The 72,089-nt window shown below is 39.4% G+C and overlaps 1 long non-coding RNA gene across 1 annotated transcript; it reads right to left on the bottom strand.

The window, feature by feature from the left end:
• Positions 1-15,554: 15,554 nt before the first annotated feature.
• On the bottom strand, positions 15,555-68,219 carry LOC128315544 (uncharacterized). Its single transcript, XR_008298393.1, has 2 exons — positions 67,718-68,219; positions 15,555-16,655 (listed from the first exon to the last, which is right to left on the bottom strand). It is a non-coding gene; the product is annotated as an uncharacterized LOC128315544 (long non-coding RNA).
• Positions 68,220-72,089: the final 3,870 nt, after the last annotated feature.

Below are 72,089 nucleotides of genomic sequence, written 5' to 3'. Positions count from 1 at the left end.
GGGAAAATAATTTAAAATTATTATTCTTTTGGGGCACCTGTGTGTCTCAGTTGGTTAAGTGGCAGACTTTGGCTCAGGTCATGATCTCCTGGTTCGTGGGTTCACGCCCTACATCAGGCTCTGGGCTGACAGCTTAGAGCCTGGAGCCTGCTTCGGATTCTGTGTCTCCCTCTGTCTCTGTTCCTCCCCCACTCACATTCTGTCTGTCTGTCTGTCTCTCTCTCTCAAAACTAAATAAATATTTAAAAAATTTTTAATTATTATTCTTGTTATTACATAATTTATTATGTAATTACATAATAATAGGGGCGTGTTTGTTGTAAATATACATAAAATGTAGATGAAGATAAAATTTCAAATCACCCATAATCACAGCATCCAGAGATAACATTTAGGTTACTTTACCCTACATTACAAAAACTGCGTTGTGTAAAACACATCAAGGAGGAGAAAGAACGTATTGGTTTAGAACAGTGATCAAGAACCACCTCCCAAAGCTGTGTCTGGATATTCGCTAGCCAGGTGACCTTGAACACACTGCCTAAACTTTCTCTGCTTACATTCTTTCATCACTAAACTCATCATATATTAGCTATAAATGGAGTCCTCACAGACCCTCTCACAAGGCCAAGTCTTGTATAGCTGATAAACGAGGTAAAGTGCTTTTTTCTCCATTGTCCCTGTTTTCATCTTATTTGTCCTGCCTTCATTATTTCTTACCGCCCTTCATTCCTCCTTCTCTCTTGATTTTTAAAATTTAAGTTAGTTAGGGGTACATGGATGGCTCAGTCGGTTAAGAGTCTGACTCTTGGTTTCGGCTCAGGTCATGATCTCACTGTCTGTGAGATTGAGCCCCACCTCTGGCTCTGTGTTGACGGTGCAGAGCCTTCTTGGGATTCTCTCTCTCCCTCTCTTTCTCTCTCTGACCCGCCCCTGCTCTCTCTCAAAGTAAATAAATAAACTTAAAACACTTTTAAGTTACTTAACTAAGCCTACTTTGTTCACAATAATCACTCTTAAAAATTTTTTTATGCCCAAACCCTTTGAGCATATAAACGTAAGTTTTAGACTCTCTTTTCAGAAATAATGGTTATAATCATAATTGCATATGGAGTCATATACACAGGTATCTACATAACCTTCCAGGCTGTTCGCCAGTCCACCCAGTTCCCCAAAGAATTTAGAACCTCTGTTCGGGCATTCCTTTCTTCCTCTGCTCCAGTAATTTGATTTTCTGGTCTGACATTACTCCCAATAACACTTTGGAAACTTTCCTCCAGCCACTGGCAGGACAGACTTTCCATTTGTTCTTGCAACTCACAGTTACCAGCTGTGGGACTTGTCCATAGGGGTGGGGGTGGAGGGGTGGATGTACTGGGGGGAATGGAGAGAGTACTTAGCAGCAGCAGCTTCCTATGACCTGCTGGTCCCAAGGACGATCAATTTAGTCCTCTAAGTACAGTCAGTTTGAAACGTGACAAAAATATTTGTGGATCCCAGCCAGGCATGTGAGGAAAGAAAGAGAAGGAGTACTATAAAACAGTGAGAGAACAGCCCCCAAACCAGCAGAAGTTCTGCTCAATATGGGAAAAACTTTGTGTGGTTCTGGCTACCAGATGCTCACTGTTCAAAGATCTAGTTACTGGGCAGCACTCAGAAGCCTGAAATCCTGGGAACTATACTAATAGCCTTTGCAGTCCATCTCAAACCAGGAAGCTTGCAAGAGAGCTCCTGGCCGTGCCACGTGAGCTCAGCCTTTTGCTTTGTTCATGCAGCAACCTGATCACTTGCTTAAAGGAGGAAATAGGGTGTTTTTCAACCTTGCCTTGAAATCGTGAAATTCCTGTCATAAAAATAAGAAATCGTATATGAAGCCTTGGGGTCAGATCACCCAGTGGTTTCAGGAGTTTTCAATAGAGTTATTATGTTTTGGAGCAACAAGGTAAGAGGAGATTATAGTTTCATACCAGTATTTGAATTTCCTGATATTTGTTTGCTTGTGAAAGACCCTTATCATCACTGAAATGCTTAAAGAATTGAAAGACCTGGTTTTTTTCCCCCAAATCCAATTTATGAAATAGAAAACTCCAGGATGGAATGAAATAGCCACAGAATTGAAAAGTGTGTTTTATATGTTATTTTTTATCTGGTAAAAAACACTAATCCAAGGGTTCAGTTTTGATCATTCTTCTTTTCATACTCCAGTAACATACTTAAATACTGGAAAATACTCACTTTAGCAGGGAGAGAAAAAAAAAAAAGATAAAAGATCCTCCGACACATGATAGCCCATGATATTTTCCTCCGTTGTTGGTCACATTGTATTTTTGGCTGGGCCCCAGAAACCGCAACCCTCAATTACAGTTGCTTCCAGACATGTGGAAGAAACACATGCTAAAACAATTAACAAAATTATGACATTTATATTTTTTGCCAGACTGTCAGACCCTGTGATTCTTCACCATGTGATTCTATATGCATCAAAACAATGATCATAAATCAAGCTGACCACATGTACTCTTACTTAGTGCTTTGAAAATGTCAGAAAGTAAGACAGAAGAAAACAGTGTTTCCATGGACTAAGCATGCTCCACTCCCTGTTGGTGGCCAGAGACCCATGTGACAATGGCAAGGAGGCAGAGCATCCAATCGTCTCATCCCAAGGCATCAACCTCAGTGAAAGGCCAACTGCAGTTTGATTACTGGTAGCTCTGAGTTGTCTTGTACATCCTGTGTTTATTGCTCTTTCTGTGTTGACGTACTTTAGTGCTTATTGAATAGAATGTGTAGGATAACCTGAAATTGATGACCCTTAGGTAGGAAATGAAAAAGGAACAGCAGGTTCTCATAGCATAAGACTTATAGCAATGGTAAATGAAACTTCTATCAACCCATATGCAATAAAACATCTTAGAGGCGACCAGAATCGGTGCATTTGTTTACACCCCTGTCCCCAAATTGATCTCTGGGACTTCGATAGTAGTTTCCCATTGACTTCATATATTTATAATTCCACGGGCATTTGTTAATCACCTACTATGGGTCAAGCACATAGATTCTATAGGTATAAAAATGAGTAAGACACAGCCCTTGCTGTCAGGAAGCTCACCATAGCAGAAAAGATAGACATACGTATTAATGATTGTGTTTAACGGGATATAAGTTATAGGCAAGCTAGCAAAACATTCTATGAAGCACAGATGAGAAACTCTTCATCTGCAAGTCAGAACAGGGCCCATGACCCTGACCACAGTCAAGAAATATGTCTTTGGTAACTGTGCTACATATCTCTTGCTTTTCCCTCTAGATCTGCTCTCTACCTTTTTTCCACACTGTTCTTGCCCCAGAAAGTTGACCTCCGAGGACTGGACCAACAGACTTTTTTACCTTCTTGGCCAGCGATAGGCGCATGGGAGGAGAATGAGGTCAAGCTATTCATTCTCCACTACTTCCCTACTCAGTTTCCGTGGATTGGTTGCGTTTTTCTTCCAGAGGCCACAGTTCCTGTCGGGTGCTCCTCTCCACACCCCTCCCCATTCCCAGTTCCCAGATCCACCCTCCCCTTCTCCCTTCTGCTATAAGAGAGGCACTACGCTATCCCTTGATAGATCCGTAAACTCTGCCCACACCGTTTTTTTTAAAAAAAAGAAAAAAAAAAAAGAAAAAATATGTCTTATTAAACTCTCCCCAATTACCTAGTTTGAGAACATTTTCTGTTTCTTGCCAGAACGGACTACTGTAGTGGCCCTCTTAGCATTTAAGGGATTATGTTCTTAGAGAAACCAGCTCAGAAGCATAGAACCAGGGTTTTACTAGTCACTGCATGTCCTAAATTAGCTACCTGTCCAAATAATGCCAGTTCTTGCTCTCAGGAGAACCGTCTGACACAGAAACAGGCCCCATGTCATCAATTCTGCCATAGGCAAGACATACCAACAGCCATCACTTCTGGTGGGGCCTCCTAGGCTCCCAGACTGTGGTATTTACACATCTTCCCCTCAAAATTCAATCAGATGTTAATCTAGTGACTGTTGCAAAGGACTTTTGCAGATGTAATTAAGATCCCAAATCAGCTCTCCTTAAAATTGAGATTTTCTGGGTGGGCCTGACCTAATCACATGAGCACTTTAAAGCTTATTTGTTCTCTTTATTTTGAGAGAGAGAGAGAGCATAAGTAGGGGAGGGGAAAAGAGAGAGAGAGAGAATCTCAAGCAGGCTCCACACTATCAGCATGTGTGGGCACAGAGCCAAACATGGGGCTCAATCTCACAAACCACGAGATCGTGACCTAATCCGAAATCAAGAATCAGATGGTTAACCAGCTGAGGAACCCAGGCACCCCCACATGAACTCTTTAAAAGCAGAGTCTTTTCTCCAGCTGGTAGAAGAAAGTCAGAGTTCCATGCTTCAGCGGGCCTGGCAGATGGATATTGATTTCTTAGTTACCCTTCAAGGAATCACCATTATATCAGTGAACATAGACTAGTTTATGTCACGGTACCAGGACACCTATTTTCTCAGTGTCTTAGAACGGGACAGATTTACTGATTGGGCATATGGCATGCCAGTCGTGGATGGGGGCTCCGCTCTGCAGCACCATGGGTCCTCATTCCAGGCAGAGCGGAGCAGTCCCTACCTGGAAGGTTGCTCGTGACCACCACAGAAGGGAAAGAGGGGGCAGTAAAGCACAAAATTACTCTTAAAAGTTTCTGCATGAGGAGAAGCTCCTACTCACGATTTCCTTTTGTAAATCACAAGCCTCATTTCAAAGGAGCAGGGAAGTATAACCTCTCCCAGTGAAGGAAAGCAGGCGCTGGTAACTGATCATGCAATCTATCAGAGCCCAGTAAACAATCGATGCTTATAAAGTTAAGCAATCTGAGTAACGAAGAAACAGTTAAATGCTTCCACATGTCCTTCATTCAACAAATATTTATTCGATTCTTTAAATATTAGGCAGTCTACTAAATACTGTTTAATAAGGCAGATAAATAGATAACATATATTCATCAAGTGCCTGCACTTCGAGGAATACGTTTTATCTGAGAAAAACACGTGGATGCGTTTTCAGAAACCGTAGGTCAGCATCTTGGCATGGAGTGACTGCCTTCTCTGCTCAGTCTTACCAGTCGGAAATAAGGGGTCAGCTCCATCTGTGATTCTCATCTGGAACGTGGGGTCCTTGCTGGCTGTTGGCAAAAGCCATTTCCTTGTGGTTGTAGGACAGAGGTCCTCGTTTTCCTGCTAGTTATTGGCCAGGAGCCACTTTCAGCTCCTAACGGAGCCCCTTTAGCCCTCTTAGCCCCTGGCTGCGGGGTCCCCAGGAAGGTTCCCAGCTTCTCCTCTGGAAAGCTCCACCTCTTGCACTGGCTACATTATCTCCATCTCTTTCTGTGCTGTCACCTCTAAAGGTATCCTTTGAAAGTATGGGCTTCTTGTAACTCCTGCCTTATTTCATACACAGCACCGGGCTTAGGATCCTGAAAGGGGGTCTGTACAAAACAAAAGCATGTGTGGGTTTTGTCGAGAATTCTTTTCCACTTCTAGATTATTTTTATTTGCTTTCAAAGCCATGGTTATAGCTTACGGTTTCACCTTCATATGGGTGAAACGTTAATTATAACAACACATAAACTTGTATTTAAAAAAAAAAAAGCCTATGTACAAAATGTTAAACAAAGCTCTGGTTTAAAAATGGTGGACCCCAGAAAGTCATTACAAAGTAGCTATCTCTTATCAAGAAGTTCTAAAGGCCTGTGAGTATCACAGTGAGACTTGTTTCAAACACCGGACTTTCACCTTCACATCACACCTTATTGCTTGAACTCCCAATGTTGAATAGCAACTGGTGTCTACAATGCTTTCCCTGCCGCAATGATGGGGAGATCATTTTATGCTCAGTTAACCATTCTTATGCTACATGCTGTAAGGATTCAAAGAGTTTAGTCTTTGCCCTTCACAAACTTCTAAAGTTTTCCAAGCTTAAACTTTCCAAATTGAATTTTTAAAATTCTCTTCTACAATAAACAAGTTAAGAGGTTTAGAGTATGAGGAAAGGCAAAAGACATTGCTTAATGAGAATAACAGCCGTTGAAAATCCATTTCCATCATTGTTCTGAGCGCCAATGTCTACTGTTGAAACTAGTTCCCAGGGTTGAGGGAGATGAAAACAGCAATAATCATCCCTGCACAAGCAGTTTTGGACACTCTTCCTTACATAGTAGTCCCCCTCATCTTCGGTTTTGGGTTCTTCTGTTTCCGTTACTGTGGGCAACCTTGGCCCAGAAGCAGATGATTTTCCTTCTAGCTCCAGAAGGTCGGTAGCAGCCTAACGCTGCATCACAATGCCTACATCATTGCCTCCACTCATCATGTAGGCATTTTATCATCTCACATCATCACAGAAGGGTACAGTATAATAAGATATAAGAGAGAGAGAGAGACCATATTCAAGTGACTTTTATTACAGTACCTTATTGTAATTATTTTATTAGGAGTTATTTTTGTTAAGTTCTTACCAATAAAATTAAACGTCATCACAGCTATGTATGCATAGAAAACAAACATAGCATATGTCGGGGTCAGTACTATCCACAGATTCAGGCATGCGCTGGGGGTCTTAGACCACATCTCGCGCAGTTAAGGGGGCACTGCTGTCCTCAAGTAGCTGTTTCCCTGTAAGTCCCACTTTCCTTTTCTCCTCTTAGACCAAAAGGCTCTTATACTTATGAGGAGATATTTCCTATATTGTTTTCCTTGATCACCTTCATCCAGTTTAACTTTACCATATTTGTTCCTTCTCAGAGCCCCCTAAAGACTTCCAGTTTCCTCTCACATCAGATAAAAACTGGCCAGCAGCCATTACAAGGTTCTTTGTCCAATGACCACAGAGCTTCCCTGTCTAAGCAGAAGACAAGGTTCCACTGGGGGCTTCAATGTGGCACCAAGAATAGGGCCCTTGCCCTGTCGCCCCAGGTCGTGGTCCTTCACTTCTCTTATGAAACATGAACTGATTGACATCCCCCAGCCTGCCATTAAGGATTCCATAATCTTGCCTTTCTATATCAGACTTCTACTCTGTTTCAATCCAGATATCCTGGTCTCTTGCTTTCCCCTCAAAATTCCCATCTGAGTTCACGTGCTTGATTTGTTTCTCTCACCTGGAATACCTTTCATCTCTATCCTTTACTTTTTTCAAAGACCAATTTATCCTCCTTCAAGGCCTAGTTCAAATATCATATTCTCTGTAAAGACTTCCGGGTCTATTTTAACCCCCTGTGACTTCCCTTGCTCTGGACACTCTATAGTTTAATTGACAGCTTCAATCATTATGCAGAATGGAGTCATTTTTGTCTCCCACGAGGCAGGTACTGTGCAGGGAGGGTGAAGGGCTTTGAAGACCCGCAAGATAGTCCTTGCGAGGCTTGCCTTGGTGTTAGAGACAATGAGGCCCACATTCAAGAAGATAAATATCAGTATATTCCCCCAGTAGATGCCACCTTCTGGCACACCACACGATATGCTCAGGCGATCTGTGTCACTCATTTGATGGTGTTTGCAAAAATACACACATGATGACTTCCGACAAATACTGAGCTGTTAGTTAAGACAGGAACCTCTCCTCAATAATCTGATTTGTGAGGCCAGGAAACCTAATACACGGCTTTGTGGCTCTACGATTTCCAAGGCCAACACAGCACATACAGCATAGGGGCGAGATGGGCAGTGCAGACTCTGGAAGCAGAAGGTCTGGGCCTGCATTACAGCTGAGCCACACTCACTGTGTGTTCCTTCTTCATCTGTCAAATGGGGGTAATAAATGTACATACCCCACAGAAGTTTTGAGAAAATTAAATGAGATAATGCAGGTAAAGCACTCTGCATAGTGCCCAGGACGCAGTAAAAAGTCAATACATGTTAGATATTTGTATGTAGTACCTATTTTATGTACCTTCAGCACCACCGACACTCTTAGGGCAAACAAACAAACAAAAAACTCTTACACTTAAAACTTAGTCTTCAAGGGGCCCCTGGGTGCCTCAGTCAGTTAAGCGTCCGAACTTGGCTCAGGGCGGGATCTCAAGGGTGGTGAGTTTGAGCCCCACATGGAGCTCTGTGCTGACAGCTCGGAGCCTGCTTTGGATTCTGTGTCTCCTTCTCTCTGTTCCTGCTCACTCTCTGTCTCTCTCTCAAAAATAAAGATTTTCTTAAGTAAAAAAAAAAAAATTTAAGTAAAAAAAATAAACCTAGTCTTCAAAAGATTTTTTTTGAATTTTTTTTAACGTTTATTTATTTTTGAGAGCGAGAGAGAGAGAGAGAGAGAGTGGGGGAGAGGCAAAGAGAGAGAGGAAGACACAGAATCTGAGGTAGGTAGGTTCCAGGATCTGAGCTGTCAGCACAGAGCCTGAAGCAGGGCTCGAGCTCACAAACTGCGAGATCATGACCTGAGCCCAAGTCGGACACTTAACCGACTGAGCCACCCAGGCATCCCCAAAAGAATTTTTTTTAAACTCTATTTCTTACCGTGAGGGATCTAGGGCAGGATTCTGGTGTAAGCCATCCCCATGCTGAGCCATGGGCAGGGAGTTTTCTTCGGGGAACTCAACTCCACTCTTGATTCTGCTGGTGTGAACAAGGAAGAGTTCACACAAGCTGGCTACGTAAACCCTGGGTTGCCGGAGACCTGCCAAGCCACCCTTGTTGTCCTGGTGTTTTTATCATTGCATATCTGTGGCTCTCTCAGACTTGTTCTGGTTTAGAGAATCAATTATTCCACCACCCCAGTGACAGAGATGGCTTTCCAGTCTCTCCTCCACAGAACAGAGTGTAAGGGCCAAAGCATGCAATGGGGTCAAACCTGGCTTTGCGGCTCATTAGCCACGTTTCCTTGGGCAGTCGCAGACTTGGCTGATGGTAAGTTTTGCTCACGGGGAAAGTAGAAATAAGGATACCCATCCACCTCACCAGGCTGTTGTGACAATTGCATGAATCCACAGGACCTGGCACACAGTAGCTGTCCAAAGATGTGAGTTCTCTTTCCCTTCTTTTCTACCCTGGGTGTGTGCTGTGAACAGAAAACAATCCCAGCAGCGATTTTTTGAGATTACGTTGCATCTGTGGGGGGCCTCAGCCCCTGCTCCACGCACAGGGTTCAGAGGCCCTGGGGAGAGAAAAAGCCCTTGTGGGGTATGTCCCAGGGCTCTCTGGAAAGAGAGACCCTAGGTCTCCTGCTTATAGTCTTCAGCTGTAATCATTCAATTACACCCTTTTATGTTCTATTTTACTGCACCTGAAAAGAGCAGGGATATCTGGATATCTAATAGCTGCATTTACAGGGAGGTGAGCTGCTAAAAATAGCCCCACACTCTGTGGGCAGGTTTCCAGGAAATGCTTGACTTGTTGGAGAACTGTAAAGAGAGTGTGTTAATCAAGCCCTTCATCGGAGTCGCTTTCCCATGCTGCTTTTAGAAGGTTGAGGGCTTAGGTCTTGTTTTTACCAAGTGAAATAGAATCTTAAAACAATATAAGCAATTACAAAGGGAGTCGAAGATTGGTACTGGGCCACTTGTGGGGATCCTACAGGAGTGACTTTAGCCAATTATATTTTATTTCCCTCCGCATGAGATTGTCTCTAGAATTCCAAGTCCTTGGTAGTGATACATGTTTTCCATGGTTGATCTTCTCATACTTAAGTTGCAGAGGCAGGGATCTATACTTTTTCTATTTTTTATGAGAAGCAAATATGGTGAAACTACGACTTCACAGATGGGTGCTACTTGCTATAGTTCAGGTTATTTAATACAGAAGATGTCCCAGTTTCTTGCGATTCTTACAAAGGGCAGAGACAAAGGCTGATTAGGATAAATTTCTTTTGTCAGAATATTAAAGTCTGGCATTTCCCTTGAGTTTAAATGCTATATTAATAAATGTTGAATATAGTTGAATGCCACTACTTTTTCTTATTTGAATGGAAGTCAGTTATTAAAAGGTCAAACATTACGAACGATTCTTAGGGAACAATATGATGGAAATGAAATGCAATGCACATATAGTAAACACTTTAAAAAAAAGTTTATACGTGCCTTTAGTTAACATTAAAGAATAAATGATAAAACTGCAAATTGAATTCGTCCTTGCTTTTGAACTTTAATACAATAAATAAAAATACAATACTGCTTCCCTAGCACCGTGTGATACACACACACGCACACACACACACACACACACACACACACTATAACACTGTCTGAAATTAAGAGTGTAATTATTCATCTGCTGGAAACACAAAATTAAGGGTTTCCTTTTTGTATTTTTAACTAATTGAACTATTAATTTAGGATATGCTAAGACATTTTGTAAAAAAGTTCCTATTCTACTTTTGACAAAACAAACAGTAGATTTAAGGGGATGTTATGGAAGAGCTAACAAATGTTTTGTCACGAGGAAATAAACACCTTTACGTGTAGTAGACGCGACTGTCTTGAAGTGGCAACTGATTCCATCTTACTAGTTCAATTCTGTTTCAGATTGTTTATTTCTGTAAAAGGCGGGAGGGGGTATTCTTGACAAAAATCTTTCAATCAGCTATTAATGAATAGCTGGTGGTCAGGTTCACAGACAAAAGCCTTTTTCTTGACTCAGATGGGTCAGGTTTCCAGATTTTATGCCCGCTCTCATCCCCTGAAGACAAAACAAGAGGAGAACTGTTGGGGGGGCCATACATCACTGCAAGTTTGCAAAGTAGGGGCAGCAATCCAGAGATTTGCTTCAAAGAGGGGATCCAGTTCCAAGTTTGCCGTGAACAATCTTTTTTCAATCTTTGTATATTTAAGGCACAGCATTCTCTTTCTGCCAGAGACGTCACTTTGGGGGCACAGCTGTAAGGGAGCAGTGCTGGGGTGCAGGGCTATTCTGGTCCCAATTTGACCCTAAGTGGCCAAGTGACATCTTCCAAAATTCTGAGCCATTCTTTCTGCCAAATGATGGGTAGACAGGCTTCTTCTGAGGTCCCTTTCTGCTAGTCCCACCTATATTTTATTTTCTGCCATGTATACATATTTATTTTTTTTTAATTTTTAATGTTTATTTATTTTTGAGAGAGAGAGACAGAGACAGAGACAGAGACATAGCGTGAGCAGGGGAGGGGCAGAGAGAGAGGGAGACACGGAGTCTGAAGCAGGCTCCAGGCTCTGAGTGGTCAGCACAAATCCCGATTCAGGCCTTGAACCCACAAACTGAGAGATCATGACCTGAGCTGAGGTTGGACGCTGAACCGACTGAACCATACAGGCGCCCCTATACATATTTATTGAAAATATTTAGATTTATTTGAAAAAATATATATATATATATACATATATATATATATATGTATGTTCAGGTCAGATAATTATATATTAGTAAGAATTAAGAACCATATTATTTGTGATAATGAAGTTTCAGATTTCAAAACAAACTTCTTAGCTCCTTCTTGGTCTTCTTACAGTTTAATTAAGTCACCTTCTGACACCCTTTTCCTGAGGTTCCAACCTTAATTTTAATTACAAAGGAAGTGGCAATTTGCAGGACCAAACATCAGAAAGTAATATAAATGCTAAAAACAAAAAAAGAGGCGGGCGAGGAAGGAAACCCAGGGTCAAAAACGTGTGCAATTTCTTTTCTTAAGCAACACCATGATGTTTAGTAAATTAAGAAGCAGTTGATACACCCACTGTGCTGTGTGTAGAGTCTTGAGAGAGGATTAAAGGTCAGATGTCAACCATTTGGCTGTGGTTTTTATGTGCCTTTCACATTCATGGCTCTCCCATAAAAGTAAAATGTTACAAGTTAAATAAGTGTTGCTAACACAGGATATTGACGTTGTAATGATATAGCAGCACAGCGAAGAAGGGGGGGGGGCGGAATTCAGAACTTATTTCACACATTCCTTTCCTAAATAAGATGGAGCAATTTATTTTATCCTTTTAAGAAAGGAGTTGCTTAGAAATGATTTGGGACATATTCTTTTTATTTAGGGAGACAGGTAGGTAGATACGATGAAACTAAGTTTTCATGAAATTGCTGAAACTACATGTATGTTTGAAATAGAAAATTGTCCTCAATTTTGTTTGTTTGTTTGTTTGTTTGTTTGCAGAAGCGTTGCGTTGGGACGGCACTGTGTAGCTGAGCAGGCTGGGGTCTTAATTTCATGTTGTAAGTTATTGTAATAAGAGATGAGCTACTGATATTCACACAGGTAATGAAAAAACCTGCCTAAGACCTTTGCTCAGATAATTCCTCCACTGGGGAAAGGCAATGTGGCAGCGCAGTTTCAGCACCCAGAGAACTGGCTCCTGATGTATTGCTGCAAATGTGACTTCTTCATAGTCTCCCTGGTTTCTAAGCACCATGTCTACAAAGCAGGGATAAACAATTACTAAAAACAGAAGACCTGTTCAAAAGCTCCTTGATTTCCCGTGAACGTGTCAACTCATGGCTACAAGGCACTGAAAAATAACTCTGAAGGTCCTGAAAGGCAACAAAACAAAACAAAGCCGCAAAGGAAAAACAAGCCAGCCCTTGGCACCCTCAGGAGGAGTCATCATTGATTTCTCTCTCTCCCACTTCCAACCATGCTCTGGTCCCGGTATCTTTCCCATTCTCCCCCTCTCGCTGGCCAGTCCAGAGCCTTGTCAGCTCACACCAGGGGACTAATAGCTGTCCCTCCTGCCTCCAGGCTCTCCTCCCTCTCCACCTAGCACTCATTCTTCCTAAAGACAAACTGACGTCATCATTTCCCTAGCTCTCAAGTCTGATGTGATAAAGCTCCGATTTGGTCTGGCACTTAAGACTCTCCCTAATCCAGCCTCATTTGTCCTTTTCAGAAATACGGCCCTCTATTTCCTGACCTACAGAAAGTCTTGGCTCCAAACAAATGATCTTCTTCGCCAGCCCCGAATTAGGGCACGATGTTGCAATCTTTTTCAGGCAGGTCTCATTCTCCCTCACGGGGTATGGTGCATGGGGTCAGATAGGTCCTCTCCAACCCTTGCAATCTTCTGGAGCCTCATGTCAGATTCAAATCCCACAACTTCTGTGAAGTCCTCTGTCTCGCCTCTGAGCTCCGTCAGTAAGCCAGGTCTTTATTAGTCATCTTGCCTTCTACATTTACTCTTTTTGTTAATAGTTTTACTTTCCACGGACTCCTGTTTCTTCCCTCAGCTAGACCATAAGGTCTTTGAAGAATGGACCCTACACCTCGCCTTTCTCTGTCTCTTGCTCACTTACTTATCCAAAGCCTGAGTTCAGGACTTCTTGAGTGATATAAAAGCAATTGTGAACTGTGTCCCTACTCCCTTATGTTATGCTTACATTTAAAATCAAATGGTCCATCAATTTGAGTATTCTGTATTCCTTGACCAGAGATGTCATCACCTGAAACATTCTCACTTGGTGAAGCGTGAAATGTGTGGAAACTCAAATATACTTGTATTATTCACTCTTAGATGTCAACAGCCTTTCAAGTCTTTACATTTAGAAAGATCAATGAAAACTGATAAGCAAGGGTATTAAAGTATTCTCTTAATTTCCATTAAAAATATTAGACAGAGATCTGATCTTCAGTCACAACATTTATCACAACTGTTTTCAGTACCAAAAACATCTCCAAAGATATTTGAGTATCTGTTTCTTCCTTTGTTCCAGTTTTAGCCAGCACTAATTGTTTTTAAGTAATGATTCTACAATCATCAAACATTCTTCCTTGTGATTCAAAATTAAAACTTTATGTGACCTGCAATTTTTTATAGCACAAAACTCTGGCAAAATGTAAGACAAAGCCTAAGTGGCTCTAAGAGTGACATTGTGAGTATGGAAAATGGCCATAATTGTAGTTAATTACGAACTGTCTGTAAAACCTAGTTTTTGTCTTCCTTTTTATTCCCCTGTAATAAAGTGAAAGACCTAAAGGTCTGAAGTTTTAGGAATTAGTTACATACCTGGATCATCCTTTGCTATACTCTATCTGGTTTTTATATTACATTTCAACCTGGGAGGGGGAAAAAAATAGAAAACCATAATGAGGGAAAGGTTGATGATGTAAGTGGCTTTCCTGGCTTTTCCTCTAGTGAATTTCTGATAGTGCACTCAGGGCCTTTAAAATGATGGGGAACGTTGTCTTTGGAGCTTCCTGGTGAAGTGCCCAGGAAGAAGGATCCATGGCCCCTGCTGGTGCTCCTACCTGGGATTGTCACACTTTCTCCAAGCTAAGCACTATTTATGCCTCTCAAGGTCCCAGCCTGCGAGCTGGGAGAAGAAGATGCCTGTAGAAGTCTCCCTCCTGTATTGTTTTTAGAGAGCACATTTGCCTGATTTTCTGAACGTTTCTTAATTATCACTGCTTGAGTTAGAATATTTATTTATTTTTTTGAAAAAGGGTCATAAAGTCTGATCCTTTAAAAAAAATTTTTTTTAAGTTTATTTATTTTTGAGACAGAGAGAGACAGAGCATGAACGGGGAGGGGCAGAGAGAAAGGGAGACACAGAATCGGAAGCAGGCTCCAGGCTCTGAGCCATCAGCCCAGAGCCCGACGCAGGGCTCGAACTCACAGACCGCGAGATCATGACCTGAGCCGAAGTTGGACGCTTAACCAACTGAGCCACCCAGGCGCCCCTTTTTAAAATTTTTTTAATGTTGATTTATTTTGGAGAGAGAGAGAGAGTGTGTGTGTGTGTGTGTGTGTGTGCAAGCAGGGGAGGGGCAGAGAGAGAGGGAGACGCAGAATCCAAAGCAGGCTTCAGGCTCCCAGCTGTTGGCACAGAGCCCAACATGGAGCTCGAACCCACAAACCATGAGATCATGACCTGAGCTGAAGTTGGACGCTTAACTGACGGAACCACCCAGACGCCCCTGAGTTAGAATGTTTTAAATAATGGATTTTTAAAATAAATTTCCACTTCACTTGCCTTTTGACACCATCAAGTTTTTTCCTTAAAGCTTTGTTTGCAAATTCCCTGGTAGGTGAGTCTTGAGTCCCGCATGGCACACAGCACCTGGGACAAAGTCTTTTTGGCCAGGCCCCAAGAGGAACTTGGAAATCCATGTCAGCCCCAAGGGGTATGCCCCGAGAATGGGCAGCTGAAAATGTTAGCTTTCAAACAGAGAGACTGACTCCAATATAAAGAGAGCATGCCTAATTTATGTTATTTATCATCATGCTGTTTTGTCAATCTCAGCCTATTGATAACAGTGCTGTTAGCTAGAAGTGCCTAGGGGGTTCACCTGGACCAGACTATTCGGGGTGATCCTCCACCGGGCCTCCCCCAACTGAAGCCAACGTGGCTGGACCAGTCCCTGAGGTTACGGTGATTGCAGGATGCACCAAAGTGGATACCTATCAGGGAATTTTGAAGGACAAGATTTATTACCCACGGTTCCTAGAGAGCATACAGCACACCTACAGTATACAGTATATGGGCCACACAGTTAGGTCACAGCAGAGAAAGATAGAGAGAGTGCCAGTCAGGGTCTCCACCTCTACTGGGGTTGAGGGCTTCGCAGATTCACTCTGGGAAAATTTTTAATGTTTATTTATTTTTGAGACAGAGAGAGACAGAGCATGAATGGGGGAGGGGCAGAGAGAGAGGGAGACACAGAATCGGAAGCAGGCTCCAGGCTCTGAGCCATCAGCCCAGAGCCTGACGCGGGGCTCGAACTCACGGACCGTGAGATCGGGACCTGAGCTGAAGTCGGATGCTCAACCGACTGAGCCACCCAGGCGCCCCACTCTGGGAAAATTTTTAAACGTAGAAACTGGAATTAGGGCATGGAAAGGAATAAGCGGGGTGACTCAGGCGGTCAGTTATCTAGGTTCATGAGAGCTTTCTAGAAGGGGAACCTAGGGGTCTGGTTCCTCATCTGGTTGTGTTGCCAGTGGCCCTGCCACACAGCTGGTAATCACTGATTCAAGATGGAAGTCTGTGAAACGGATGCCTCCGCAACCAAAAGCTTAATGTCAGGCACTTACATCACACATGCTAATTCTTCTCTTCTGCTATCATGGTGTGAAAAAAATCCTTACCCATCATCTGTGTTCCTGAAATCTCCTAAGGAGGGCACAGTAAGTTCTTCAAGCCGGTTGTACAGTTGTAGTTTCAAGCTTGACTCTCTAGAGCGCAGTTATGAGCACCGAAGCAGTACCTCATGTTTCAGGAACATTCGTTCTAGATAACTTGTTGGAAATGATTTTCTTCAGATGTAAATAACTTCGAGACTTCGCCGTGAAGAATACTGTCCGTGTTGAATGTACCAACGGTTTCAGTGGGAACACATCGTTCTTCTGTTAGGTTTCTTGATCCTATAATTTCCTGGGATAAGTCTCATCTAATAAGTGGCTCTCCAGTGAGCCAACTCAAAGTGGTTTCACTAGCCCTAAAACTGACCTCACAGAAAAAGTCGAGTGCATGTGAGCTATATTCTCCACTGGGGGAGTCACAGAGTCTATTTGTTTATTAAACTCTTGAGAATTCCAGGGGTGCAGAAATGTGACTGTCCTTATGTAACAGTGTTTCCCAAACTTATTTGGCCAACAAACTTGTTTCTAGTCAGCATCTGGCAGAATTGATATTTCCCAGAACACACTTTGAGAAACAGTGGGTTAGGTGTCTTTCTTTCTTTCCTTAAAAGAGAGAGAGAGACTTGAATTTTTTTCCATCATGAAGTACAATGGAAATTAATAGCCATTTCACTTGTATCCTACAATAATTTACCATTGTCTAGCTAGCTATGGATTTCTCCCTCATATTTCTAAAGGCCTGGTCTCGGATACTCCAAGTATCCATATCTCCTTTTAGTCCTGTTTTCAGGGATGTGTGTTCAAATGTGACTAACGGTTCCAAGCTTTGCCTGGAACCGAGAAGGGAGACATACCGCATGGGTTTCCACACACACACATACTCTGTTGCATTTCAACTTTTTCTCTTCCTCCTTACTTGAGGTTTTCTATTGAATCTATAATTGCTGAATTCTTCACAGAGGTATTGTCTTTTTTTCTTAATGTTTATTTATTTTGAGAAAGAGAGAGAGAGAGAGAGAGAGAGAGAGAGAATGTGCACAAATGGGTGGGTGGGGGGCAGAGAGAGAGGGAGAGAGAGAATCCTAAGCAGGCTCTGCACTGTCAGCACAGAGCTCGACTCGGGGCTCCATCTCATGAACCATGAGATCATGACCTGAGCTGGAATCCAGAGTCAGATGCTTAACCAACTGAGCCACCCAGGCTTCCCGAGGTAGTAGGGGTCCTGATGCTGACTCAACAGGACACAGGCCAGATAAACTTCTCAAACATTCAACAGAATTTCCAATAAGATGATTGAAGCTGCACTCTATTAAATATTTAAGGTCCAAAACAACAGATTAGGAAATAACTTTCCTACACAGAAACCACAGGGGAAGAATTTGGAATCAATGAGGATAAAAAGAAAAAAAAAAAAAAAGCTTGAAAGCAAGAGCTGCAGATTCGAAGGTGTTTTCTTCATTAGCACGCTCTGCCACTGTCATAATTTCTGGTTACATAAGCCATAAGGCAGAAAGCAGACAAAACTGTTGGTCTGGGTGTCTTAAAAATACTAACTTAACAGTGGAAACTCCTTCTCCTCTGAAAGGAATGTGGAAGACACAGGGGAAGCAGCAGCTGAGTAATGCTTTTAGAACAGAGTGCTAGAAATCCCATGAGCTGTGATTTCTTTATATCACCAATGCCAACTTGTAGCCAGAAAACGGTGGGTCCTCTTCTGCAACGCAGAAATCCATAATCCTCTGGCTTTACTTGAATTTTTTTCCTTCTTAATTTTTACTTTTTTATTTGAGAGAGTGAGAGAGACAGCACCAGTGGGGGAGAAAGGCAAAAGGAGACAGAGAGAGAGAGAGAGAAATTAAGACAGCGAATCTTAAGCAGTCTTCATGTTCAGCACTTTTTCATTTGAGAGAGACAGAGAGAGCACCAGTGGGGCAGAAAAGGCAAAAGGAGACACAGAGAGAGAGAGAGACAGAGAAATAAAGAGAGCAAATCTTAAGCAGTCTCCACGTTCAGCACGGAGCCCAATGTGGGGCTCTATCCCGTGAGCCTAGGATGATGACCTGAGCCAAAATCAAGAGTTGGACTCTCAACCAACCGAGCCACCCAGGCATCTCTGGTTTACTTGAATTCTTAACAAACTTCCAGTCACTAATTTCTGCGACACCGAAGTTTTGCTTTGAGAGGTGTAACAGTCTTCATAACTCATGATCCAAATACTCTGGTAGTTCAATGTATCATAGTTGCAGGTGTGGTCAGGTTAAGAGTTAAAAGAAATAACCCAAATCTCTCACTCGCATACACACTCCAGTGGAGTCTCTTCGAAGTCTGTTCTGGATGTTTCTGGGAATCGGCGAAGCTGCCTTAAGTATGCCCATGTAATGGTCTGTAGGCTCTAGCGCATTCTTTCCTTATGCTCTTATACCCCTCACCAAAATGCTACTTTACCGCCATTGCTGATGTTGCCCTTGGTGCTCCTGGAAACAGGTCCAGTGCACCCAATGCTGCCGGCTGTAGTGTCACCAGGGCGTGCTGTCCTCCCAGAGTGGAGAGATCATCCCATCACCGAACCACGTCACCCTTAGTCACTACAAATCCCTTTATCCACTCCTCTCATGATCTCACGGAGACCTTCCCACTTCTTCAGTTTTACTCAAATACCCTGGACGAGGATGTTAAGGGACCTTTCTACCACACAAAGACTCTCGGAATACCTCCACCCTCCCCTTAGGCCAAATAAACCCACAGGGAAATCAACTTGTGGCCACCAACTCCTCACCTCCTCAGACAAATGCAAGTAAGTCTCAGTTTCCCTTAGACCCACCCTGGCCCCTTCTGGCTCCACGTATAGTTACAAACACAATAGCTCAAGCTAACACACCCACACTCCTTGGGCCACAGATGTGCCCAGTGGGCCATCTGTTATCCTCCCTGCTCCACTTTAAGCCTGACCTGGATATTCATCTCAACCACATTTTGCTGAAAACGTAGGAAGTTGCTCCAGAAATGGACTTGCCCCTTAGTGGAGGGGTCCTCCCAGAGCTAGGCCCCACGCTCAACCAGGACTTGGAAACTTCAGAGCACATTCAGAGAGATGTCAAAGAATGATTAAATTTTTAAAGGACTGAGAATAATGGAAGAAAGCAAAAGGCTCTGGAGTCACTGGCAGCATCCCACAGGAGACACAGCATGGGTTTTATAATCAGAGAGACCTACATTTAAATCCCAGCTTTGTTTCATAACCGTGACTGTGCGCATTTGTTTTGCTTTTCCAAGTCCCAGTTTCCTCGCCTCTGAAATAGAAATGATATGTAGCTTACAGACTGGCTATATTGTCTCATATCTAATAAAAATATGAAAGGCTTAACGGGAAGAAAAGCTTTGTGAAATAGAAGTTCTATTTCTTCTTGTTCACAGTTAAAGGAATGTTGGCCCCCCCAAATTTGGAAGACTTGGGAACTAAAACTGTTGAATTATAGAAACAATTGAAATGACACCACTCTCCTCAAACATAAGCTTGACACTACATAGGAACTCTTGAACCAAAATATCTCTTAGGGTCTTGAAATACAGAAATATTAAGACTGGTCACATCAGCTGTCTTCTATCAAAGAGTTCCTTCCCTCCACCTTCCAGTTCTTTGATGATGTAAATCCATGATTTTCATGAATTAAGAATACCTAATGATCTTGCATTTTAAGGTTAATACATGTCAATTTAAGATAAGCAAGCAAATTTAATTTAAGATTAGCAAGTAAGGTTTTACATAAACAAGTGTTCCTTTTTATACCTGGATTGAATTTTAACTTATATTCACCACTATAGGACAGAAGAAGAGAGAAAAAATATGTATATATATATATGTATATGTATATATATGTATATGTATATAAAATATGTATATATATGTATATGTATATATGTATATGTATATATGTATATATATGTGTATATATATATATACATACATATATAATATTTATATTGTATTCTACATAATATGTAATATATCACAGTAATCCCATTGTAGTTAATTGCTATTTTTCTTGAGCTTCTGTTTCAACTAAATGGGTTTGTTGTACCAAAGGTATTTTTGATTTGCAACGTATACCTTGTATTTGGAGGACCACACAAAGGAAAAGAAACTCTCATAAAAATGAAGCAGTGTTCTTGTTATATAAATAAAGCTTTTGTCTGAAACATCTCCAGGAGGTAGTAATAAATAGGACTGTCATTATATTATATGTAAATAAAGAAATTCCATGGAATGAATAATATTGGAAACTAGCAAATTGTGCTGAGCTATGGTAAGAATTAATAGCACGTATCTTAGTGGTTGTCTTAAGAGGTGGCGGCTGTCAGAATAGATCAGTTATACATGCAGCAGGGGCCCCAGGTACTTCTCATTTTACCCTGTGAGAATCAAATAATGCAATGTACCGTAAGTAACATAAGCTCTGGATGCAATCCTATGCACTTTCTGTACGCTTAGTCCTTACAGATTAGAGATCATAAAAGACATGTCTAAGCCAGAAAATATATGCCAGGTATAAATAAATATGATTTAGGATATAAATGGTCTCAATTCAACTGTAAGTCCTAGATTTTATAAAATTGTCTCCCCATAAAGGGGAGTTTCATGAAGCCAACTCATTTCAGACACAAGTTTTGAGAAACAAGTGAGTTTTTTTCCCAAGGTCATCAAAAATTTCATGGTTATGATATAAATGTTAAATTTGCAAATTGAAAGAGTCCCCAATCCATAAAGTGCCCATGGCATTTCCAGAAACGCTTTCAAAATTTCTACAGTATAAGTTGAATATGTATTTATGCACTTCCCAATGGATTATTCTCCCTTGTTAACTAGACTGAGAAAGGGCAATAAAATATTCAGCTGCCTACTGCACTCTTTCTGATAGAGAATTCAGCTGTAACGGCTATTCAACCAGCAAATGTCTTGTTCAGGGATGACCCTAGAAACTCTCATCCCACTAATCTGCGATAAAAATTTCCCTACTGAGGAACTGCAAATGAATGAAAACTGAAATGTATCAAATTTGTCTAGAGAATCAAAGAGCAGATTTGCATTGTCTTTTTCAGAGGAGAGCTTCTATCAACCAAATCACTTTGTTCTGCCTGTGCTTTGCATTTTTTCAAGGCACAAGGATCTCCCTTTTGGAAGTTATATTAATTCAGAGCTATAGAGTCCTAAAGAGCGCTGTGTGAAGATGCTAGACGAATCTAGCAGTATTCTCTAATGATTTGAAAAAGCCCATGCAGCTGTGAAAGGGAACTCTTAGAAGAGGGCCAGCATCTTACAGAAAAGCTGTGGAGAGCCGCCCAAAGCACATTCCCAAAACTTGCCCGAGACACTGCGGCAAGTCAGGACCTCGTTCCCAATTATGCACCCATAATTGTGTGCACTTATGCACACTATGATCTTGGGTGACACCGAGAGCACAGAGAATAAAAATCACCAGATAACCCTGCCATCTCGTTTAAAAAATTGGTTTCAAGTTTTTCTTTCCAAGATTTTCATTACAACTGGTAAACTTAAAAGAAAAGAAATGTGACTGGGGTAAGCTTCTTTTTCCTACTGGTTGCTAAAGGGAAAAAGAAATGCAACATACGTGAAAAGAAGAAAGAAGGACCTATTTAATCTGTGTCTGAAAATCAGGCTCGGAAACATCAACAGACAGATATAAATCTGCAAATGGGCAAATAGAGCTGGGAGTCATTCTTTTTTCTTATAAAAACCGTAGTAAAGAATATAAAAACATTTTATCCTTTAGCCTATTATTTTAAAATTTAAATGATATGTTGGTTAATTGCTGCTAATTGAATGCGATTCAACTTTGGATCTCACAGTACCTTGCAAAAAAAGAAAAATTTGATGAATATTGAGTTCCAGTCTATTGGAAAAGCTATTTTCTCCCAGCCTCACTGCATCCCCTATGCTTGGTAAACTGTGGATGAAAACCTCTCTCATCATTTATACTCACAGTCATCTCTCCTTGCTTCTGAAGTCATTAGTGTCTTTAACCCTCACTTGTCATGTTTGCATATATTTTTACATTGCTTAATATTTCTTAAGTCTTTTCTTTAAATAATCTCAGGGGTGCCTGAGTGGCTCAGTTGGCTAAGCATCCGACTTCAGCTCAGGTCATGATCTCACAATTTGTGGGTTCGAACCCCACGTCAGGCTGTGTGCTGACAGCTGGGAGCGTGGAGCCTGCTTTGGATTCTGTGTCTCCCTCTCTCTGTGTCCTTCCCCTGCTCATGCTCTCTCTCTCTCTCTCTCTCAAAAATAAATAAAACATTACAATAAATAAATAAATAAATAAATAAATAAATAAATAAATAATCTCATTCTCCTTGTAGATACGTTGTCCCTTCCCAAATATATTTCAAGCTTTTCGATATCTGAGAGTCTTGGTATATCCCAAAGCATATGCCAGGGTGGTGTGTATGTGTGTGTGTGTGTGTGTGTGTGTGTGTGTGTGTGTGTGTGTGTGAGCACGTATCAGAGAAACCTTTAAATGCACCCAGGCCATTTCCCAATTCCCCAGAGCTCCAGGAAAAAGGTCAGCCTACTAAGGCACCCTCAGTTTGATCTAAACCAATGCTAATGGTAAGCCCAGTTAAACAACTCCTGACCAGCTCTGGACAGGGACCTTTTTCATCTTCAACTTCTAATGTCATTTATCAGGCCATGATACCAAGAAAAGTGGAATGAGGAAGGGGTGCTCCAACCTCCCAGCATTCCCATATAGGCCACTTCCCACATGCTCTGTGTCTGGTGGTGGGTGGGCAAGACAAGTAAGGGAACTGAGACCAACCATCTTTTCTACTTTTCATGTCTTCCCTCACCACCTTCATCCATTTCCATAACAACAGGGGTATTATATGCCTCTCACTAAAGGTGGAGTTCAGGAATGCACCTGGAAATGTAGATATGGGTTCGTTTATTCCATCATCAATTATTCGTGGAGAGCTGCTGTGCCCTGGCCCTTGTTCTGGACTAGGACTGCGATGAAGAGCAAAATGGGCAAGATTTTTGCTTACGTGGACCTTCCATTCTAGCAAGGAGGGAATGACATGACAGAAAGCAAACGACAAACAAGTGTGGAAGGAAAATGAACAAGCCATAATATTTACAAGGGAAAAAATGCTCCAAATCACATCAAAACATGATGATACAGTAGAGATCAGGGGTGTTAGGGTGGGTGCATATTTAGGTAGGAGGTCACGTAAGACCTCACTGAAAAACAGACATTTAGACTGATACCAGACTGACCCGAAGGAGCCAGGCCCCCTGGGGCAGAGCACTGGCTGTTCCAGAAAGAGCAAGTGAATGACTGAATCTCGTGTTCAAAAATAGACAGCAACCCTGTGTGACTGAAGCATGGCGAGTGACGGGCAGAGTGGTACAAGAAGAAGTTTAAGATGTACGACATGCCAGGGCACGCAAGGCTTTGTAACCCCAGATAATTTGGGATGTTATTCTAAGTGCCGTAGGAATCCGGTGGAGGATTTAGCCCAGTTGTGATGTACCTGGAGACTGATTTGGGCTAGAACAGAAGCGTGGAAGCTGGGGACATGCAACCACCATGGCCAAGCCGGCTTGAATTAAAGCAACCATTAGAAATGGAGAAGAGGAGATGGCTTCAGGGTATGTTTTGCAGTAATGCTGAAGAATCGGAAGACGAGGAGTAAATGGCAAGGAGAATCAAGGACAGCTATTGGGGGCTGGGCTGAGCAACCAGGTGGACAGTTATGCCAACTACCGTAATGGAGAAGCAGCAGACCTGGGAGAGAGGTGGAGACTTCTGTGTTGCTGTGTGAAGTTTGAGACAATTACTGTACTGAGTGAAAACTTCAAGTAGGCGGGCGAGATGGTTCAGAGGCATAAAGACACAAGTGGCTTCAATGATCAGCATGTCGATGTTTGCAACAGTAGGTATGGAGGGTACGGAAACATATGACCCTGTTCCCTTGTTTGAGGAGGCATCAGGGCATTGGGGAGATGCTCGTGTCCGTAGCTGAATGTATTATAGATAATTGGTAACTGCTGTAACAGGCCCCCAAGAAGAACTTGAGGAACATGGAAAGGGAACGGCTAATTCTGACTTGTGTCACCAATGATCCCCCACTGCTGTTATTCTGCTCTTCTGTCAAACTTCTCTCCCTCACACTTCACTTCCTTCGGGAGAGACTCCATTACTCTTCCTGGCCCTGGATCATTTTCTAAAGCTAGTGGGGAAACTTGCAATTATTTTTCCATGGTTAATTCCTTAATGCTGTCAACATTTTCCAGAGTTACAGACTGTCTGTGATGGTGTTGGTACATTGGGCTGCTTCCGTGGACCTCCACCTTTCATATTCTAGAGGCTTCAAAAAGCTTTTACAGGTTAACTATGAGAGAACGGGCTCAAATCAATTCTAGCACTTTTTAGCACAACATCTATGCTATTCCGTTTGAACTGGGTCAAGAACCATATGATCTGTGGTGGTTGAATTCTCAAAGCACCCTGCAGTTCCTGATGGAACATCTTCATACACAATTTCTTTATTGAATGGGTGGCTTATTAGTATTCAGAAAAGTAAGTGGGTGGTGAAACCAAGTAAGTTTATTTAACTTTAATAAAAGTTTATTTTGGTGCAAAACAATTTTCCATTCATCGTGCTTTTCTTAATGGGAGGTTTTAATGTGTCTTAATACGTATTTAACTATAGTCATTATAGCCCATAAAGTCAAGAATCTGTGAACTAACTAGTAAAAATTTACATTGTAAGTGGGATAGGCTTTAGAAGAGCCACAACAAGACAGTGACCAAATAACACAAGGACACACACTTGTACCAAACTGTGCTGTGAATGGTGTTTCTCTGTAAATAACAAACCCTTGGGGCACCTGGATGGCTCAGTCAGCTAAACATCTGACTCTTGGATTCAGCTCAGGTCGTGATCTCGGGGTTTGTGAGTTTGAGCCCCACATCGAGCTCTGCACTGACAGCGTGGAGTCAGCTTGTGATTTCTCTCTCCCTCTGCCTCTCTGTCCCTCCTCAGTTGTTCGCGTGCTTTCTGTCTCTCAAAAAAATAAATAAACATTAAAAAAAAAAAAGAAACACGTCTCACAGATAAATAAGTACAGATTCCAATCAAAAACATGCTTTTTAGAGAAATGTGGTCCTTATCAATAGAAAACCACATATTTTAAACGCTCAGCACTACTCCATAGCTCCCTGCCCACATGACCTCTTGTGCCCTTCCCCATTCTCAAAAAGCAGTACCCCATTAGAGTGTAGAATATCAGACCTAGGAAGAACTTTAGGGATCATCCAAGTTGGCCAACACCTTCATGTGTATACACATATTGTGAGCCCGGGAAGCTTGGTGATGTATGCATGGTCATATCACTGGGGCAAGAATTCTTCAAGTTCCCAGCCATAGGCTGCTGAAACAAATCCTCAATCGCCCGATCAATCAATACCTTACTTTCCTTTGTGCAGTTGGTATACAGGTAGAGAAAATAACTTTATTAAATGAATCTACCCTAAGATATGAGTCCCCTTCTTCCAACCCTCACCAGAATTATTTACTGAATTATTATTTAATTATTAAATTCATTATCATTAATTATTTAAATTATTATTAAGGAATTATTTACTACTGGGGTGCCTGGGTGGCTCAGTGGGTTGGGTGTCCAACTCTTGATTTCAGCTCAGGTCATGGGATTGAGCCCAGAGTTGGGTTCCTCACTGAGCTTCAAGACTATTTAAGATTCCCTCTCTCTCCCGCTGCCCCCTTTCCCTGCTTGTGCTCTCTCTCTAAAATAAAATAAAACAAAACAAAATAAAATAAAATAAAAATTTTTTAAAGAATTATTACTATAAATACATTTGTAAGGGTATGTCAACAATGAGACAGTTTAGAGGCAAGGAGTCTTTCCCAGAACAATTTAGATCACATACTTAACACTGTATGTTTGAGACCATAGCAGCTGAAAGGAAAGGAGAATTTCCCTGCTCCCTTCATTCTCCATACAGAAGGAGGGACTGGAGTAAAGTTTGTCCCTGGTCCTCTTCTCCGCCCCCCCCCCCCCTCCATTATTTGTTGTTGGTTGTTCAGGCCCAGATGCCTTAGCCTAATTCTTGCTCTTCAGTGATGGTGACAATAACCACCTTAGGGTAAATAAAGGGCTTTGCATACCAGGGGCTTGCCCTGTAACCCATCCCTACCTGACCTATCCCACAAAATTGCCAAGGATGCAAAGAATCTCGGATGCCTGTGCCCTAGGACACAGACCCAGGTATGCCCAGGAGATTCCCAGGAGAGTTTACAGTTTCACTCAGTTCAGCACTGCCTCCCTATTTCTCTAGTTCAATTCTCTCATTAGGAAAAAGAAAATAACAATAGTAATTTTGACAACTCTGTACTTTCCTATAAGAGGTACCCTCCAACCCCCTTTCTTTCTCTCTTGGAAAGAGTGTTGCTATGGTTCACTGGGTGAGCGTGGACCCAAGGCTGGCTTCCTCAGGGGACTCCTCCAAGTGAGTCCAAGGGAAATCCTGTCCAAGGGAAGCCACTCTCTGTCCCAGCCTCATCCTGTAGAGGAACATGGGCTCTGCCTCTGGGGAGCTTGGGAATAGTCTGCAATTTTGAAAGGCAAATATGGTGGACTATTTTCTAAGCCTCCAGCAGAACAGGGCTCCACTTTTCATTTATCCCTCTGAGTCTGGTGGCCAGCTCAGAAAACAGAGGCATCTGCTCCCGTTAAAAAAAAAAAAAAAAAGCGTATTAGGTTCAGCTCTGAAAAGAAAACTTTAAATTTGGAGAAAAACCTTTGTTTAATCACATCAGGTCTATGTCACAAGCTGAAAAATGCCAGGAAATTCCAAGCTAAAGGTGGATACTTCATCTATAACTCATGGCATGGGGTTATTTTTATTCTTTCATACGCCTGCAAACTGAGGGTGAAGGATTAGAAAAACTGAGTTGTGTGTGTCTTGTTTTGGGTTTGGTTTTGTTTTGGTTTTTTGGTCTTGTCAGTTCATGTCATAAACTTGGCACTACTCTGTGGTTTTTTTTAATTTAATAAGAATATGAGATTATACTGATCCTGTTCTCCAATTTCTCGTTAGTGCTGAACAAGCACTTTTGGCACTCACAACTCAAATTGCTGCCATGTTGCTCTGTGCCTTAGTATGTTTGGCTATGAACTCAAGTGTCTTGACCTACCATCTATCTTAAAGGCCTGAGAAAGAAATCATTTTAGCATTCCTGCTCTTAGCTCATATATATAAATCTATGATCCATGACATGCCTGCGGCTCTGAAGTTAGCACAAAACTATGAAGAAAAAAAAGAGCAGAGGGGATGGGGTGGGGGTGGGAGGGTGGAAAAAAAAAAGCAAAAACAATGAAGACCCATAAGCAGAATAGTATAAAATCTCTTGTTTTGTGCCCAGCCATAGGTTCTGGATCTTACGAATGGGATAAAGAATGTATGTAACTTCAAAAACATGTAACTCTTTCTCTTTTAAATGTGGGAAATGTTCATTTTTCAATCTGAGTGCCTTGGATTTCTGTATTTGTTTAAGAGTTGTGGGGTACGTAACAAAAATACGGAGCCTGCCACAAATAGGCAGTTCACCTTTCCAAGGATTTGAAAGTTTGACCACTACAAATGTCTGGGAATAAAGAAGAAAAAATGAAACATTAACACCAAGCATATCCTGGTAGTATAATCATGATTTTGATTGTCAGTCATTATAACAGAAGAACGAAGCATGCCAGGGAACAGTGATAGAAATATTGCTTTAGTGAAACAGACAATGCTCTGTAATAGATTAAACTTTAGCATCAGTTCTCAATCAAATAGTAAGTATTTATTGTGGGCCAACCAAGGAATGCTTCATTTACTAGAAATGTAAACTAATGGGACCTACTCTCAGTTAGCTTCTAATCTGGCTTCAGTAGGCCAGTATAGGGTATGGGATAGAGGATAGTGCACATGTAACCACCAAGACTTAAAAATTCATGTGCAAGGATTGATCTTGGGAACCCAGAAACCACTTCTGCAGTGGGTGAATCCATGGCTCTAGACGTGTACAGACTTGAGGTGAAATCTTACTCCAATTCATTCTTTCACCAGTGTTCACTGAGTGCTCACTCGGCAGCCATGTCTGCGGTAGGAACTGGCGGTGAAGCAGTGAAAGAGAAAAAGATATCATCCCTACCCTCACGGAGCATAATGAGTGCAGCACTTGGGACCGAAATGATCTTGTCCATGAATCAACCTGCCTGAAGTTCAATCTCCTCATCAGTAAAGCTGAAGACGTTAATATCTACCACAGATTTATATTAGAAAATAAATAACATATTTACAGAACATCTTTACAGAAGCATCACAATGTCCTAGAAAAACCTACTGAGACTGTACCAAAGATCGGTCAATGCCTACTGAAGAGTCCTACAGACATAATAGAGAACAAACTGATCAAATACTTACAGCGCCATAACGAGGAAACAAATTCTGGAGAATAACAGGAAGACATGATGTCTGCAGTGGGAGATAATTGATGGTGGGGCCCTTAGGGGTCAACACTGCTTTTTTTAACTTCAGCAAAGCATTAGATTTATGAAGAAAGACATTTAGAAGTTCATATAACTAAATATACAAACTGGCTTGTTTGTTTTGGATCATTCAGTGTCTGAGAGTGAATTATTCATTCAAGCTTTAATAAATTAGAATTTTTCTATTTGGCAGTTGGCAAAATTTACTTAAGGAAATAAAAGAGCTATCCACCAAGTTTGGACTAGCTTATGCATTTTTTTTTTCAACTGGCTCGAATCTCAAATCTCCCAGCTTAGATGGTTCAAGTTATTTATTAGTGTGTATCTTTTACATCACTGATTTATAGTCCATGTGAAAACAAATCTTGAGATTGGTTGGAACTCAAGTATGAAAAAAGCAAGAATTTACCTGCATAGTATCTGGCTCAATGATAGCACTGACTTTGGTAGGAAAGAGAATCTGCTGTGAGAATCAAAGCCAATGGAGTTTTTTCCTCTATCATGAAATAACTTTTCATGACACCCCATTCCCTTTCAAAATGTCACTGCTATATCTCCCCCCGCCCCTGGCTTAAACATACTTTTTTTTTTTTTTTTTACATTCTCCACTGCAATACATTTTTGGTGACTTCCCACTTCTGAAAACAATTACAGTTTTGGCCTATTCTTATCTGGATTCAATAGGAAAATGTCATTCTATCAACTACTCCACATAAAAAATAATAGCTCCCAAAAGATGATATGTAGTTGAAGATCCATTAGAATTCAACTTTTTCTTAGAAGAAAAACAGAAGACTATTTATTTGAGTCACCCTTCCCATAAAAAAAAAAAATCATGGCTTTTCACTTTCGTTCTGCTTTCTCATTATATTGTTCAAACATCTCTTCTCAAAAATATGTCTTTGTAATTTGTTTTATTCTACTTACTTCGATGAGCTTGATAGAAAGTAAAAGAACCCAGCGTGATGTCTCTGTTTACTTATGACTTGCAGAGATCGTGCATGACCCTTGCAAATTTTACAGCAATTGTAGAAATATTTCCTGGTATCTGTCACTACCTAGTTTTTCAGCCTTCTTGGGCTCTTTCAGTGAGCGTTGGCAAATATGCTTGTCCTCCATTTATAATTCCTCATATTGAAGGAGGAAAAAAAAAAAAAGCACAAAATTTAAATCCCAGAATTGCCTCATCTGTCTTAATCCAAGAATCATCAGTAGAGTTGTTTGCACCCTGGTCCTATCTCTCTAGCTTAACAGCAAATGACATCCTTTCTCTTCAATTGGAGGTCATATAAAGCATTTTTCCAGACCCTGACACATAACAGGCATGTGAAATAGTAGTTCATCTCTCATCCTTTTTACATATCTTACTGCATTTTTGGTACTTTGTTGTTAGACCTCTATTTAAAATTGAAATTTAATAAAATTACACATTATCATTTCTTGGTTAAAAATCTCCGATTCAATACATTGCCTTGAATTTGACCTGTGGCTTTGAATTAATTTTCCATTGTTCTCTCATTCATCATTTCTCCATTTACTAGTTTTCTTCATTTACTTTTGCTCTTCTCTTGTCTTCCCATTGCCCCAACATTCCCTAGCTTCTCTTGCTGCCGGCAAAAGTTGCGTGCTGTGAGATTTCAAATTCGGCAACATCTCGTCATCAGCCAGTAAATGCGTGCTTACCACTACAGACTACCTACTGGGTGCCAAGTGCTCTGCTAGACTCTGTTAGGTATAAAATCATACGTCAGGTACAGCCTTTACCTTGGACACAACGCATTGGAGAAACAATTTGGACCTCAAGTTGCACGAAGTAAAGTAAAATGAATCCAGAGAGAAATGAGATAACTGAGGCTGAAACACACAAGGAAGAAAGACTTCGTGGGCTGGGCCAGATTTTGATATGCAAAGAAGAAGATGGTAATCAGCTTGTGGACCAAACTGTTTCTGTTCAGTGGTGTGCAAACTCAGGTAAACTTTCCATTTTACCACACGCTACAGATTTTTCAAAGCATTCCACACTTATGATCTCATTTGACTCTGTAAAGTAGATAGGAACCATATCGCTCATTTTAAAAATTTGAGTCTCAGTGTAAGGAAGGCACCCTGGTGCGTTCTGGTATTAGATGTAGAATGGTAATAAAATCACAGGCCTTGTGATCCAAGGTTCAGAGAATTTCCCACTATAGCAAATACAATAAAAAATTCCCAATTGCAAGAATTATAGGGGGCTCCTGGTGGCTTGGTTGGTTAAGTGTCCAACTTCTGCTTCCTCTCTCTGCCCCTCCCCGACTTGTGCTCTTTCTCTCTCTCTCAAAGTGAACAAATAAATGAAAACTTAAAAAAAAAAAAAAAAGAAATTTGGGGTGCCTGGGTGGCTCTGTCAGTTAAGTGTCCAGCTTTGACTTAGGTCATGATCTCATGGATCGTGAGTTCGAGCCCCCCATCAGGCTCTGTGCTGACAGTTCAGAGCCTGGAGCCTGCTTTGGATTCTGTGTCTCCTTCTCTTTCTGCCCCTCCCTGCCCTTCCCCTGCTCACACATTGTCTCTCTCTCAAAAATAAATAAACATTAAAAAAAAAAGAATTATATAGTAATGGCTTTCCATAGATATGTTCCACAGAAGTAAGGCTTATGGAAAAGAATAAGTATATTTATAAGATCTACCTATAAAATTTCTAGCTACTGATTACAGGGGGATAAAGCCCAAACTCAGCTAAAAGTAAGATCTACATAATTGTTTTAGTTTGCATAATCATTTTTAAACTATTTATATATTTATCTAAGAATAGTTTTTAAACTAAGTTTTTTATTTCAAATGTCTAGCTTATTTTTTTAGAGAATATTTTATTTTTTTAATATGAAATTTATTGTCAAATTTGTTTCCATACAACAAGCAGTGCTCATCCTAACAGGTGCCCTCCTCAATGCCCATCACCCACTTTCCCCTCCCTCCCACCTCCCATAAACCCTCAGTTTATTCTCAGTTTTTAAGAGTCTCTTATGGTTTGGCCAGCTTATTTATGACCATTCATACATTACAAGTCCTAAAGATGAACAGAAATATTTTAATTGCCTACCAAAAGTAGAGTTCAGGTTCGGCTTCTAACCAGTGGATTTTAAGATGTGATTCCACCTGAAAGATGTTTGAATTCTGTACCTAGCCTTCAACTTTCCCAGTATGGCTGATGAGTAGTAATTAGACAGCACTTTCTTAAAATAACACAAATACCCATTTGTTCTATTCTTTGCTTAAAACGCAATTTAATTATCCACATATTTGAAAATTCTAAAACTTGTTCACAGAGAGAATCTGAAAGATGTTTCCTTCATTTATTGCCTAAACAACTCAATGAAGTATGGAATATGGACAATCACTATTGCTTTTGCTATTGTTTATTATTTACAGCCCACCTATGTCATAATCATAGTGACCATTAATTAAACCCTAAGCTTGAGCCAAAAACTATGTTACTATTACAGATATTACCTCACTGAATTACCTCAAGAATTTTATTAAGGAATATCATTACCCACATTTTATACCAAAAAAAATTGAGTTTGGGAAGTAACTGAATACAGAAAGATCAATTGCCCTGGTAATTCCATTATTGGGGTACTTCTTCCAAAAGGAAATGTAAACATAACTGTTGTTATGTTATTTCCCCTCTCTGTTACCCTAAACACAAATGTATTAAGTTAGCTCTTTTCCCTGTGCTATCAGAGAGATGTGGTGCTATAAATAAGTAAATAAGTGAAACAGCAAATATTCAAATGAGTGTAGAGTTTTGTTTCATGGATACCCACCCATCCCAGTTAATTCCGCTCACCTAGGGATGCTCCTAGAAGCCATGGAAGGACTATGAAAGTGTCTGTTGTGCATGTGACATTTTTTCTATAGCTAATGGAAAGCCCACATTGACCTTATTCACTTATCTATATCCTTAACTGGGTAAATACTGCTAATTCTATGCCAACAGAAAAAGTTCTGAGAATAGCACACACCTCCTCTATGCCACCTTACTGAGTCTCTGCTCCACTCCCCCATCCTGAAACATCTACTCCATTAGGCTGCAGCGTGGAATCAAAAGAACTGAACAGGCTGTTGGATTTAATCTTTAGTCTTGTATAAACTGCATAATTTCAGTTGCCCTCAGCAAACGTTAATTTACTTATTCATCATTTACTGATGTATATTTATTACCTACCATTACTATTACCTACTATCGGTGAACTAACAGATATTTTGTTATTACTGGTGATACTAGTATGACGTAATATGTTCTCTTTCCCAAGACTATTTGGATTTTAACAAGGGAACTGCCTTAACTCACAGTAATGAATATTAGGCATTAACGAATATCTTAGAGTCTACACATGTGGATAGAAGGCCTCACCAGTTGCCTTCAAGTCCTACCTAGAAGCATTGATCTACAAGTTATACCAGCCTTGATCATCTATCTCAGCATTCATAGATATCTGTTCAGGTATGAATCCCTGTTTTAGAACTACCTTCCCAGACCACGAGCACGTGGGTGTATTTAGCTCCACTCAATTTCAACATGAAGGGTATCTGATTTCTTGATACAAAGACATTCTGAGAGACAAGTTCTGGGAAGAGGTCTTCTTCATAGTACGTTGTTTATGAAATACTTGTACGTGAACAGTTCTGGGAGTAGGGGAGAACAGTGAAGAACAAGTGAAAAAGTAAAACAGTTGCTTCCTTGAAAGGAGTCCATGGGTGTTGAGGGAGAGACAGATATTAACACACACTCACAAATACACATAGAACGTGAGAAATAAAGGAGGCAATGGGGAATGACGCTGGGTGTGAATTGGAAATGGAAGGGTCTCACCTCAAGGGTCAGAATGGAAATACTGGTATCATATTTGGAATTACTCCTCTGCACTCACCTCTTCACTCATTTTTCGTGGGGTTGTGGCAGTTGAGAAACATTAATATGCTCATTTTCTTGCATGTCTACATTTTACTACTCAGCCATCTTCCTCCTAGCCTTCATGACCTTCAGTGCTATCAACTGCGCGGAGGGTAGGGTCCTGAAAAGTTTCTAAAAGTGAAGCTTATGGACCACATGCCCGAGAGTCACCTAGGACATCCATTGGAAATGTGTCTTCTGCTATTCCACTCCAAACACATGAATCACTGTGACTCTAAATGAGCATTTTTTTTTAATTTTTTTTTCAACGTTTATTTATTTTGGGGACAGAGAGAGACAGAGCATGAACGGGGGAGGGGCAGAGAGAGAGAGGGAGACACAGAATCGGAAACAGGCTCCAGGCTCTGAGCCATCAGCCCAGAGCCTGACGCGGGGCTCGAACTCACGGACCGCGAGATCGTGACCTGGCTGAAGTCGGACGCTTAACCGACTGCGCCACCCAGGTGCCCCTCTAAATGAGCATTTTAACATGCTGTCTAGATGTTTCTAATGAACATCGTTTACAAACAGTGGTAAGAGCACCAAACTAGAATCATTAAGCCCTCATTTAGCTCATATCTAAAATTAAGAGTTGGATTACATCACCTCCAACACGTCCATTTGTAACACCCATCACAAATATTTCATGATTCTAGCTTAAGCATTTCTGTCCTGTGTAATTCCTTTGAATATTTTGTTATTATTTTTCTTGTTTATTTTTCCCTCCAGTGTTCCATTCTTCAAAACTTTTATTCCCCCTCACTTAGGATTTCTCTTAATTTACGATTATGAAAACAACAGAATGATGTGGTTTGCTTTGGACATTTGGACCACCTTATGTGTAACCGATTTCAGGAATATAATGGGAGCACGCTAGATTCTGATGGAAGCCTTACTCCTGAAAAATTCATTTGGTTTACATTCAAAATCATAAATTTTTCAAATGTGGAACAGAAGGAATTTGTGCTTATGCTCTATTTATTACTAACCCACCCCTCTAGGACTTGTACTTTATTTGCCCTTTAACTAAAATACGGGTCTTGAGCACATAAGTCATAAACAAAGAGATGTTTGAAAACAGGTATCTTAAAATGTCTAATCAGAATTAGCTCTGTTCTTGTTAGGCTACAAGACTGCACATTCCTACCAGACAGGATCCTCAATTTCAACAATTAAAGGTGTTCCAAACGAGTGTTTATTAATTGAGCCATAGCATTACAGTGAAGTCCCTCTGCACTTCCTTTTGTCAAACCTATTGAGGATGCAATGCAGAGCTATTTGGCAGGTGGCCACACTGTAAAGCAGCAGGACGTATTTGGCAGATTTATAAGTCGCCAGACTTTTGCCATTTGGCTTGCTGGTATGTTTTCTAGTTCTTTTTTTTGTTTGTTTGTTTTTATCCTTTCCTTTTTTTTTGTCCTTCATATGAAAGCATGGCTTTTCCTCAGCAGAGGATGTACTTAGCATCATGTTAATTATCAATAATTAAATCGAAACATGACTTTACAAAATTTTTGCAAAACACATAGAATTCTTGGAGGAGAATTTTCTCAAGACCACACAGGGTAATCTTCGACGATGCCCCATATTGATCTACAGATATTAATTACAAATGTCCGTGTTGTAGGCACAAAAGCCATTTGCCTTCAAAACATGTCAATTTTACTTTACATAAATGCAAGCCATATAATAGTGTCTATGAAAGGAACCAAAATTCCTTTTTCCCTACGAGAAAACCCAGTTTCAGTGAGTTTAACCTGTTCCATCATTAATATATGTCTTGGCTGAATATGCCTTATGTTGGATTACGAAACTGATTTCTTTGTATATTTAATAACAAATGAAACAAACACAACAAAACAAAACTCTGGCCTGAAATCTGAGCAACCATGACCCCTGCCTTGGGCCCGATTTTAAAGGACTCTGAATATCACAAGGAGAAAATAAAAATGTATCAGGGAAAACATAAGCACCTACATCACTCAGGACGCAGAGCTCAGCTCCAAAACCAGAGCTACACCTGAAGCCCTAAATACGTGCTTTCCACTTAAGCCCCAGGGAAACCCGTCATCACATCGCTTGCCCTGTATCTTCAAGAAAAGTCTGTGAAGTGTGCCGTTGGAGATACTGCTTCTAAGTGCAGAGAAGATTTGGAGGCAAGCACATTAAGAAAAAAGGACAAAGGAATGAACTTACCAAATCCTTCTTCCCAGCATAAATGCGATGAATTTTTTGCAGCCTGAAATATTAGTTCCCAGTAGGGCTGACAGCATCCTTTTGTATTTCTCTTTGTGGTTCTAAGGTACTTGCAGATTAGATTACTGTACACAGAAGTGGCCTGTGGTAACTTTTGCAATTATTTAGCAATATTAAACAGTTCCTATTACCCATAAGTTTGTATACATGTGCTCAGTCAGGTAACATGCCTAAGGCATAATATTGCCCCCTTACATCGGAAACCAGATGGGTACTGAGCGCTAGAATATTTTAACAAATAAATATTTAACAAGTTTCAATTAACTTTTTTAAATAAATGTTTAAAACAGAATTTAAAATATTTAAATAATTTTATTAGTACATTTGATACATGTAAATTAAAATGTGCATTTGCATTTAATTTTAATGAGATACATTTAATATTTTAGAAAAAATATATACTTTCTTAAAATCACATATAAAAACTACTTTTAATACTTTACATTCACTTTAATTTACATCTTGACTGAGACGTATTCAATGAGTATACTTCTAATCCTTTATATCATTATTGTCAACACACAAAAATAACTTAAAAATTTTGATTACAGCAATATAATTAGAGTAGAAATGTTATGAAATAAATAACATATGTATGTATATAATTATTTTTCAAAAAATCTGATTCATAAATAAAATATGTAAACATGGGCAAAAATGATTAAATTCAGTTGTCTTTCATATCTACTCAACTTTCAATATATAAAAATCATATCTTTGCACAAATTCTCTTTTGGTATGAAAGCATATTTGAAAAAGTAGGAGGGCTGAACAAATTTAATTAAAAGTTTGATACCTGAGTTTATATCTTTTAAATATTTAGACATATGGTGTATATATAATATATGATTCTATTCTTATCTTGTCTCTCCAGTGTTGGGGGAGGTCTGTTTAACAATGTAAATGTTTACCAACAATGGATATGGAGTCTCAGATTAAGACAATGCCTATCCACGTGTCATTCAAAATAAGTACACATACCACAGTAGCTTAAAAATTAAACCGTGGAGAAAAATCATGGTATATAGTAATAGTCCACTTTATTTCTTCAGTACATGTTTTATGGCAAACCCTCAAACAGTAGACTCAGATTATTCCCAATAGACACAGATGCTATTCAAAATCATGAAGTTAGCAGAAAGTCAGGGCATAAAAATTGTTTTCACAGTATTTGTATCTAAAATCCCAATCTCACTTAACTTCAGTTCCACTTTTGGGAATCTTGATAAAGGAAAAGTCAGTTAACTGGTGAATAAAACATCTCTTGGCATGTTCAAACTTCATAGGAGACATTTATTTCTCCATGCTATTATCTATCTTAATTATGCATAGTCATCTTTTCTTCTGTTGTATTTGTCATGGCAATTATAACCCCCAAGGCATTAAGTTATCAAGAATGGAGACTTTAAGGTCAGATTGGAAAAAGAATCAAAGGAAAACATCACCAAGCTTGGTCACCAAAGAATAGCATTCTTACAAAGATATCTCATCATTTCCTTAAAAATGATTGCATTGTCAATGACTTCAGAATGCAACAGTGGGTCCCAAAAGATATAAATTGATACAGGCATACAACCTGAGCTTGATAACTATAAACAAAAGCAATTCTTTTCAGAAATTAAGAATATATCCTGAAAAACCACAAAAGAACTTAAGTAGCTAAAGCAGTCTTAAAAAAGAAGAAAACTGGAGGTATCACAATTCTGGATTTTAAGATATACTACAAAGGTGTAGTAATCAAGACAGTATGGTATGGGCATGAATATGGACACATAGATCAATGGAACAGAATAGAAAACCCAGAAATAAGCCCACACTTTTTTGGTCAGAATTTATCTTCAACAAAGGAGGCAAGAATATGCAATGGGGAAAAAGACAGTCTTTTCAACAAATAATGTTGGGAAAGCTGGACAGCCACATGCAAAAGAATGAAACTGAACCTCTTTCTTTCACCATGCACAAAAATAAACCCACGATGGATTAAGGACTTAAATGTGAGATCTGAACCCGTAAAAATCCTAGACAAGAACACAGGCAGTAATTTCTCTGACATCAGCAGTAACAACATTTTTTCTACATATGTCTCCTGAGGCTAGGGAAATAAAAGCAAAATTAAACTGTTGGGACTTCAACAAAATAAAAAGCTTCTGCACAGTGAAGGAAACAATCAACAAAACTAAAAGGCAACCTCCTGAATGGGAGAAGATATTTGCAAATGACATATCTAACAAAAGGTTAGTATCCAAAATCTATAAAGGACTTCTACAACTCAACACCAAAATCCCCCAAATAATCTGATTAAAAGATGTGTGGAGGACATGAGCAGTCATTTCTCCAAAGAAGACATCCAGATGGCCAACAAACATATGAAAAGATGTTCAACATCCCTCATCATCAGAGAAATGCAAATCAAAACCATAATGAGATACCACCTCACACCTGTCAGAATAACTAAAATCAAAAACCCAAGAAACAACAAGTGAGGGCATGGATGTAGAGAAAAAGAAACCCCTGTGCACTACTGGTGGGAATGCAAACTAGTGCAGCCACTGTGGAAAACAGCATGGAAAATCCTAAAAAATTAAAAACAGAACTATCATGTTATCCAATAATTCCACTACTGGTTATTTACCCGAAGAATACAAAAACGCTAATTCAAAAAGATATATGGACCCCTATGTTTACTGCAGTGTTATTGACAATAGCCAAGTCATAGAAGTAGCCCAAGTGTCCACTGATAGATGAATGTGTAAAGAAGTGGTTTATGTATGCAATGGAATATTACTCACCCACAAAAAAGAATGAATTCTTGTCATTGATGGATGGATCCAGAGGGCATGATGCTAAGTGAAATAAATCAGCCAATAAGAAAGACAAATATCACATGATTTCACTCATGTGTGGAATTTAAGAAACAAAACAAACAAAAAAAGACACCAACCAAAAAACAGATGCTTAAATGTAGAGAGCAAACTGATGGTGAAGGGAGGAGAGGGGGGGAATGGGTGAAATAGGTGATGGGGATTAAGGGTACACTTATCATGTTGACCACTGAGTAATGTATAGAATTGTTGACTCACTATATTGTACACCTGAAACTATTATAACACCATACGTTAACTATACTAGAATTTAAAATTTTTAAAAAAACAATAAAATATGTGTGTAAAAACAATAAATCCTGATAAAAATAGAGATCTCATAAAGGCATATTTTAAAATTAAACCCTGAAAATATCTGTAGGCTACCTAAAAACAAGGGAATTGATCACTCAGCTATGAGAAAGAAAACACACGCAAAGGTTGGTTATTTGAAAATAATCTATTATTATTATTCACTTAATCCAACAAATTATTCTTTTCTTCAGAGATTTTAAAATCCTAAACCAAAGGTAGTGTAATATTCCCGGACTTTATTTTGCTTTGTATATCATTTCAGGAGATCAGAAAGTAAAAGTTTTAAAAGATATTCTCTTCATCTGTTCACAAATGCAATTTTGTTCTGGCCTCTATTTCAAAACACCTATGAATATATCTGACATAGGCAAGAGATTGGTTGTTTTATTTTCTTTATTTGCAAACTCTTTTCTCTAAACCCACTAACAGTGGGTTGTCAGAAAATACTCTCCTTTTGCTAATAATCAGATTTTACTATCATTGGAAAGAATAGGAAATGATGTGAACTTTTTATCTTAACATTTTATCTTAAATATTTTGGAAAATAAAAGAAAACTTCAAATGACATCTTCACAGAGCTGGAAAAATAATGTCATGTGTTTATCTTGGAAATTCTGATAAGTGTTATATTGTTGAATGGGGACTCTTGATGTCCTTTATAGTTAACGGACAAATAAAGCTACTAGAATCTCTTTATCATTATCATTATTATTTTAAAAGTCCTCTTCAAATGACAGAATAAAATTTCTATAAATCAAGTAAGCTTTTTTCAATACTTCTGCATACTTAAGTGAATTTTCATGCCATCATTTATTCTTAAATTTGCTTTGAGAGTTGGCAATTACTGTAATGTACCACAATTCATTCATAGGTGCATTTAAGTTTAGCTTCACCATATATACAAATGTGAAGAAAGCTCTTTGGGAAAGATGAGTCAAAAGAAAACCTTTTACTTCACGGTGTCAATATTTTTTCTTCAAATAGTCTAAATGAGATTAAATTTTTTTTTAATGATGAGTGTTTTCCTGTATGTGTATAATATTTATCTTGAGTTTGCCATCTCAATTTTCTTTCTCAAAGAAACACTACTGGAAATCAGTATGAAGGTGGCATGGTAATGACATGTTTTAAAGAACAAGGTGACACACAAAAATTGGCATGACACTGAGGAAGTCTATTTCTTTGGCAGAATCAGAATGATGCTTTGTTGGGATAACTTTAATATTTGCATTCATTTTTTTGGTTATATACAAAGCCCTAATCTACTCACATAGCTCTGCTTATACTGTGTTTGCAATCAGTAAACACTAGTCTTTAAATGATCAATTTGCCGATTTTGTAGACTTCTGCTTTCATTTCGTTTCACCTCAAAGGTTCTTGGCTATATTTTTATATTTAACTGAACATACTTAATATAGACATCGAATGGCCTGCAACTATCTAGAACTGAAGAGACATATTTATGTTAGTTCAACATCAGAGTCTCATCCATACTTACAAGATGGAATTACTGTCATAAAGAACAAATTATGTTTCTGGCTTTTATCACACATTAGCCCCCCAATACAGAAGCGACACATCAAAACACAGGGTCTTAAATTCCCACATTTTATACTGATATTTATAATTTTAAAACCAATGAATCTACAGAAAAATATGACTCAGTTTACCGTCAGTGGAAATGCAGTGTGGAGGGACTCTTATCCCATGGACTTGAACCACATCAAAAAATCAGGGATAATGGTCTATTAAAAAGCCACGTATCTTCGCTTAAAAACATCATGACTTAAGTGCCCAGAGAACTATTGCTGACAAATTGCAAAGTGACACTGGCCTCCTTATTCTCAAAGCAATCGCTGAGATTACTCACCACTCTGACCAACATCCACTCATCAGAACTCATCAGAAAGCACAGCTGCGTGTAGTTGCAGCAAATCCTGTCCACTAGGCACAGTGGTCATTGCAGGGAGATTGCCTTGTCCTTGTGAGGTCCCTGGGTGCTTCTATGCACTCTAAGTTTATGTATTTATTTTTGAGAGAGAGGGAGAGAGAGAGAGAGAGACAGCATGCGAGAGTGTGAATGGGGGAGGGGCAGAGACAGAGTGGGAGAGAGAGAATCCTAAGCAGACTCCATGCTGTCAGTGCCGAGCTGGACACAGGGCTGGATCCCACGAACCGTGAGATCGTGACCCAAGCTGAAATCAAGAGCTGGTCGCTTAACCAACTCAGCCACACAGACGCCCTCCTATGTGCTCTTTAAGTGATTTATCAGCAATTGAAAACCGTTTTCCCATAAAATAAGAGTGTAGTGACTTTAATTACTAAAAACGCTATCTAAAGGAAGACAGGAGCTGGTAACTGTAGACTTGCTATTCAAACTCGAGTCCCCAGGCCAGCAACGTTAGCATCACTCGGGAGCTGTTAGAAATACACAATCTCGGGCCCTGTCCTAGATCTGATGAATCAGAATCTAGATTTTAACAAGATCCCGAGATGACTCATATGCACGTTAAACTTTGAGAAGGACAGATCTAGAGCAGTTTTCTCAAACTCTGTGCTGAATGAACTGTTTTTATCAGTGATTTCTTTACAACCTATAGTATTGTAAAACACAATAAAAACAAATTACTTGAATGATGAAATAAAAGGTCCAAAGGCATACAAACCCCCACAAATATGGTTTTTTTTCTATTGTAAACACAGACAAAATAACATTCTATCAAATTATTATAAGGTGTTTGGTAGTAACGTCACAGATGTACAATATCAAGAGTGTCACCCACTTTATTGAAAATTGTTTCATTATGCAATATATAAGAACAGTCTTTCAAGCTTCTAACTTTTATTTTTGCCTCTCAATTTCATCTGCCCTTGGCAAACAGGTTGCATACTTGATTGTCACATGCATACAATTATTAAGATCAGTCAACAAACAAAAACAAATATATTAGAAAGACAGCAAAGTCCAGATGACCAATTTCCATCTTTAAACAGTTGAGACCAAGCTGCTTCTTATTCTGCCGATGTGCAAAGAACGTATTTCATACCTTAAATCTTCTTGACAGAAATTGTCACCCTCTTGCCTCAGCATGTAATAATGGTAGTTGATAATCAGTTTCCATGTTATCTCATAATAAAGAGAATAATCTCTAATTTAATGCAGCAGGCGCTACATAATTCATAATTTTTACCACATAGCTAGGGGCACTGCTTAGTGTTGCTGTCTTTTTATTTTAATAGTTTGTAACCCAAACTCCTCAACCTAGATAAGTACTCCAGAACATTCCTGTGTTGAGGCTGGCATCAGACCACATCACATACCATCAGACCATGCTCCTGCACAGGAGTCAAATCCCAAGCCAAATCTGTTGATAGGGTAATGCTTGTAGTTTTCTTTTATAGAGTTTAGAGCTAGAATTCACTGTCAGCTAGGTCAAAAAGATAATTCTTCCAATGCATCATCATGTTCACTTTGCACATATATGAACAGAACTGCTATGTCAATAATATATGTGCATTTGTCAAGTCAAGTGACGTAAAAAAAATATCCTGCTAGTTTTGTTTCTTCTTTGCATAGGTGTTCGGTAGAACCAACCAGCTCCTGAAAACATCAAACTATAACGCCACTGGAAACTGATGCGTAATCTTACTTCTCCTCTGCAGACTTTCCAGTGTTCCTAGCAAAATTTCTTTGATCCAGCTTTTCACTAGTGCTTCAGCAATTGGATGATTTCTTATTCTTCTCAGCCCAAAGTGCTACTTTACAAAAAGCCTGGAAATTACTAATATTTATATGTAAAATATGAAACATCTGCTTCTGTTGGCTTTTGAAGTTAATAGTCTTACATTAGCATCTTTTTTTAAAAACCTGTGCTTTGTGATTTGTGTGTAAATGACTCTTAACTTTTAATGGTGCTTTCACTTCATTAGCCATTACCTCTTAGTTAATAACCAACTGTGATTTTCACACACCACCATCAATTATTGCTACAGAGTAGAACTTGGTATAAGAAGGATCATAATCCCAAGTACAAGCAGGACAAACTCCTTTCTTCTTCCTTTTTTTTTTTTTTTTGGAATCTTTGTCACCATCACCAGCATTTTGTTTACTTTTATACCCATAGCTATTAACCAAAAATAATTCAATGAACCTTATTTTACCACATGTTAGTTAGAAATACAAATAAATAATGTATTTTATGTCTGTTGTGTAACTAATAATATTAAATATAAATTTGATTTTATTAAAGGATAATGATGGAAAAGTACAAGTTATTTTTTTTAATTTTTTTTAATGTTTATTTATTTTGAGACAGAGAGAGACAGAGCATGAGCAGGGGAGGGGCAGAGAGAGAGGGAGACACAGAATCCGAAGCAGCTCCAGGCTCTGAGCTGTCAGCACAGAGCCTGACGCGGGGCTCGGACTCACAGACTGCGAGATCATGACCTGAGCCGAAGTTGGACACTCAACCGACTGAGCCACCCAGGCGCCCCGAAAAGTAAAAGTTATAAGAATAAACAAATGTTTATGTTTTTTTCTCACGTATACATTTCTGGGTTACAGTTCACTAATCTGAAAATATCTCATGTTGTGATGCATTCTTACTGTCCACGATTATTACGTACCTCATGCCACATGTGGCTCCTCATGTAAGTTTGACAGTGGTCTAACTGGTCTGCACCCTGTTCATTAAGACAAGTCAGGAGCTTGACTATCACAACGATACATATTGCAGGAAAAGTTCCTAAAGGCTTACTCTCAATTTCTGTACATGTCTCATTGCCGAGCATCGGCTATACCATTTGCAAGCTGGAACCACATTTGACCAGCACTGATCTAGTCTGGCTCGCAGTTTTGTTGGGTTTATTTCACCAGGGATATACTGAGCACTGTGCCCTGCTATCGGGTGGGGGTGGTTAAAGCACGTTCCTAGACTAGAGATGCTAAAAGTCTACTTAAGGAGTAAAACAAGGAAAGAGATAGTATTTTTATATACGTAATTGCATAGGATTTTCCTTAGAGTATCCAGAGATGCAACTACATTCAGATAGAGGATCAGGGAAGTCTTCCTAGAGGAGATAATCCCTGAACTATGTATGTTAAAAGATGAATGAGTAGCACTAAACTATGGGAATTTTTTCCATGGAGAGAGGATACCTTAAGGAATAGCATGGCACAAGCACGTGCTGGAGAAAGGGGTAGGAGGCGTGAGGGTACAATGAATACTTTGGTGCTTCCTAAGGGTCAATTACAAGTCAGGTCATGACACACTATGGAACTGCAGGGGAAGAAAGTCCCCTTTACGAACCCGGGAATTGGACCCATGATGTCCCCTGAGAGATAAAGCAATTTGTTTCCTTATGTGTGCGTTGTTTCATTTCTGAACATACGGGAGTCAGGCACAAAACCACCTCATTTTCTTAACATCCAGTCTACTGTGGAATACTCAGCCACTTTGTATCAGTTTTTTCTTATGGTCTTTAGATGCTCCTGTTATTCCTGTCACTCGAAAGTCTCCTTTGTAACTATGATCATGAGTCCTTAATTTCTCAAAAATTGATCATCCAATCAGGTGTTATTCCAGAATGCTACATCTCTCCTTCAAACTAGGTCCTTCTCTGATCTATTGCTGTATTCATCAGGCCAAGAGGATGAAACGAACAGAAGTGTAATCTGTGACTTTAGACAATTTTATTTCGTGTAGGCAGACAGCATTTAAAAACAAGTAAATACAGGGGCTCCTGGGTGGCTCAATCGGTTAAGCGTCCAACTTTGGCTCAGGTCACGATCTCACGGTTCGTGAGTTAAAGCCCCGCTTCGGGCTCTGTGCTGACAGCTCAGAGCCTGGAGCCTGCTTCGGATTCTGTGTCCCTCCCCTGCTCACACTCTGTCTCTCTCTCTCTGTGTCTCTCAAAAATCAAGAAACATTAAAAAAATTTAAAATAAATAAAAACAAATAAATACAGAGAACAAACTGAAGGATGCTGACCAGGGGGGAAGGGGAGGGGACGGGCAAAATGGGTGAAGGGGATGTAGGCTTCCAGTTATGGAATGAATAAGTCATAGAGATGGAAAGGTAGGGAATATAGTCATGGTATTGAAATAGCGTTGTATAGTGACAAATGGTAGCTGTACTTGTGGTAAGCACCGCATGAGGTATAGAGTGTTAAATCACTATTTTGCACACCTGAAACTAATGGAACATTGTATGTCAACTGTACTCAAGTAATTAAACAAACAAACAAACAAAATTAAAAATATAGTGTGGAGGTATAAGTTGAAAGTTACCAGATAAAGAAACACTGGCCTTTTTAAAATATATTTTTCATCTAAATATGCTCTCCTTCATTCCCTTCTTCACAATCGTCAATAATCAAAATCACTACGTTGTTAGGTTGAATTCCCCTTCTAACTTCTGCCCATAATACTATGGACCTTAAATAACTGCTTCTCATGTTCTGACTCTTCTTTTAAAATTCACTTTGGGGGCGCCTGGGTGGCGCAGTCGGTTAAGCGTCCGACTTCAGCCAGGTCACGATCTCGCAGTCCGTGAGTTCGAGCCCCGCGTCAGGCTCTGGACTGATGGCTCAGAGCCTGGAGCCTGTTTCCGATTCTGTGTCTCCCTCTCTCTCTGCCCCTCCCCCGTTCATGCTCTGTCTCTCTCTGTCCCAAAAATAAATAAACGTTAAAAAAATAAATAAATAAATAAATAAAATAAAATTCACTTTGTCCATGAATCCCTCCACTCACAGTAAAAATAATTTGATCACCCTGAAGTGCTATTGATTTGCTTTTGCTTTGTGTCCTTTTCCATTTCATCAGGATAGGAAACTGGATGTTACCCTTCCCAGTTAATTAATGTGTTTACCCATGAAGTTACATCACTTAAAGGTGCAAACATACCTTTTAGTACAATGTGTTTCTGGAAGCTGTATCAAAAAAACAAAAAAAAACAAAAAAAACCAAAAAAACTGATTATTTCAAAATGGAACCTACTTTTTTTTTTAATGTTTTATTTATTTTCGAGACAGAGAGAGACAGAGCATGAGCAGGGGAGGGGAGAAAGGGAGGGAGACACAAGAATCTGAAGCTGGCTCCAGGCTCTGAGCTGTCAGCACAGAGCCCGATGCGGGGCTCGAACTCACGAACCGTGAGATCATGACCTGAGCCCAAGCTGGATGCTCCACTGACTGAACCACCCAGGTACCCCTGAACCTACTTTTTTTACATAAATAAATTTATACCAGGCGCCATGCTTTTAAAAAGTTTCTTTCATTTGTTTAGGTATCTCCACTTTTACTTCATCTATCTACTCAGAATAAGAGAAATCAAAAATAAATTTATCTTTCATTTTATGGTTATACTTTGGGCAAGTAAATCTTTAGCAGCAAACTTTACAATGATTTAACCTAAGGCAATGCTCTTCACTGAATAAAACTGATGTGATAAAAAGTTAATTAATTAATTAAAATAAAATAAAAATAAAACTGATGCCCACCATAAAAAGAAATTAACACACAAAAATACAACTTTATTGACTCATACAATAGGCTAGCTGTAATTTATATGTTACTTTAATATTTAAAAATCATTCATTTGTTTTCTGATTTAGAATCTGGAATAGCTTTTGGACTGGATTTGGGTGTCCCCACCATTTCAGATCATTGTCCAAGAAAGTTTGAGTGCAGTCTTTTTGGTTATGCAAAGGTCCTTATCAAAAAAGAGACTTTCGGGGGCGGCTGGGTGGCTCAGTCGGTTAACAGGCCGACTTCGGCTCAGGTCATGATCTCGCGGTCTGTGAGTTCGAGCCCCGCGTCGCGCTCTGTGCTGACAGCTCAGAGCCTGGAGCCTGTTTCAGATTCTGTGTCTCCCTCTCTCTGACCCTCCCCTGTTCATCCTCTGTCTCTGTCTCAAAAATAAATAAACGTTAAAAAAAAAATTTAAAAAAAAAAAGAGACTTTCGCAATGGTTCCATAGACCTTAAAACATTTTAAAGGTCTTAAATAAGTAGTTAGTATTTTTTACAGTTGATCTAGTTGATGTTTCTTAAAATAAAAATCAAGTTTTGAATGTCAGGGCAACGCCAATACTTTTCCCATATTCTCTCACTACCTCAGGTAAAATTTCTCACCTGAAGTTTCTTGACATCTGCTTCATAACTGTCAGAAAACAATTAAGGATTGTTACCTTACTCATTCTGTTACTCTAGGGCCATTTAAGACTTGGTTGACAGTTGTCATTGACCTTAACACTTTGTTAGAAAAATGAAAGCTTTATAAGCAAGTATGCAATAACCAGTCTGTCTTTCCAAAAGAAACCTTAAAATTGCACCCAAAGAACTATAAAACCTGGCCTAAGCAGTGCTAATTTGTGAGTATTTACTTGGGGTGAGGAATGCCAAACAGCAAATGAAAGGTGTCGTGAGTTGTGGTGTGAATGTTAATCGGTCAGTAAGAAATGAGAGGTGTGGTGAAGTTGAAAGTTGTAGGAAATGACAAACCATAGGCAGCAATCCAGCAAAGTCCTGAAAATCACATGCTCCAAATTCACTGCCTGTGGCCTCTACTACTTCTGCAGAGCCGCTTCAGACTCTCCAGCACAAGGGTAGAGTAAATCGCGAGAGTCAACAATTGCCGGTGTTGTTTCCAGATTATTTAAATTCTTATGTAACAGCTAACCATGGCTCAGCTCCTTCTTTAACTATAAAAACGATTGAAACATTTTGAAAAGGATATCAGTGGTTTGCATCAACGTTTATAATGGCTAATTTGATGCTCTATCCTGTCAAATTCTTTTATTTCTCTTATATTAACTTGGTCATTTGGATTTTTCCAAATTCTTTCTTTACTCTGTGCTTCCCAGAGTGGAGATCATAGGGTGTCGTATTTGCCTGTATCTTCAGCGTCCCCACCAGGGCCTATATAAATAAGGTGCTCAAAAATGCGTGTGGAATTGCTTTCTTTTAAATCCCATTCCGTTCCAAAGATGCAACTCTTTCTATTCTATAACTGCTTACTCCCTTCTTTATTTTATTTTATTATATTTTTTTTTTGGTGCTATTTCCTTCTCTACTCAAAAGGTTGCATTGATGGAAGTTAAAAATAACAAAAACCTACATGCTTTGTGTTTGCAAATAAGCTCACGAATGGAGTTCACATCTTTGATCTATTTCTTTTCTTTGTTCACATCTGTTGTCCATTTTAATAAAAATTCTCTTTCAGGGCTTGAACTGCAACTTTGATGTACCACCATGCTTTTGTCTACTGGTCCTCAGCATGAGGCATCAGGCACCAGAGACTTTCATGGGAGGAAAAGATGGAGAGAACATAAACCCCAAGTGCCCTTCTAAAGAATAGATTTAATATTTTGACCGTACTTTTCTTTGGAGTACAAGGATATTCCTTGTACTTAGATACTCAGAACTGTGTTTTGAAGGACTACTTGCATTTTGTTTCAGTCAAGGATAGGTAATGGCTAAACTTGATAGCCAATGCTTGCGTTTAAAAGCAAACTAACAAAAACCTCTAGATTAAGACATCAATGTGATTAGGATACAAAATAATTGCCCAAATAATTCACATTCAAGAGGGACATCAATACTATACCAGATTGTGTGGCCTGTATTTTCGTTTGTTTGCATGTGTGTATGAAACCATGAGTTCTAAAAAAGGAGAGAAATCAGTCAATTGGACATTCAAGCAAAACAATCTGTTTGTGGTTTTATAAAGGATGTAGCCACCTAACCAGTTAAAACTTTTACTCTCCCAATAATTGTTAAAGCATTGTACAAATATATATATTATAAAGAGACTCTGATTGTGTGCTTTGGAAAGTGACTTAGATTTGGTCCTCCAGCCCCCAAGCTTGCTGTTCACTTAGAAGATACGTTTTTGGTTGGATTTGTACCAGGTGCCTTGTGTTTTAATAGAATATATGGTTATATGATTCTCCTTGATAATTGTCCTTATTAATTTATTTCCAAAACAAGAGAAAGTGGACCCCGAGGTCTTCGTTAATCTCTGAGATTTTCTTTCTCATTTATCAAAGAATATTAATTCATTTGAATAATATCCCAATCCCTTCCTTCAGTAACAAGAGACTGTTCTAGCAATGTACTATTTGTGAGAAATGGGGCAGGGGCGGGAAGAAGAGATCTGTAGGTAAATTGAAGAAGCAGTTTCACAGGGGATTACTTTTTTTTGGAAGTTTTATGTCCAGGATTTATGTCTAGAGAAATCTAGGGAAGAAGAACCATCAGTTGCTATGGTCTCACTGCATTGCCCAATGTCTTTTAAAGGTACCCTAATGACATAAGAAACCGTATGTCTCTAACACAAAGCAGGATGGGAAGGGACCTCAATGCTGCTCAGTGGAAGAAGATAGATAACTGAAGTCGCTTTAGTGTCTTCTCCACTAACTCTCTTGACTCTTTGCCCTCCTAGAGAAGGATGAATTGACCCCATTAAGCATTCCCTATTGGCTCTAGTAGTTACTATTTCAAAGCAAAATTTCTGCATATAAAATTAGGCTTTTCTGGATTTTTCTCGTCTCAAAAGAGGATCGTGAAAGACACAAGTAAGTGTAATTATTCTACATTCACATTTATTCATATGGTTGGGCATAACATGGGGATGGTGTGAACTTTTCATAGGCTCATTGTCATATGACCATGTTCCCTTTACATGAATACAAGTCCTCACCTTGACCAGCTGTCTCACCAACATGTGCCATTAGTCATAGCATCACGAGACACATGTACTGAGGAAAATTCATCTCCATTATCAGAAAAGCAACTCAAAATATACATCTTATTTTTAAAATATACATAGTAAGTCACGTTCTTTTAGAAAATCAATTACACACACATACACAAAAAAAAAAAACCCACGAAAGCATCAGTTATACATCCTTCTTTTTTTTACTATCACCCTAGAAATTGCAGAAATACGTATAGTTGCATCCAGGAAATTGTGAACCTTAATATATCCAATTTAGCAGTAATATCATGCGGGACACGTGTTTAGGTTTAAGTGTAGCAATGTTATGTTTCTTCCAGCTGCTATGTATGAATACTTCAAAGTACTTGGCTCTTGACTGATGAAGATTCCATGTCTTATTGATTTGGTTTCTAGAAAAGTAGGGGATTTGTTATTCTCTATGAGCTAGTGGCATTTGAGAAACACATGTGTAAAAGCCTTGCAAAATTTATATACACATGCATGTGGGGGCACTTTTATTGATGTCATATGAAGAAGTGGAATCTCCAGGTTAGTTTTTTTTTTCTGTAGAATAAGTCATATTGTATAACTCTTTCATTTGCTGCCTATAACATACATGGTGAAAAAGTAAAATAAAACCCTCGTTTTAAAAAACCAGATGGAAAATCATGCTGGCTAGATAATACGATGTCTTCTAGAGACACACAAAAGTATATAACAAGATCCTTTCTATTTTTTTGAAATCTTTTTTAGAAAGAAAGGAAATTTGAGAGATTAGGACTATTGAATCTTTTTTTTTTTTCCTCTTTCTTCCTTTTTGCAAAGGAAAAAGAAAAAGCTTGCCTGAGACAAAATTCTGCCAAATGCTAGTTGCTGAAGGCCCACAGTGAGGTCTAAGCAGAGTTCAAGACTGAAATAAATGTCTAAACACAAGGCAAGCATAGTTTCTTTCACCGCTGCAATGCTCCATGTATTAATCTGAGTGCTGGAGTTCTTTTCTGCATTTTTGGTTTCTGTTTTTATAAAAATAAAAACCCTCAATGTAATGAGAGGAATAATTCCTGAAGCCACTAATGTCTTTCTCGGAGTCAGCACAGATTAGTCTCATTGGCACTGTTTCCTTCATTGTGTGTTTCCACACTCTCTACCCTAAATCTGCAGACTTTAATTTTTTTTTTTTTAATCTTTCACCATACAGAGTAGAAGTTGCATCATTAAATATTTTGCTGCTTGTTTTTAGAAGGGAATATTTTACAATGCAGTCTCGATCCTCAACTATCTAAGGAGGTAAATATAGCTCCCTAGGAGGAAGGCTACTAGAATTCACAATGTCTTTTGGCATCTTTACCTTTTTGAGTTTATATTCTGACTCATGGTACTTTGGTAGACATACTCATTCATGCTTTCATAGGAAAACTTTCCAGTAGCATCCACTGGATCTTTTATTGCAAATCATTTGTGTGTCTGTAGCATTGACGACAATAATAGCCAATAGTCACAGACAGTTTACTATGTACCAGGTGCTCTCCAGTGCTTTATATAAATTTACCTACCTACTGTTACAGTTAGGTGCTCTCATCAGACCCACAAGGAAACTGAGGCACAAATACCTTGGTTAAATAACTTACTTAAGGTCATTGAGCTGGTAAATGGTGGAGCCAGAATTCTAATCTAGAAAGTCTGGTTTTAGAGTCAGAACACTTAACCGACACCCATTGGGCTGGAATCCATCCACTACTCTTATTATTACCCCATCACTAGGTGCTCCTGGCCTTGACAAATGATGGAAGGACCCATTGAAGCCATTCTAGTACGGTGGTTGGTGAACAATGCTTTTGGGGAGGGTACTCTATACTGACCTACATTGTGTCATTTCTCACATAGGCTAAATACAGAGATTTAGAAACCAGGGAGTAGAAATACGAGTGGCACTTTTTGCACCTGGAAAAGTGGCTCCTGGGAAAATTTGACCGACAATCCCAAGACAATAGGCTCTGATAGATTAGAGCTCTGCAATCCAATATGGTAACTAATAGTCACATGTGCCTATTTAAATTCATTTTATTCTATACTTTTAAACGTTTATTTATTTATTTTGAGGGGGAGGAGGGGAAGAGAGAGAGAGAGAGAGAGAGAGAGAGAGAGAGAGAGAGAATCCCAAGCAGGCTCCACACTGTCAGCCTAGAGCCCAATGTGGGGCTGAAACTCACAAATCGTGGGATCATGACCCGAGGTGAAATCAAGAGTCAGACGCTTCACTGACTGAGCTACTCAGGTGCTCCTTAAATTCATTTTAATAAAAATTAAATAAGGGTAAAAATTCAGTTACATTTCAAATGCTCAATAGCCACATGTGGCTAGTGGCTACTTGTTGACAGTAAAGATACACTTTCATTGTTGTGGAAATTTCTATTACACAACACTAGTTTCGGGTCCAAAGGTAAAAGGAATAGAGAGTCTGGCAGTGACAGCTGACACAAGTGTCCAGAGGTGGCTCTGCCAGGGCCACCTTCTTGGCCGGATCCCAGCTGCGACTGGACGTGAGCTGTTCTTCAGCCTAACCACTACAGGTCGCTATCTGTCTTCCGAGCCTGAATTCGGGAGCCATCTACACTCCTTCCAACACATTTCTCTTCTGTTTAAGTTAACCACAGTTGTTTTCTGTTAGTTCCTGCAAGAACCTTTCCTGATAGAAGGGCCTTTACTTAATATTTCCTGAAACTGGAAAACCCACACTTCAGGAAATTACCGACATTGGGTCGTTACATATTAACATAATTGCTCTTGAATCTCAAGGTTAATTACCCAGAAAAAAGTAGGTTTGGGGATAGAGTTATGTAGACCTGAGATTGGTGTGAGGGTAAATGTCTTTCTCTTCCTTGGCCTAGTGAATCTTGGACCCTAGGACGCTTGGACCGTGAATTGTGCCTGCCATAAGAAAACCAGGGACTATATAGGGTGTGTGTTTTGAGAGCTCCATGGTTTGCAGTCTTCAAGGACAAACAAATAGCAAATAATCCCAAGTCTTTGATAAATCTTAATGAAAGTTACAGCTGGTGCTATAGAGAATTACATAAAGATTTTGTTCTACGCCTGGGATGGATAACCAAAGGAAGAATTGTAGTCCCAAATTAGTAACCATCAGTGACAGCCAGCTGTGTCCAGCCGAGAGATGGCCACCTTATAAGGACCATCTGGGTTCAAGCCAGTAGTATGGCAGATTGATAACAGGACCAGAGTGTAAGAACTGGGCTGGAACTGAGGTCACATGTGAAACAACATCCTGGAGGAATCAAACAAACAAACAAACAAACAAATAAAAAACAAACAACAAAACAAAACAAAACCCTGGGAAGTGTTCTAAAACATAAACTCAATTTCTTACAAGGGCCCATAGGGACTCAAAGTCAGCACAATTTGGGTTTCAATGGAAACATAATTTTACAAATTTTCGGAGGCTGAAAAGGTGAATGGCATTTGAATTATATAAGGAAGAACATTTTTTTGCCATCTGAGGTCTTCAACAATAGAATGGACTGACTTGTGCCCTAACAAGGTACTTATCACTGGAAGGACTCAGCTAGGAAATTGGGTAAACAACCTTCAGCGGGAAAGATTTCCGTGCAGGTGGAATTTCAAAAGCTTCCTCTCACCTAAAGATTTTATGAACCTCTGTTTCTCACTAGACTAGCCTTTACAAACCAATGTGATTTCAATTGCAAAAGTAGCAAATTTTCCTTACAGCCCAGGGAAAACCAAGAATATCTATTAAAATACTTGGAATTTTGTGGTTAGGCTTTTCCAGTTTAACTCTCTTAATGCCTCGTATTTTCCATTTTCTTTCTGTTTCCTTTGTGTGTAAAACAAACTGTAATTTTGTGCAAGTTGGGAGCTATTAAATTGCTTTAGTGGAGAGGTAAATGATTCTTAATATTATTAGAATTTTAATCAGAATATGGTGAACAAATCTTGGGGAATCCTAACCTTATTTGCTACAAAGATTAAAACATTTCTCTGTAAAAAAAAACAATCATATAAGCCGTCCTGATTTCTTCTGCATATTTATGTTTCCAAGAACATTTCAGTCAGGGGCTGAGCAACTTGGGGAAATAGAATTATGGCTAGGTTTTCCAGGACATTCACATGTGCGATCAACTCTGTGGATATGCTTGGAATCTGTTCCTGGCCCAGGATCAGATACATACATAAACTCCTCATAAACTCATACCACATTTTCATCCTATCTGTTTCCAAGAGTAATTCTTCACAAATGCTAGAAGGCTGCTTTGTGTTTTACTCATTTATTAATGGCCCACATAATCTGTAATTTTTCATACCTTTGGAGACTTCAGGACTACCATGATCTCTGCCTATTCTGCTTTTCATATTTGCATTTTCTTTTCTTTTTTAAGTTTACTTATTTTGAGAGAGACAGAGAAAGAGAGAGAGAGAGAGAGAAAGTGGGGGAGGGGCAGGGGGAGGATCTGAAGCAGGCTCTGTACTGACAGCAGAGAGCCCAACGTGGGACTCGAACTCATGAACCGTGAGCTCATGACCTGAGCCGAAGTGAGGCACTTAACTGACTAAGCTACCCAGGCACCCTACATTTGCATTTTCTTTTAAGTTGCCCCCTCTCCCAGCGTATAGTATAAAGAAATATCAAAATAAAAAATGTTACCAACTTTTTTCACAAATTCATTCAGTAAACATGTATTTTTTAAACCTATTGTCCAACTGAGGAGGGCACCCGTTGGGATGAGCACGGGGTGTTGCATGGAAACCAATCTGACAATACAGTTCATATTTAAAAAAAGAGGAAGAAAAAATAAAACCTATTGTCCATATATATATGTGCATGATTTGCCAAATGGTAAGTTACCACCATGTGGTGTTGTTTGCATTGTTGTACATGTTCCTACTCCTATTTGTACGTGTTCCTATTTCTCGTGAGTTCTGTACTTTGCCTCAGTAAGTAGATCATAAGGTCTTAGAGGGCAATGTTAATATTCCCTGTATAGGCTAGTAATATTTTGAGCATACTAGATATGTGACGATATTCTCATTTTATTCTTAACTGTAAATATTTTTATATGAAACATGGCAAAAACCAACAGCAAGAAAGCATCAGTGAACAATAATAATATTAGCTAACATCTCTTGAGTACTATGTGGCAGTCACTTTTAACTGCTTTGCATGAATTATTTAATCCTTCCAACACCTCTTTGATGTAGGTAGTATTATAATTATTTCTCCTTTACTGATGAAAACACTGAGGCACAAATGGTTAAGTGGTGGGCCCAGTGCCACACGATACATAAGTGGTGCAGCCAAAAGTTGAACTCTGATCCTGGGGCTCCGGAGCCTAGGCTTTCAACCACAACTGTGTGCTGTCTCTAAAGATGGAGAACAAGTTGGAGGATGTGGAAATTGAAGGATTTGGAAAATGCAATTTTTTCTCACTTTTCATAAAATCGTCCCCCTGGAGGATCAGTAATCAAAGGTGACGAGGAAATTGGATGTGCGCCTTCCCCTCTAACACCAGCGCCAAATAAACATCTTCTACCCCAGTACGCAAGCAGACAGCTTGTTGGAGTTCAACAATGCAGTATGAAATAACAGTATGAAATAACAGTATGAAAGGCAGTGAAAGAATATAGGCTGCTGAGCCCTGTTTACTGCACCAGAGAGAAGGGAGTTCTATATGCCACAAGAATAAACACAAATGCCCTTTAACCATTTCTTCCCGGTGGTTTTTCCATGACAAATACCTTGCCTCAAAACTTTAGGATTATTTTACGTCTCTGCCTTACCCTGAGATGAAACTATACTGAGATAAAATGATAGATCAGTCTCTCACATACACAGTTCTGTGTGTGAATCTGCGGTGTGCTTACTCAGTCATTTATTTCTTCAACAACTATTATCTGACTGCCTTCCTATACCGGACATGATTGGGGCTACAAAGACAAACAAGACAAAATTCCTGCTCACACAGAACTCACAGTTTAACCCTAAAGGTAGACAACAGACATACAATTGCATGGAGAGGGAAAAAAATAAATAAAAGTCTCTCTTACACGAGTGAAATATAACCCTGTCCCTACAAACGTTCATTCAAACATTTATTAATTCCGCAAGCATCTATAAAAAATATAGTATGCACAGGGTGCTTTGTAAATGATAATTTTCTTCGATAAAGTATGTCCCACAACTGAACATAGCTTCTCAGACATACTTGACCATCATAGAGTAGCATAGAACTGTTGGCCTACCCGGCTCCAAACCCAAAGGTCGGCTTATATTGAACTGTACTTATACTGGGCCATCATCCCATACTGAAGAATATTATAATAAACACTTCTATAAAATCTGTCCCCAGATTTACAGTAAGTATATTTGCATGAAAGCCTTTCTGGGGAGGCCTGGGAGAAACCCCCTGGTTGCATATAAGGAATAGTGGTGCTTCTTCTAGATATCTAGTCTACTTTGACTACATGGATATTATGTCCATCATAAGTGATTCTTATCGTAGCTAGCTGATAGAATACATAAGTCATTATTTACGAATCCCTCCTCACCATACCTTATTCAACTACTCCTACTGGTCTACCCAAGCATGTGCAGAGGACCTCATGTCAGGCACATTTTGTGCACGGTTCCTTGTATTTGTTCTGTGTTCACTTTCCCTTTGCTTCAATTTTTATTTATCTTGCACTTATCTTTTCTTGCAATAATGTACACTTCTTTGTGAATGACTTCTCTCTTGTTAAAAGTGAGATTTGGTGGAGAGATAAGTAACTTGATATCTAGCTAGCTAGATGACAGATAACAATGAAAGAAAGAGAGAGATGGCAGGTTGTTTAACAGTCTTTGAATTTGATACTTTGCATCTATCACGGCTGATGAAAATGTCACCTCTTTATGGCTTTTAGTCACCGCTGTCCTCTACTCACATGTGTCCTTTAATGCTAACCCACTAGACACCTACACTGCAATAAGTCCCTTTGATTTTCCCTTGTGCACGCCTCTCAGAAACTCCCTTTTCTCTCCAACCCCATTTCCTCTGTCCTTGTCCAGATCCTATGGCTGAGTGAAGGCAGCCATTCTTCCAAATATCCTTGTAGCAAATTCAGATTGGGGCTTCTGCCCCACTTGCAGTGATTCCCACGGCGACTTTTCCATGATACACTCCCTTTCTCCATTGGAGTAAATGGGTCCCGTGCTGTTGTATACGTGTTCTGAATAGTTGCTGCCAATTTCTTGCTTGACCTTACCTCCATGGCCACAGTATTTGACTAGAAGGACTGCGTAACACGTAGAAAGGTATCTGGCTGCAAGGAACCAAAATTGTTTAATAGTAGCTTAAGCAAATAGAGTTTGTTTTTCTCACATAATAAGAATGCTGGAGGTAGGCGGTTGCTCACGTTAGTAACGGTGCCTCAAAAAATTAAGAACTATAGTCTTTGCAATTCCCCTGACATTTCCACATTCATTGCAATTCGTGGTCACTAGTTGGCTACTACGGCTCAAAGCATTATATCTATTCTAAGGGCAAGAAGAAAAGCAGAAGGAAAATGGATCCCTATCCTGCCCAATCCCTTTCATCAAGAGAGCCAATAGGTTTTTAGAAACTCTTACCGTACAGGAATCTCATTGGAATGGAGTAGGCTTTAAGAATATCTCCAGTGGCAAACAGAAAAAAGAAAAAAACACAGAATGAGATTGTAATGCTTGGCTTAAACTAATGATTGGTTGCATGATTTTGGGCTCACTATGCCCCTAACAGACTCAGGGTTCTGTCATCAAAAAAGAAGTTGAAACTAGGTATTGCATAGGCAGGTGAGCCCCAAAACTGTCAGCATCCCAACCTGTGGCCTCACTGATTTTTCCACAGGTAAGCACATGACCCAAACCCAACCCACAGAGACCTTACACAAGATTTTTGAAACTCTCTGGCAAGACAGCTATCTATAGTCACAGATTAAGCTGAATAAAGAATGTTCTGAGAAAAGGAAGCTAACATAAATAGAAATAAAACCATGAGATAGAACATTCAACCGACACTCAGGGCACTGATTCTTATAGAGTCATTGTTAAGGCCAGTTTACATCTACCCTTGAGTATGGAATCCAATCAGTTCTCTATTATGTTCAAACTAGATCAAGCTCGATTTCTATGCCTTGCAACCAAAGAAAGACTCTCGACTAACCTATTTCTTGACATGTTTCCCTACTTCAGTCAGTGCAGCACTGAGCCTGTACAGTTGTTTTTATCAAACATAAATCCAGTGATGCCACCAGTTTGAAATCTGTGATGATTTCCTCATCACCCACAAGATGAAGTTCAAACATTTGTTATATTAAAAGCTTTTTGTAACCTGCCTTAGAGATAGCACACAAATCTGTGCTTTGACCATATAAAACTTTAAATACTCTAAAATGTGCCTTCACTTTCATGCCATTATCTCCTTTATCTGAGATGTTTTTCCCCATGTTGTCCAACTAGATAACTCCAATTAATTCCTCACGACCCAACTCAGCATAACCTGCCTCTATAGCTTCCATTGACCTACATAGGTACATTTACACCCAAACATACATATATCCATCTGCAAAAAGTCTCACTCATGTCCTTTTCTCAGGTCTAATAGTCCATTTTACATATCTTTATTACAACATGGATAGCATTGTAGCATAATTCCTCCCAACTAAGTGTGAGTCCTGCAAGGTCAGGGACTGAGAAAATTCAGTGAGTGTTTGTTTAATTAAAATAAGTGAAATATTTGCACAAGTGGAGGAAGAAAGGAACGCCAAAAATCGTCTGAGTTTTTCTCTCATTTGGCTTATAGTCAATTAAATTCCTCCGTGTTTTTTTCTTGAACTGTTATTATAGTCACCTCCCATCTTGTAATAATGTTACTGATAATTTATATTTTTATGATCATGTCTGTGCATAATAATATGTTTACACACAATAAACCTGGTCTTGTGTTTTAGCTTAGTTTTACAGATATAAAATATTTTGATGATTTGATTCTATAATTGGAAATTATCTTCCCATACTTACGTAAAGCATTTAGAATTATCACTTCTATATTTCCACAACATGTATTGATAATGTGTGGAGAAGGGTAGAATTTAGAGTTGTGTGGGGCATCTAGTAGGACCTTTATACAAAGTTGACGTTGATCTATTGACCAACAGTCTTTGAGCCTAATTATTATAATTTTTTAATTGAGGCATAATTGACATAAGCCCAATTTTTTTTAATCTTACCATGAATCTATCTAAACAGAGTTTCATCCAAGTCATAGTTCTTTTTTTTTTTTTTTCCCAAGCCATGGTTCTTAACTTTGTTCTCAAGAAACCAGTAATTTTGGAATGAGATTGAAAATACGTACGTAAATGTACTTATTTTAGAGATGAAGAAATGTAGCTTCAGAAAAGCTATGTGACTCATGAAAGTTTGTAGAACTGATAAGTAGGAGAGTTGCATCAGTTTTCTGACAATCCAATGATTGTTTAATTATACAATAACCACCTCAATGCAAACTCTATCAAATGTCCTACTAAAACAAAACACTGTACCTGTAGCATTTTTTTCTATCTACCACTCCACGAAGCTCATTTAAATAGGAAATGGTATTTCTTTGGTATGATTTGTTTTCAATGAACCCATGGAATTTCTGAACAATCACGGCTTCTTTTTCTACATGCTCACCAACCATCTGTTAATAATCTAGTTTAATCCTGAATGTCTGTTCTAGTTATCCAAGACGCCTCTAGTCAGAGTGTTTGCTCAGCTTCTTATAACCCTCAAAACTGTAAGGCTTCTGTAGATTTTTTGTGCTTGGAAACACTTTTGTTCAGGAGCTACATGATCCAAGGAGGCTGAATATGACTAAGGAGATACCAGTGAACAAGCTTAACAACCACAATTCTTTTTCCTTTTTTAATCTGGAAAATATTCCCTTCTCAGCTATTGTCCTGAGTGGCTTCAGAATTACTATATAAAAAGGGCTTACGGGCAAAAATCCATTTTGGAAGAGGAGGACTACATGTTTGTCGTGAATTTGCATGCAGACCAAGTTCACTGTTTTTGCATGCAAATGTTTTGATTTAGATTGTTAAGCATTTGGTATGTTTGGAGGGTATGTTATGGAGATTGGGGTAGGGAACTAAAACACTGCCCCCAGCCACCTTTGGTGTTGTCACTGGATCCTGGCCAGTTACTTCACATGCCTGAATTCCTATCTCATCCAAGTGACATGCTTGCTTTGCAGTCAATAAGACCAAGGACTGAACAGAAGCCTGCTAATTGTCCAGACCACTCATGTCTGGTTGCCAATTGGCAGTTTCCCCTGGAACAGTAGTACATTGCTCAGTGAGAGAAGTCATTGTAGACCAACCTGAGACGTTTCCATCCCCCAAGGGGAGCACAGCAGAGGGACTCAAAGACTTTGCCAACCAGAAGTCTGAAGACTTAATTTCTCCAGGGAGGAGCAGCCTGCTGTTCAAGCCAATAAAATCACAAACCAAGAAATCCAGACTATAAAATACCTCTTCATAAAATTCACACTGTGCTGGAGGTAAGGATTAGATCTATCTTGAAATCTCCTCATTTTGGTTGCCGATGAACGGAAGAAGAAGAGGAGGAAGAGGATGAGGAACGTGAACAAGAGCAAAAACAAGGGGAAAGAAGAAGAGGAGAAGAAGTGGAATGAGGAGGGGGAGGAGGAAGGGAAGAAGAAGGAGAAAGGGGAGGAGGAGAAGGGAGAGAAGGAGGAAGGGAAGGGGAGGAGAAGGGACAGGGGAGGAGGGGGAGGAGAGGGGACAGGGGAGGAGGGGGTAAGCCACATAGTTATTGTACATTGCATAGACACACACACCCTTACACATGTACCTACAACCTTGATTTAGCGAGGAAACCAACGTAAATATAGGACCCTTGTTTCTCAGCTGTCAGGGCAATGGGGCCAAAGATTATCGCTCAGTCTAAACCAATCTCCTAAACTTAAAAGCTTAAAGGCATTTCCTTCGTTTGTTATTGTCAGGGCCAACTCGGGGCGGGGCAAGGCCCTAGGCAAGTATTGTTCTGTGTGCACATTCATAATGAGATCAAGTTAACATAATATTTCGAATGCTGGAATTCCTTTCTTTTGGAAAGGAATATAAATAAAATGTCACCTCTAAGATGGGGACAGTGAAGACCTAGGAAGGGGAAAGACTCAAGGTCTGATTTCGTCTGATCTTGGTGATGTTAGGATGAGGTGGTTAGACTGCATTGTCTGCATGTGGATCAATGGTATTTGTCTCTTGGTAAACCAATTCCCTTCTGCTTTAGAAGCAGTCTCTCAAACACCAAAGTTGGAGTGCCCCTAAAATGGTAATTTCATACTCTCTAGGGGCCATCCCAGACATGACCTTTAAAACACAATTAAAATAGCCAGCCATTTCCACATTTTTCCAGGACTCAGAAATTATGTTGTTTAATTAAATTTATCAGTAGCTAAAGGGAACGGTCCCCCAGTCATCGTTTACTTGTTTCTAATAAAATTTATAGTTAATTATTTTAACTTTTTTCTTATTTTTTCTTTAATTTCTGAAACTGTTAATATAGTGGAAGGCTATCAAACTCAAGTTTGTGTAGGAATAGTTTAGAATATTCTATTGCCTGGATAATTACTAACAAGAATGTTATTAGCCTGCAGTGAAGGGAAGCTGTTTCCCCAGTGTTAAGTCAGGACTATTTTCAGAGCTTTCCTTAATGTGGAAACTAAAGAATTAGCAGTAAAACCTTAGAGAAGCCTTTCAATTCTCAAAACATATTTTTAAATTTTTTTGTTTTTTGTCTACCCTGTAGGTTTGCCCACAGAGTTAAACATTTGGAAAAACATTTTGCAAAGAAAAATGTGAAATGCATGTTCATGGGAAATGGTACTTAAGAGCTACTCTTTAAGAGTGAGATGTTTATCGAAATAAGGGAGCCTAATTGTCAAAAATGATGGGAAACAAATGTGAAAAGTCCTGTGTTTGGAACGCAGGCTACACGGAACACTTAAAAAATCAAATGCTGTGTTTCAAAAGAAGAGGCATAGTTTTAGAAGTTGCCATCTTTTGGAAAAAGTGTTCAGTTTAGGGATAAAAAAAAAAAAAAAAAAGAACATGGCTGACAAGGGACGTGGAATAAGAAACAAAGAACATAGGTGCCAAAGTTCTCTTCTCTGAAACATTGGGTCACCACTTGAATATCAGTCTACCTTTTCTATAATATTCAGTGACATCCCAGACCAGCCCTGCTGAAGACATATACTAAAGAGGCTGATAAGTGAGAGCTGCTGGAGATGCGACAAAATTCTCTGCGAAGATGAGATGTCTAGCACTGCTTGTCTAAATTCTCAGTATCTGCAGGGGTTTATTATTAGTTTCCAGAGCATCTAGACTAGAGTTTCTCAAACTAGTGCTATTGACACTTGAGGAAGCTAATTCTTCGTTGAGAGAAGACCGCCCTGTGCTGTTTAGCACAGTAGGCTGTTTAGCAGCAACCAGCTACCCTGGCCTCTATCCACAAGATGCCAGTAGCAGCTCCCACCCTGCAGTGACAACCAGAAATGTCTCCAGGCATTTCCAAATGTCCCTGAGAGGGACGAGGTGTAGGAAATTGCCCCTGATTAATATCTGCTGCTCTAGAGGATAAAACATTGATTAGGATTCTCAGTCTGTATTGTGTATTTGCGAGTGCATTCAGCAAAGATGTAAAATTCATGAGGACAGAATAACCCTGGTCCCCACCAAAAAGGTCGTAAGTTGAGGATCCCTCTATTCTTGTCAGGTAATAAGGATTGCTTCTGGTCCTTCCACAGAGTTTGGTTCCAGCTGTATCCTTTGTCACCGGTATGACCAAGAACTTGTTGTCTGACCTTTCAATAAGGCTTCGTTTTCCTCAGTGCAAAATGGGGTCCGTATCTGCCTCAAAGGATTGTTGGAAGGATCAAATAAAAAGCTTATCTTAACACTCACACTGGACGTCACCTAGCCAATCACCATCTATTATTGCCTGGCACAATTCATATTCAGGTGCAATGAAGCAGATCGGTCAACTTTTTATTATTTTAACCACTAACCCGATCAGCCTTGACAGATCTCATTAACTGGAACATGTTTGAATAATCATACAGGAAGACCTACAAATAATTAGAGCTCTTTCCAGCTTGTATTTTGACTTGCCTTTAGTTACCCTCATGATGGATGGGTATTAGTCACTTGCTGCTGTGCCATCAGCCCACAGTTTTTGTTTTCAGTGGGAGTGCCCAGTAAAATAGTTAACATCAACTTAACTGCAGTTTGACAAACCACAGAGTCGTTTCAATAAACACACAGTGTGCTGAGCTGTGTGCACTTAGGAATGGGTGAATGTTGACCAAGAAGATCCTATTTGGGGGTCCACCTCATCATAAGGCAGGCACAGTCTTCCCCTGAAATCATGGAGCAGTTGCTATTACTCAAAGCTTCACCTTAAATAGAAATACACCTGCCAGAGGAGAGAGGATGGGAAGGACTCACAGCAGGTAGGAGCAGACCACGATTCAAGTGACAGGAGGAAACAGGCCCTTCTGAGGTGGTCCTTGCTCATTTTTGCTGAAATTTTCCCAAAGACCGTGCTGCTCAGGATTGTGCAAGAGGACCAATGATTACTATGAGAAGCAAAATATTCTTCTTTACAAAAGCTTTCCAGAGGGATTAGAATGTTTATGACACTTGGAGACTACCCAAGCCAGTGTAAATTCCAGCACAGCATGGAGAAGTGATCAAGTTTACAACCTGTGGTCTACACATTGGGCAAGCATGCCAGATAGCTCCCCGAGAGTGGCATTACCTGGAAAGCTCTTCGGAGGAGTCTACAAGGGACAGATGATTCCTCGTCTACAGTCACCTCTCTAGGGAAGAATCCCTGCTTTAACCAGCTGTGCAACCTCAGGAAACCTCCCCCAGAAAGATGTCTGAGGGCTTCACCTTGGAGTGCAGCTAACCCAAGAAGTAACTGCTATCCACCCCGCTCTTTCCAGCCTCATCTCCGGCTCCAGAAGTTGGTGCCTACTCACCTGGGTGGACAAGACCCTTATAGCAGCAAGAAACAGAAATACAGCTCCCATCAGCATAGGCCAAATACAAAATTATTGATTCAATGAAAGAAAAGAGTTGACTCGGGAAAAGAAGACTCTCAATCAAATGAGAGAATACAAGCCCAAGCTCCTCCCTCATGGTGTGAGTGCGCAGTGAGCATTTCTCTGAAGAAGCAAGACTGCTGTTCTGGGCATCCAGAACCATAGATGTCTACCCCTACATTCAGTAACTTCCCACAAGGAATCTTGATGCATAGCAGTATTGGTGCTTTGGATCAGGCCCACTGCCTGCTCTGGTAAATAAAGTTTTATTGCATACAGCCAAGTGCATTCATTTACGCATGATCTATGGCTGTTTTTGCCCAGCAATGGCAGACTTAAATAGTTTGCTATAAAGATCGTGGTGTCGACAAAGCCTGGGTCTACTGGCTGACTCTTCCCAGAAAAAATGTGCTCACTCCTGCTCTAACTAATTCTCTCAGAGATTATCTCGACTTAAAATCTGGCTTGAGTAAATCCAAAATGGTTACAGGTTTGACAAACCTTTCCAGTCCCTAAATGTTTTCTTTGAAAGAAAATTGGTTGTGTATTTATTCCTGTACGTTCCCTGAGACATCTACTTGTTTATACCCCCTATTTTGAACGGCTAAAACCATGAGGCTACATGTTTACATTTTTAAACTTGTTTTGTATTTGGTAGGTTTGATCATGTATGAACCCCAAATAAATAGGCTTCCCATCACCCTAAGTAGGTAAGAGTCATGCGTATTATTGTTAGAATTCCCCACTTCAACTCTTTTTCTTCCCTTTAAATAATCAACTAATCTCAAATGATAAACAGATTAAAAAAAGGTCCTTTCATACATTTAAATCTCTTGCAAAATCCATAAAGTCTGGACAAGATTTGACTGAAACAAATGTTTTTATTCTTGCTGATTTAATTATTACTGATTAAAATAGATCTTATTTTTCCCTGGGACTTGTCTACAACTCAAGATTTCAAAAGGGACTGGTCCTAAAGATGCTGCAAGGGACTTCCTTTCAGTCTACGTTTTCTCTCTGTAATTGCTAAAATTGCCCGGCAATCAAACTGGACTATTAGTTCATGAGAATTCTTGTGGGTTTTGTAACGAGCTCGATAGTCCATGCCCCCATTTCTTCTTACTTGTCCTCATATTCTATGACTTAACGAGAAAACAGAAGGAGGTAAAAAAAAATAATAATAATAACACAAAATAAAATAATAAATTAAATTATATAGGAAGAACATTCTATCCTTTTTTGCCTGTAAAAATTTTCTTGATGCTATAGTTTAGGTGATTAATGGTTTTTGTACAATGGTAAAACTTAACTTGAAAAAGCTACTTCAAAAACAACCAAGTAATGAGCAAACACATTTGTTGAGGGCCTGCTATATTCAAGCAAAGCACTGTTTGGGATAGTGGTGGTTATAAGAATGTCTAACACAACATCATCCCTCAACCTGCTCCCCAATCCACAAGGAAGATAAACAGACAGATACACCCCAAATCGCTTTGATGGAGGAAAGGAAAAGTGCTATGGGAACGCAGTGACAAGAACAATGAATTCAAAGTAGGAAGGAGGAAGGTGCTTAGAAAATGTTCCCCGGGGAACACGCATTGGAATTCAATCTTACAACCTCTGATATGTGTGTGAAAGGGTGTGATGAGAGCTCTGGTTTACTGTACTTCGAGGAGAGATAATACCATGAACAAAGGCAAAGAGATGTGTGTTCCCCTTTTAATCACCTACCGTATTGCAGTGGAAATTACTTGTTCATGGGTCTGCCTCTGCCACCAAATTTTCAGTCCCTAAGAAGGGGCCACATCTTCTCTATCACCTGTGAGGCTAGACCTTCCCATGTAGGTGCCCCTTGAATTCAGCAATCCCGAATCGACCCTGTGATTCAATCTGTTTCTTATTTAACTCATTTCGGTTGTAATTCACGTTTTCCAAAATTCAAACTTAAAAAAAAAACACTGTAAATTCTAATCCCTGCTTAAATCTCATCAGTTTACAGGGACCCTATATTTATCCTCTCGGTTCCTCAGTTTTCTAATCTACCAATTGGGAAGGGGGGCAGGGTACACCGCGGAGGAAGAGTAATAACACATTACAAAGATCACGATAAATGAGACAGTACCTATCATGATAACATACCTAACTCCATGTTAGACGCAGTAGCTAATTAATTTGCCTTCATTTCTTTTCTCTTAAAATGAAGGGCAGTAAATCGGTTTTCCACATGCTCAATAGTAACATAGAATTTTCTAAAACTGTCCCAGGGACCTCTTTCCCCTGTGAGCCCTTTTAAAAGTATTCCATAGTTGAATGCATTTGGGGACGTTGGTACCATAGCCCCCTCCTGACCGGTTACAGGGCACATGAGCATAGTAAAGGCTCAAGTAAATCTTACAGTAAACAAGTCTGTTTAGCTTTATTTATTCCAATGTCCTTCAAACTTATTTGATCACAGACTTCGTCCCCATGATACTTGATACATGACAGCATTCATCAAGACGTACTTTATGAACTCAGGTCTACAGAGAACATTCTTGGCTCACCACCGTCATTCTACCGCCCACGTCCCAAATATTCTTGCCCTTATTCACATGTTATTGCATAAGGAGACATCTCAGGAAGGTAATTTTTTTGATTGTTCGTTTGTTTTGTTTGTTTTTTGGCTCCGAATAGCTAGCTGTTTTCCTAAGTCATGTGTCCTGTTTTCTTAAGCATGACTTAAATAGTCCTCCTTCCACTAATATTGAGCGTTTTTTCAAACCAAAGCAAAGTAATTAAGGACCATGTAATTTTAAGGTTTATAGTTTCTCTCTCTCTCTCTTAAATCTGCGCTATTTGGGTTTATGCATTTATTTTTAACGCAAAGATTTAAAAAAGCTCCAGGAAAATCTCCTTAATGACCCACACCACCCATGGCTATCTGGGCTTCTCATTTCGACCCCCGCCACTGTCACTGAAACCGACCCAACACTGTTATCATTTGTCATTCAGCACTCGCTAATGTGTCTATGTGAGGCTCAGCCCTCTTTCACCAGTGTTTCCCTTTTTGCTTATTTTACTTTCGCTATTATCCACTAGTCCCAGCCTGAGGATATTTTCATCTTGCAAAAAAAAAAAAAAATATGCATAATAATGATGCCTCTCCTCTTGCATTGTGAAATCAGAAAATTAGAAATATCTCTTTCATAAGCTCAAAACTCTAGGTAAAAAAAATGCCAGAAAGCTTTAATGAAAAGTAGCAAAAAAAAACAATAGTAAATTAGCCCAAAATGTACAAATGTATGTTTGAAAGTTTGAAAAATACTTTCACCTTCTCGTTTCCCTGCTAGTGTTCCACACAGGATTCTAAGTCCCCCAGCACTGAGGTAACATCCAACTTACCTTTTTACCCCCAGGACTTACGGTAGTGTCTTGTGCACGGGGTATTTGTTCCCAAATATTATTTAGTGAACTGAACTTACTTTTTTATTATTTTTCGTTAATGTTTATTTATTTTTGAAAGAGAGAGAGAGAGAGTAGGGGAGGGGAAGAGAGAGAGGGAGACACAGAATCTGAAGCAGGTTCCAGGCTCAGAACTGTCAGCACAGAACCCGACGCGAGGCCCGAACTCACGGACCACGAGATCATGACCTGAGCCGAAGTCGGATGCCCCAACCGACTGAGCCACCCAGGCGCCCCTGAAGAGTAATGAATTCTAATTTTATATCAACTCTCTGAGTCTTTACATGAGCAGAATCTGAGTAAATCAGTAGAAAAAAAAAAAAAGTGGCCCATATGCCCTGAAACTCAAATCATTTTTAATACTTAAACACCCAAAGAAAAAGACAAAGAACGTTTACCTTTGTGTTAGAAATTCTCTCCGTTTGAGGAATAACATCTTGATTATCCAGAACTTACAACCGGGTGTTAGCTTGCTCTTCTCGGCTTCAGGACAAAAGGGTGGGAAAGCGAGAAAGAAAAGACAGGAGGAGAGAGGAAGATGGAGAGAGAGGGAAGAAGGGAGGGAAGTAGGGAGGGGGAATGAGGAAGCCAAGAACAAAGGAATGAAGGAAGGAAAGGAAGGGGCTGGGATCCAGGTTGCTTATTTACTTCAAACAACTTTGACAGTTTGTTCCCAAGCGAGTCTAATTTAGGTTGAACTCCCATCGGTCTTCCTCAAGCTTCAGTACTGCATAGTCACCTTCAAAAGGGAAAATTTTGATGGTGAACTTACCTTTACCTTTAATCCATTATCAACAAAATTCAACAGGGAATGCCAAAATAAAATAAGTAGAGGAAATAATATCAATGAAGTTTTCAATCTTGCACTTACATTTGCTTCTGCATTTATTGCTACTGAACTTTTACAAGTTTCCTTGTCAAACACAAGCAAGAAAGATCCTCAGGGGACATTTCCTCACAGTCTGAACCTCGTGAATAAGGCACTGACTGCCTCTGCTGCTCTTTTCACTTGAAGGTCTGTCCTATTTGCCAAGGGAAGGCCCGAAACTCCCATTCCTTCTCTCTAATCAGTTATAGTAAAACCATCTTTTGCCTGGCATTCCATGATATCATTTTGCCTCCACATAGCCAAAAGAGTTTATTTATGTAATAAGTCACCTCCTATTATTTTCTTCATTACTCTGTAACAAAGAGTGCTCAATTTCACTTTTATGGTGTCCAATCAAAATCTCAATTTCTTGACTAATTTAAGAACATTTCTGTCATTATGGCAGAATGCCATAGCTGGCAAAAGAGGGATGTCTTGGGGCGCCTGGGTGGCTCAGTCGGTTGAGTGTTGGACTTCGGCTCGGGTCACGATCTCACAGCTTGTGAGTTCGAGCCCCCCATCAGGCTCTGTGCTGACAGCTCGGAGCCTGGAGCTTCTTCAGATTCTGTGTCTCCCTCTCTCTCTGCCCCTCCCCCACTCGCATTCTGTCTCTCTCAAAAATAAATAAACATTCAAATAATAATAATAATAAAGAGGGATGTCTTGGTGGGTCAATCGGTCTAAGTACCCAACTCTTGCTTTTGGCTCAGGTCATGATCTCGGGGTTTGTGGTTTCGAGCCCCACATCAGGCTCTGTGCTAACGGTGCAGAGCCTGCTTGGGATTCTCTCTCTCTCCCTCTCTCTCTGCCCCTCCCCTGCTCATACTCTCTCTCTCTCTCTCTCTCTCTCTCTCTCTCAAAATAAATAAAAAATAATTTTAAAAGATTACTTAAAAAAACTAGCAAATGAAATTCATCTTAATGACTACTTTGACACAATGCTGTTTTGACATTAGACTGGACAAAGAACATTAAGAATTAAATATTGAGGCACCTGGGTGGCTCAGTCGGTTGGGCGTCCAACTTCAGCTCAGGTCATGATCTCACAGCTCGTGAGTTCAAGCCCCACATCAGGCTCTGTGCTGACAGCTCAGAGCCTGGAGCATGCTTTGGATTCTGTGTCTCCCTCTTTCTCTCTACCCTCCTCCGCTCATGCTTTGTCTCTGTCTCAAAAATAAATAAACATTAAAAAAAATTTTTTTTAAAAGAATTAAATATTAAGTCCTTAGATGATCCTTCAGCATTGATACTAGGAACCCAAATGGAGACCCTGAATCTATACAGCAGTGTTTAGGTTATCTGGCCCACAATACATGTACATTGTTTAATTCAGTGAAGTGAAAATACAAAATGAAAAAAAAAAAGTTCTCATAGAATTTGTACACACTGAATAAAACAGAATATTCCAATTTGGAAAAAAAATACTTTTATAGATCTACTGTCTTGAACATTAAATTTATCTTTAAAATAATGATCCTTATATTTTTGGACATTTCAATTATCAGAGCAACTCTTGATTAAACTGGCTTTATTTTCCAAGATAGAGTTTGGGGGTAGGAGGTTGGTTGATTTTTAAGTTTTTATCAAATAATGTAATTAAAGATGTTTTCCCCCTTAAACTGTTGCTTATTTTTTTTTTGATTCTTTAAGTTTATTTATTTATTTTGAGAGAGAGAGAGAGAGAGTGGGAGGAGCAGAGAGAGGAAGAGAGAGAGAGTCCTAAGTAGACCCTGCAGTGTCAGTGTAGATCCTAGATGCCAGGCTTGAACCATTCAACCATGAGATCATGACCTGAGCCAAAACCAAGAATTGGAGGCTTAACCCACTGAGCCACCCAGACTGTTCAAAATATTGTTTCATCTGAAATTTTAGTTTATCAACACTCTCCACTTGTCAAGAGTTTTGTTTTCTTTTTTCCCCTAGTGGTTTCCAGTTGCCAAGACTTGTAATTCAGTTTCTAAGTAGTAAAAGACCTGATAACAAGAGACCTGATAACAAGAGAGCTCATTGTAACATGTGTAACATTTTCTGTAATTATTTTGTTCTTCTTGTAATAGTTTGTTTTTTTTTAATCAGTTTGTAACTAATAGAATTTCTTTCTCTCCCTCTTTTTTTTTTTTTTTGATGACTAAAAATTTTCCTTTAAAAGTCATATTCCTTAAGGGTTTTATATTGCTGAACATTTCCTTTTTGTTTCCAACTTGGATGTTTCAGTTGGTGGTGTAATCATTCTTTAAGGAAACTATCACTTTATCTAAACATGTCATCATTCAAAATGTCCCTGTCGTTTCAATACACAAAGGACTGAGAGTAGAACAAAATATCAATATGCAGTGAAAGAACTATGTGAGTATTTGGAATCTGGTTTTCCTTTGCAGAAAAAGCAAGTCTGCTATCCAGAACACCACCCAGATAGTATCAAATCACATTAACTAACCATGTGGACCCATTCCAAAAAACCAATTTCAGAGTTACTGGGTTTTCTGACTTTGAGCAAGATAATGTCATTTCTATTGAAACGATTTACTGAAATTCAAATTTAATGCAGCCTGGACTATGGTCATTACCCATAACTACCTAGAGTTATCTTGCCTTATGAAATCTAGCATAATTTCTGTTTTTCTCTGATATGACCAACTTTCCTTTCTGGGATGTTAATTTATAGGAAATGGTATATTTAGAAATAAATATGAAAGTATCCTTGAGGCATGAAAAACTTGCTCCTCTCGAGGGTTTTCTCGCTTGGTGGTACTGGGTTGGTTTGTTTTCTTCTTATTCCCAGAGTTAACACAAATCAGCAGTTTGTAACGCCCTAATTGCAACCAAGACCAAAAACTTAATGCCAATAATACCAATAAAGCAACTTGAAGAAAATCATTAAATACTAGGCTAGCTATTAATGATGATAATCATAATAATGGTATTTCATGCCTCTGTAGTGCCTTTACTCTGAGCATCTCAGAGGACTTTATGGATAAATGCTTTGATCTTACCCAAATAAATCTGACTTTTCATTTATATGCACTTCTGTAAAGTTGCTTCAAATCTCAACATTAATCAAAAACACGGAATCTCTCAATTTTAACATTTCAACACTTAGTTTATTTAAAGAATACCTGTGCCTTTTTGATGTTCTAGAAACAGCTTGCTTCCTGGGAATTGATTATAGGTGTTATCAGAGTTAAACATCTATTATTGTAAGAGGTACCAGAATAAATATAGATATTTGCATCTCTTCTAGGTCAGGAATAGAAATTCTAATGACTTAGAAAAGCAAATCTTGGATAAATTTGTCTGATCTCCGTAAAATGTAGGCATTTCATTGTTGCTGTTTTTCCAACTTGAATATCTGAGTAGGAGAATTCTTCATATTTTTAAAAAAAACACACACACACACACACACACACACACACAAACTCCTTGGGTTTTATGGTGGTCTGCCATATTGTAAGATACTCCAGAAGTGAGAGTACTCTATGAATAATACTTTTTCCTTTGCTCTATGTGGATCTTTCCTGATAGAAAAGGGCAGCTTTACCAAAGGGTACATTTTGATCTGTGGTAAAAGCATAAAGTAGCTAATGGTCTCCTGATAGAATCTATACTCAACTTCCCCAGGTTCACTCATGAGCAATCCCAAACATTTGGCTTGGTCATTTAGCCAGTGTTACATAAACAACAACAAACCCCAGTACCCAGTAGGATTACTGAAAGCACTAAAAGAGTTAAAGACTGAGGAAGTTCCTAACATGATGCCAGGCATCTATGACTGCTTATGAAGCAGGGGCATGATCCCACTGAAAATTAAATTAAAACAAAACAAAACAGAACAGAAAACAGACTGAAATAATAACAGAAAATTCAATTGCTATCTTACGACCAGGTCTCTTAACCTGGGGTCC

This window comes from Acinonyx jubatus, chromosome B2 (assembly GCF_027475565.1).
Source record: "Acinonyx jubatus isolate Ajub_Pintada_27869175 chromosome B2, VMU_Ajub_asm_v1.0, whole genome shotgun sequence".
NCBI lineage: Eukaryota > Metazoa > Chordata > Mammalia > Carnivora > Felidae > Acinonyx > Acinonyx jubatus.
This window is presented reverse-complemented; position numbering and strand designations above follow the sequence as displayed.